This window comes from Vitis vinifera, chromosome 3 (genome assembly GCF_030704535.1).
Source record: "Vitis vinifera cultivar Pinot Noir 40024 chromosome 3, ASM3070453v1".
NCBI classification, from domain to species: Eukaryota; Viridiplantae; Streptophyta; class Magnoliopsida; order Vitales; family Vitaceae; genus Vitis; species Vitis vinifera.
Window position 1 is genome coordinate 12,240,725 of NC_081807.1, and position 72,089 is coordinate 12,312,813.

General features: G+C 34.1%; 3 protein-coding genes across 4 annotated transcripts in view; 2 read left to right on the plus strand and 1 right to left on the minus strand.

Annotated features, from left to right (window-relative positions):
- The window catches only part of LOC104878876 (selT-like protein), a 6,405-nt gene extending 2,557 nt beyond the window's left edge, over nt 1–3,848 (minus strand). The window contains exons 1-3 of one of the 2 annotated variants that reach the window (XR_009465421.1): nt 3,620–3,848; nt 3,457–3,530; nt 2,658–2,763 (exon numbers count right to left, since the gene is read on the minus strand). Coding sequence is in view for 1 of the 2 variants with exons in the window: in XM_010649775.3 (XP_010648077.1) it covers nt 2,712–2,763; nt 3,457–3,530; nt 3,620–3,796 (303 nt within the window). In the remaining variant the exon portion in view is untranslated. Of the gene's footprint in view, nt 1–2,657; nt 2,764–3,456; nt 3,531–3,619 lie in introns of those variants that run through there. The other variant, XM_010649775.3, reaches the window with a different exon arrangement.
- Nucleotides 3,849–17,164: 13,316 nt separating this feature from the next.
- LOC104878875 (protein FLOURY 1-like) lies at nt 17,165–18,506 on the plus strand. The gene has a single exon (XM_010649773.3). It carries the CDS (start codon nt 17,303–17,305, stop codon nt 18,260–18,262), a length of 960 nt encoding a protein of 319 aa, XP_010648075.1. The 5' UTR covers nt 17,165–17,302; the 3' UTR covers nt 18,263–18,506.
- A 10,956-nt stretch (nt 18,507–29,462) lies between these two features.
- On the plus strand, nt 29,463–46,125 carry LOC132253460 (secreted RxLR effector protein 161-like). Its single transcript, XM_059735554.1, has 2 exons — nt 29,463–29,895; nt 46,085–46,125. The coding sequence occupies exons 1-2, from the start codon at nt 29,463–29,465 to the stop codon at nt 46,123–46,125; spliced, it is 474 nt and encodes a 157-aa protein (XP_059591537.1).
- The last annotated feature ends 25,964 nt before the right edge of the window (nt 46,126–72,089 follow it).

Below are 72,089 nucleotides of genomic sequence, written 5' to 3' on the forward strand. Positions count from 1 at the left end.
GGACTCAAGAGAAGCACATAATGGCATGGTCTAAGGGTCACAAAGGAAGACCTGAGGCTTGGGAGAGGTTGAGTTCAAGTTTAGATAAGGTAGAACCTAGGGTCCCTTAAGGTAGTACCTCAAGGCCACTAAGGTAGTACCTCAAGGCCATTAAGATAGTACCTAAGGAACAGTAGCAAAAAACCATTGGTGGACCACATGAGGACTCAAGAGAAGCACATAATAGCATGGTCTAAGGGTCACAAAGGAAGACCCGAGGCTTGGGAGAGGTTGAGTTCAAGTTTAGCTAAGGTAGTACCTAGGGTCCCTTAAGGTAGTACGTCGGGTCCCTTAAGGTAGTACCTCAAGGCCATTAAGGTAGTACCTAAGCAACAGTAGCAAAAAACCATTGGTGGACCACATGAGGACTCAAGAGAAGCACATAATGGCATGGTCTAAGGGTTACAAAGGAAGACCCGAGACTTGGGAGAGGTTGAGTTCAAGTTTAGCTAAGGTAGTACCTAGGGTCCCTTAAGGTAGTACCTCAAGGCCACTAAGGTAGTACCTCAAGGCCATTAAGGTAGTACCTAAGCAACAGTAGCAAAAAACCATTGGTGGACCACATGAGGACTCAAGAGAAGCACATAATGGCATGGTCTAAGGGTCACAAAGGAAGACCCGAGGCTTGGGAGAGGTTGAGTTCAAGTTTAGCTAAGGTAGTACCTAGGGTCCCTTAAGGTAGTACCTCAAGGCCACTAAAGTAGTACCTTAAGGCCATTAAGGTAGTACCTAAGGAACAGTAGCAAAAAACCATTGGTGGACCACATGAGGACTCAAGAGAAGCACATAATGGCATGGTCTAAGGGTCACAAAGGAAGACCCGAGGCTTGGGAGAGGTTGAGTTCAAGTTTAGCTAAGGTAGTACCTAGGGTCCCTTAAGGTAGTACCTCAAGGCCACTAAGGTAGTACCTCAAGGCCATTAAGGTAGTACCTAAGCAACAGTAGCAAAAAACCATTGGTGGACCACTTGAGGACTCAAGATAAGCACATAATGGCATGGTCTAAGGGTCACAAAGGAAGACCCGAGGCTTGGGAGAGGTTGAGTTCAAGTTTAGCTAAGGTAGTACCTAGGGTCCCTTAAGGTAGTACCTCAAGGCCACTAAGGTAGTACCTCAAGGCCATTAAGGTAGTACCTAAGCAACAGTAGCAAAAAACCATTGGTGGAGCACATGAGGACTCAAGAGAAGCACATAATGGCATGGTCTAAGGGTCACAAAGGAAGACCCGAGGCTTGGGAGAGGTTGAGTTCAAGTTTAGCTAAGGTAGTACCTAGGGTCCCTTAAGGTAGTACCTCAAGGCCACTAAAGTAGTACCTCAAGGCCATTAAGGTAGTACCTAAGGAACAGTTGCAAAAAACCTTTGGTGGACCACTTGAGGACTCAAGAGAAGCACATAATGGCATGGTCTAAGGGTCACAAAGGAAGACCCGAGGCTCGGGAGAGGTTAGTTCAAGTTTAGCTAAGGTAGTACCTATGGTCTCTTATGGTAGTACCTCAAGGCCACTAAGGTAGTACCTCAAGGCCATTAAGGTAGTACCTCAAGGCCATTAAGGTAGTACCTCAAGGCCATTAAGGTAGAACCTACAGTATAGTCCCTAAGAAGGGATACTACTTTCCAAAATTAGCTTTTGAAATATTATTATTGTGCCAAAACTTGAGGTGGGTCATTGGATGAATGGTTCTATATTTGAGAAGTGCTCACCAAAATCATCAAATCAATTTCAGCCCCATATGTAAAAGTGAGGCTTTATTTATCTACTTTCCCAAAAATACACGGAAATGTTCATGTCGTGCTAAAACTTGGAAGTGGGCCTTTTGATGGATGGCCATGTATTAGAGAAATGGTCAACAAAATGATCTAATCTAAGACCTTTTTTCCAAAAAATACAGTTAGAAGTTTACATGGGTCATTTCATCAGTAGCCATATAGTTAAGAAATGCTCACCAAATCATTAATCAGATTCAAACCCATGTGTAAAAATGAGACATTCTCCCAAAAACACATTCTCAAATTTACTTGTTATGCCAAAACTTCACTTAGGTCATAGGAAGAATGGGCTAAAAATGCAGAAATGTTCATCAAAATCCTCAAACCCACACCCAAAAGATAGAATTTTCCCTCAAAATTTGAACTGGGATATTAGATGAATGGTGACCAAAATTATCAACCGAATTCGTACCCATGTGTAAAAATGAGATATTTTACCAAAACAGATCCGAAAATGTACTTGCAATGCCAACAAAAATCGAAAGTGGGTCATTTGGATATGAAAGGTCAGCAAAATGCTATAAAAATTTCACGTCTCAGTAAACTTCAGAAGGAGTTGAATTCTGAAATAGATCCCATAGCACAAAACCATATGGGACTGCAAGCCCTGGTTAATCTAATTCCACGTATTACTACTATGTCCTCTACCCTTATGAGCTATTTCTATTCATATTCAGAGTGAGTGTACAAGATGATCAGTGAGGAAGGAAAACTCAGTAATATGGGGTGAACAGGCGATGCTTTTCATACATGGTTAGGTCAGATCCAAATCCATATGTAAAAAGACAGCCCTTTGCCCAAAAATCAAACAAACACCTAAGGTAAAACCCATTGAATGGAGAACCACATACCTCATGCCATGTTTCCTCTGATCAGGTTCTTTTCGGTTCAGATTTGAGTGCTAATTACATGGCCAATTTTGGAGACCCGTGGCTGCTTACATGGAGACCGTGGTGGCTGTTGACAAGGAGAACAAAAGGGCAATTTTAGAATAACTTTTCCAAACAGTAATTAGTGCACAAAAAAAATAATATTTTGATCATTAATGGACAAAACCCGTATTCCAGGTTCTATGGGTTTCATTCCCGTATAACCTTCAAATGGGCCTCCTAAAACACAACTTCCCCCTTAATTTATCAATATATGACGAGAAAGGTCCAGTCCTACAAATTTTCTACCGTACACTGAAAATTCTTTCTCAATAGGCCCACAAATTTTCTGATTTCCCAGTAGAAATATAGAATATTTTTAAGCACCACAACCTTAGTGATAGCATTTAAGATCTACAATTTTTTTGGTACACTTAAAATGATTCTAACATCATTTCAAGTGTTGAAAGAAGCAACGAACTTATTCTATATTATAAATAATTGAATTTATTCCCAACATGTTTCTTCACAAATAAGTTCTTCCTTTTTACAATTCCAACACATAAATTTAACACAACCAAAACAGCATCCATTTCGACAAAACCCTTATTAGAATGAACCATCAAATCTTAATTTACAAACCCATCTCAACAATTAGATCCATCTAAGAAAACAGAGAAGTATAATTTTCACATAACATCCAAAGATGAAATAGATATCTACAATTGAATTTAATATGAGCAAACAAATAATAAAAAAATTAAAAGAAATAATACAAAACCTGTAGGAACAAGAGGAACATAAATTAATATTGACGGTGTTGTCGAAGCCAATACCTCCAATACCACTCTCTTTCTGCAATTCAAAAAAGCAATCGAAAATTAATCAAACACCCACTTACATAAATACGGAGAATAGAAAAACGGGTATCAAGGAGAACAGACCTGTGTGGGGAAATCTAGAGGAGCCGATTGGGGTTTGGGTTGGGGTTGCTGGTGGTGATGACGATGATGGTGATGATGCGGCGGTGGCTTTGGAGGCAATGGCGTGAAGAGATTTATGATGTCTGAGAAGAAGAGAAACAGAGGTAACCCTACCAGAAGAAACTGAGCTTGATCCATTGGAAAAGAAGACTGGGTGATCGAGCGAGTGAGATTGAATTTTTTTGGTTTTGTAGGCCTTCTGATGTGGACGTTGAAGTGGCTGAAGAGATAGGGCAATTTCGGAATGAAATAACACCTCACAACAGAGTGCATGAAATCCCTAATTTTTTTGTCATCAGTGTATGTATTTTTTTTTGTGCAAAGTTGGGTTTCGAAAATGTTATTATTTTGGGATGGGCAGCCCAAAGCATAACTTTCCCTAGATGCATCTTAGCAAGGTTTTGAAAAATGGCGGCACCGCTTTACCGACGGTCGGACCATCGAACCAAACAGACCGTCCGATTCCCGAGGAATCAGTTAACTATTGGTACCTAAATCACAATGGGCTTTACATCATATCCCACAAGCCCAATCTCCTTCCTTGCAAGCCCACGTCAGCCCACCTCATCATTTGTAGCCTATTCAAGGACACCTGTGTAAACTTTGCATTGGGGAGTTGAACCTGGGATTTGTGATTATTAAAATGTGCAAAGAACCATTTTGCTACTCATCCACTTTGATATAAAATAGGTAAAGATCTGAATTATATGCATGATTGTTTTAAATTTTTATCATATGACACATTTATTTTATAATAATCATTAATGATAAATATGATAATAATATAATAATTTTTAAAATAACAAAATATATAAATATGTAATTAAATTAAATATTATAATTTTCTTTTCACCTTTATATTTAAATGTTATACTTATTCCATTTAATAAATTTTAATATATTAATACATTTATATTTATCTTTATCATTTAAGTTGATATATCAAAAAACATAAATATTATTAAGAATTTTAATTATATATATATATATATATATTTCAATTTCTTATAATTATTTTTAATTTTAATAAAATATAAATGATATATTTATGACATCACTGGTTCGATCCCACCAATCCAACCATCGGTCCGATTAGTGAAATGTGAACTGATAATTTTTTCAGTTCAATGTCTGATCCGGTTCTAAAAACATTACACCTTAGTCAAAATCTTTGTTGCAACCTATAATAATCTAAGCTTTGAGTCAAGTCAATTGGCTTCCCCATCATAATTGTATGGCTATGATGCCGAAGATGTCATCAACAGGTTCATGTTCGAGATGAATAACCAATAGTAAGGAAGTCTCAAATGTCTCAAGCTTCTTAAGTTACGATTTGTTCACAAGCTCGAGTCTTGAATCCGAGAGATCAATATCAAGATTGAGAAGATTATGGCTAACAAATCAAGGTACGGTGTCAAAGCTTTACCAGCTGCAAGCTCTTCCAGCGAAGTTGTGCCACATAAAGAGAAGAGGGTTCCGATCGTTGACGAAGTCAACGTGGTGGGGATTCAAGACAGTGCAAAAAACGTGAAGCAAATGCTGCTTAATGGAGAGATGCGGAGAGCTGTGGTGTCCATCGTGGGCATGGGTGGCTTGGGAAAGAGAACCCTTGCTAAGAAAGTTTATAATGATAATGATATCCAGCAATACTTTGATTGTCATGCTTGGAGTTATGTCTCTCAAGAGTATGCAATCAAGGAGCTTTTGCTAGGCATTGCGGATTGTGTTATCATTCTATATAAAAAGCAAAGGAGTAAAATGCAAAAAAGTGTGAGTTAGGGAACATGCTGCGTGATTACCCGGCCACCAAGAAGTACTTGATGGTTAAGGATGATATATGGAGAAATGAAGCTTGGGATAGGTTGGGCTTGTATTTTCCTGACTCGTGAATGGCGGCAGAGTGTTGATCACTTCGCGCAATAAAGAAACTGGTTTTATGCTGATCCACAAAGCACTCCCCATGTACTCCCTTTTCTGATTGAAGAAGAGAATTGGGAGCTCCTTGTCAAGAAAATTTTTGGGAGTACAAATACTGTTTGCCCCCGAGAATTAGACGAGATGAGAGAAAATTGTAGCAAATTGTGGGGGTTTGCCCCTCGAATTGTCGTCTTAGGAGGCCTTCTATCAAGAAAAGAAAAGAAAAGACACCACTCTCGTGGCAAAAAATACTTGACAGTTTAACTTGGCACCTAAATCAAGGTCCAGACTCATGTTTAGGGGTTGTTGCTTTAAGCTATGATGGTATGCCTTATTACTTAAAGTCATCTTTTCTATATTGTGGTCTTTTCCTAGAAGAGTCAGAAATCAAGACAAATAAGTTGATCCGCTTGTGGGTTGTAGAAGGGTTTATACAAAGAAGAGGAGAAGAAATAGAGGAAGATGTAGAAGAAGACCACTTACAGGATCTGATACATAAAAACATGATCCAAGTGACTGACAAGAGCTTGGATGAAAGAGTGATGTCCAGCCACATGCATGATTTGCTTCAAGACCTTGCCATTTCTGAGGTCAAAGATACAAAAAATTTTGAGTGATATGAAAGCATTGACTCTACATCCACTGTAAGTGTTCATCGACTTACCATTCATCAAGGTAAGAAGACTATTTCTGAATGCTTGCATAGTTCACGTATCCAATCTCTCATTTGTTTTTCTCAATGCTTTGAAGAAAAGGTTTTAAGATCTTTACACAGGCATGTCAAATTGCTCACCGTATTAGACCTAGAGAGCATGGATTTCCATACCCTCCCTGACAGTATAGGAGAACTTATCCACTTTAAGTATTTGTGCTTAAGGGGAACCCGCGTAGGAAGGCTTCCATCATCCATAGGTAATCTTTTTAACATACAAGCCTAGACTTTTGAAGTGCTTTAATTGAAATAATTCCTTGTACAATTTGGAAATTGCTCCACTTGAGATATCTACACGGCCATGTCATGGTTTCAAGCCAGTCAATGGTCCTTTGGGTGTTGATCACTAACAAACCTCCAATCATTAGGTTTAAGAGCAGGTAGTCGGTGCAATGGTGAAGGCTTGGGAAAATTAATCAAACTTAGAGAACTGATAATAATTATAGTGTGTTTAGCAATGATTTTAGGAAACGCTTCTAACCTTTTTAACACTTGAATGATAAAAAATTTCAAGTATTAAAAAGGTTATAAATGTTTCCTAGAATCACTACCAAACAGGTTCTTAGTGTAATCCACACCTGGTTAATTTGTCATAAAAGAAAATAAAGAAAAATAATAATAATAAATAAATAAATAAACAGAGAAGGAAAGGAACAAAACCGAGTCTTTTGAAGTCACAATTTCTTTAAAACGAATTCGTCTTCTCTGTTGGTGCTTGGAGAATTGCAAGGCATCTGTCTCCCAAGATAAAATGGTTTTCAAGTGGCAGCAACAGCACCTTGCAGTCACTCCCAGCGAACTGAACTGTATCTGACTCTATCACCAAGGAAATGAGGGAAGAAAGGTTTTTCAAGAACTTTAATGTCAGAATTCAGGAACTTAACAACTCTAAAAGAGAGCCAAAATCTCTCTTTATATATAGACTTCAAAAGGGAGGGGTAAGAGACTGTTCACTTTCAAGAAGTCAAAAAGTTTCGGCTTCTAAAGGCTTTTAGATTTCTAGAAAGGGTTAAATTCATTCACCCTATTCAATGTATTTACTCATTTTTCCAACACTTCGATGGACCGAAATCCCACAAATAAAAAATGACAGATTTTCTGAATCAGTTAAAAAATTAACTGCTCTTCGATCCTTGTGTTTTGTATTCTACTTATAATGAGGAAACATTAACCCTGCCACAACTCATGTCTTTCTCAAACCACATGAACCTTTACCATCTAAGTTTAGAAGGAAGGCTAGAGAAATTCCCTGATGAAATTGAATTCTACCCTCCAAACCTCATCTACTTGGAATTGGAATGTTAGAATGTAAAGCAAGACCCAATGATTGAAGGGAATTTAAGTCGAATTCCCAACCTGTGAGAAACAAAAAAATAGAGAAAACACACGCCAAAGAAAAAAAAAATCACACGCACAAGACAGTATTTACGTGGTTCGGCAATTTGCCTATGTCCACGGAGTTGCAGGGATATCACTATTATCAGGGAAGAATATAGAATACAACTTGCGGCTACAATATTTTCTCTCTATATATATAACACAACAACCACACCACACTAAAAAACCCTAATTACAAAAGGCGGTTCCACAATGGGCTAAACGAGCCTATCGGCCCAAGCCTTCGCTCTATGGACTAAGCCTCAGTAAATCTCCCATTAAAAAACCACGCAATATTATTCGAGTTAGGTCGTCAAACCGGATCAAACAAAACTAGGTTCCACAAAGCCCAACAAATCTCCCACTTGGAGACTAGTTCAATCACCAACATCAAACCGCTATCCTCCAAGAAACAATCCCTCATCCCTGCAACTCATCCTCCTATCCTCAAGCTAGAAGACAAATTGAAGTTGCGCACAACTTCAACTTCTCAATAGTGACACCCTTAGTCAACATGTCTGCCGGGTTCTTAGATCCATAAATCTTCTCAACCAGTTTATCTTCAACAAGGTAACGGATAAAGTGGTATTTTGTTTGTATATGCTTCGACTTTGAATGAAAAGCCAAATTTTTGACAAGAAAAATTGCACTCTGACTGTCACTGTGTAGAATGCCCATCTCCTGTTTCTTACCCAATTCATCTAAGAAACCATGTAGCCAAATCATCTCCTTTCCAGTTTCAGTAGCTGCAACATACTCAGCTTCTGTAGTAGACAAAGTAACAATTTTCTGTAGATTTGAAGCCCATGATATAGTTATACCACCTAGAGTAAAAACAAACCCAGTAGTACTCTTTCTACTATCAATATCACCAGCAAAATCAACATCTACATAACCCTGCAGTTTCAAACTTGCACCTGTGAAGCAAAGACATGTATCTAATGAACCCTTCAAATATCTTAGAATCCACTTGACTGCCTCTCAATGCTTCTTTCCAAGCCTACTCATGAATCTGCTCACAACTCTCACTGCATGTGCAATGTCTGGCCTTGTACACACCATAGCATACATCAAGCTGCCAATAGTTGAGGCATAGGGCACCTTGCTCATATGGTCATTTTCTTCTTCTGTCTTCGGTGATTGTTCTTTGCTTAGTTTGAAATGACTACCCAAGGGTGTACTCACTGGTTTAGCTTCATTCATGTTGAACCTGTTGAGAACTTTTTTCACATACTCTGACTGTGAAAGCTTCAATGTACCATTAGCCTTGTCTCTAATGATTCTCATACCAAGGATTTGCTTTGCAGCTCCCAAATCCTTCATTGCAAACTGTTTGGATAATTGCTTCTTCAGATTATTAATCTTCTCAATGCCAGACCCTGCAATAAGCATATCATCCACATAGAACAGTAATATGATGTAAGAATCGTCAAAAGACTTAACATAGCAACAGTGATCAGCTTTACATCTCTTGAACCCAATTCTATGCATAAAACTGTCAAACTTCTTGTACCACTGTCTAGGAGCCTGTTTAAGGCCATACAAGCTCTTTTTCAGTTTGTAGACTAGATTCTCTTATCCTTGAACAATGAACCCTTCTGGTTGAATCATGTAAAGGTCTTCCTCCAAGTCACCATGAAAGAATGTTGTCTTCACATCTAACTGCTCAAGATGTAAGTTTTCTACAGCCACCATTCCCAGTACAAGTCTGATTGTTGACATCTTCACAACTAGAGAAAATATCTCTGTGTAGTCATTGCCCTCCTTCTGTTGGAACCCTTTAACAACTAATCTGGCCTTGTAACGTTTGCTACCATCATGCTCATTCTTTATTATGTATACCCACTTGTTGTGCAATGCCTTCTTTCCTACTGGCAATTCACTCAGTTCCCATGTCTGATTCTCCAACAAGGAATCCATCTCATCCTTCATGGCTAACTCCCACTTGCTTGAATTCTCATCTTGCAAGGCTTCATCATAACACTCTGGCTTACCACCATCAGTCAACAGGAGATAATTTAAAACAGGTGCATAATACTGTGGAGGTCTAATGTTCTTGGAAGATCTGCGAACTTCAGTTACAGGTGTGCTCAGATCTACTTGTGAATTTACATTCTCCTTATCTTCTTCACCCCCTTTTTGGACAGTACTTTCAGTCAATTCATCTAAGTTGACAAACTCAAATTTCTTTTCATCTATCTCTGTAACATTTGACACTACAGTTGACCTGTCCCTGTACATAACCTGTTCATTAAATATCACATTTCTACTTCTTATGATTTTCCTGTTTTATTCATCTCAAAACCTATAGCCAAATTTCTCATCGCCATAGCCAATGAAAAAACATATTTTAGACTTTGCATCAAGTTTACTACGAGCATCAAAATCAATATGCACATAAGAAACACAACCAAAAACTTTTAAATGTGAAAACTTTACCTCTTTACCGCTCCAAACCTCCTTAGGAAGTCTGAACTCCATGGGAACTGATGGTCCTCGGTTTTTCAGGTAAGTTGCAGTGCTAACAGCATCAGCCTAAAAAGTTTTTGGTAATCCAACATGCAACACGCTCATTGAGAGTTTTGTTCATGCGCTCAGCCACATCATTCTGTTGTAGTGTCCCAGGAATGGTCTTCTTCATCTAAATTCCCTGTGCAGCACAATACTCATTGAATCATCCATCTATGTACTCTCCTCCATTATCTAACCTCAAACATTTTACTTTCAAACATGTTTCTGTCTCAACCATGGCCTTCCACTTCTTAAAAGTTTCAAATACATCATATTTTTTTTAAGAAAATAAACCCATACCTTTCTGCTTGAGTCATCAATAAAAGTGATGTAGTACCTTGAACCTCCAAGGGATGCAACCGGAGAAGGCCCCCACAAATTAGTGTGTACTAGTTCCAATTTTTCAGCCTTTGGTGTCCTGCCAGTTTTCAAGAAGCTCACCTTTTTTTGCTTTCCTAAGATGCAACTTTCACACATGTCAAAATCAATGGACTTCAATTCTGGTAGTTTTCCTTTTGACAACAGCATCTTCATCCCTTTCTCACTCATGTGACCAAGTTTGCGGTGTCATAGGCTTGTATCAGTACTTGCATCAGTAACTGCAATTGTGTCTCTTGGACATGAGGTCATATACAGAATACCAGTCTTCTTTCCACGAGCCAATACCCTAGCTCCCTTTGTAACCTTCCATGTATCACCAACAAATAGTATTGCATGTCCTTCATCATCAAGTTGTCCAACAGAAATCAAATTACTCCTCGGGTCAAGAATATGTTGAACCTCCTCTAGTAACCAAACAGACTCATAGAAAACTTCTTTTTTTTAATGTCAATAAGTTGTCTTTTTCTTAATTTAATTGCAATCAATTTGCTTATATGCATTTAAAAATATATATTATCATATTTAACAATATTTTGATTGTTAGGCAAATTATCATTTTTGAGAGAACTTTTTGTAGCTCTCATAATTATAATTGTATTTTAATAACCATTTCCAACAAATAAAAGTTAGACAATTATCGAAATCTGATTTTTAGGATTTTTAAAAAATCTACAAGCCAAAACTATTTATAATTTTGATCATGTGAGAACACTTCTTTTTTAATACTGAGTTATTCTGTTTTTTTTTTTTTCCTTGGTATTTGAAAGTACAAAAGAATTTCTTTTATCATATTATATATGTGCATGGGTGTTCTCATGGTTGTTTATGTCATGTCTTATCAAAGAGTATAGTGAAATTTCCTTTGAGTGGAAGATTTTAGTCCACACTAGTGAGTGGACATGGTATGAATAGTTTGGGTGGGTTATATCTATGGTAAAAAATAATAAGACACACCTTTGGCAAGTCTCCAAGTTGGTTGAGACCTACAAACATGGCATCATGCTAACAAGTCTCCAAGTTTCCAACTTTTTTTCTTTTTAATTTTTAATATTAAGGTGTGGGGGCATGAACTCCTTTCTTTCCTTTTTAAATAACAAAAAGGAAGAGAATTTTATTGCAAGAAGGCTATTTCTATAAATTGTGTTCCCGTGGAGAATTTTATTATGTACGAAGGTCATATATATATTTGTCTAATTTAGGAGGGTAATTTGGGTTTGTCTAACCTGGCCCATTTAATCATACTATACAATCATTTTTATTAGTTGGATTATTCTTGTATTAAATTTCTTCAACCCAAATTTAATTAATTGATAGGATGAAAGAGAATGTGAGAAAGTAAGACTAGAAGTGGCCTTTGTTTGATTGATAATTAATAATTTTTATTTTATTTTACGTATATCTATCAACAAATAAGGAGCCATAAAGTCAATATCATAATGGAATTTCATAAAACCCATTATATAATTTCATGCTTGAAGGCATTACTTTTGAAAGTATTTATTATAATGAAAGCTAGTTTTTGTGAAAATTATTATTTTATGGTTGATAATTCATTAAGTGTCTTCTTATTGACATTTAATTTGTGTGCCTGCCTTTATATTGTAATTATATGAAAAAGTATGCCCAACAAGTTGACTTGTTGCCATGGAAAAGTATACCCAAAAGAAGGAACTTGTTGTAGTTAAAAAGTATACCCAAAAAATGACTTGTTGGAGTGCCCCCAATGTATATGTAAATATTGTGGGTGAAAATTTTAGAGGTAAATTATTGGTACTTGTATACATAGATAACTATGAAAGTATAATTTTTGTTATGTGAAATAAATTAATTTTAGTAGGATGATATTATGAGTTAATATCATAATATCAATAAGTATTTGAAAATGAAGAACTTATAGAGATGAAGAACTCATGGTAGCAAATTCACATGCAATTCTATATTCAAAAAGTAAAAGAAAATAGTATAGGGTTTAGGTTCAATTTCTTTTATTGATTTTTAAATAAAAAATCATGAGTGTGCCTTAGATGGCCTAAATAATGGCAATAAATTGTAGCGTTGGTCATAATACTAAACATTAATATGGGCATCAGGACTCTTGTCTTGGGTGGTAGCATATTCAAAATTGATAAGAATTATTCTATCATTCCCTATATACTAGCTTCTACCTAACGGTTTCTCTATTGACAATTTGTACAACCACATGGAAAAAACAAAATGATGAAAGGCTACTAAGGAAGTTCCCCGAGTTCCAATAACATATATCACATCTAAAAAGACAAGTCAACTAAATCTATTCTATAGTTCTCAAAAATTATTTTTAATTGTTTTTAAAAACAAAATTATGTTCAAGAATTCAAATATGAAATACGATTTGCTCAGCTTATTTTTCATAAAATTTCTACATACTCATATACAATACAAAAATTTATAAAATATTTTTAGAAAACTATATAATTGTAATACTCTTATTTAGATGCTGAGAAACTGTTGAGCTTACTATTATGTCTATTTTCTGGTCCTTTAACAAAAATGCAAACTCAGTGGAACAAATTAAATTAAATCAAATGTCTGGGGAAGAAGAACTAGTAATAAAATTATTTTTTATTTATTTAATTTAAATAAAAAAAATTAAATGTTTGAACAAAGGATAAAACTAGTAATAATCTTGTATAATTTTGGTGGTTGATACTTACAATTTCAAATTCTTTGTGATCAGAGGGTGGTATTACTACTAACACTTGATCCTACTTAACGTGATGTTTTTTTGGCAAGCAATCAAGTTCTAGAACTCTAACAAAAATATAACCTAGTGGAACAAATTAATTAAATTAAATTAAATGCTTGTGGAAGAAGGACTAGTAATAAAATTGCTTTTCATTTATTTAATTTAAATAAAAAAAATTAAATGTTTGATCCTGTGTACTATATTTAACCTTTTTGGGTTTACCAAATGATGTCCATTACTTGTGGGAATATGTTAGAAACTAGTGAAATCATTATTAACCATTTGTTTTATGGTCCTAATATATTATCTAAGATGGACATTTAAGTATCTATTTTATCCATTATTCGCATGAATAGAGGAGTTGTTTGGAAATATTTTTAATGATGTAAATTTCCTTTTATTGCCATTGTATCTTGCCACAATCTTCCAAAGTGAAAATGACAGAGAATGAATGAGTTTTGTGTTGTACTTCAAGCTATCTGAAAGTTTCTAAAAAAAACTTCCACTTCATTTCCAAGAAAATATCAAAGTAAGAAGGACTCATTTGTAGCTTTTTGCTTTTGATCTTTGTTGTGAGTTTGAAAAGCATAGTTTTTAATACAACAAAAATACTTAAATGAATAATTTGCCCATGTGGATGGTTCAGGAGAAACTGCTCTTTATTTCAAAAAGGCTTATAGGTCTATTTATTGGCCACAATGACCTTGTTTCTTTCTATCATAGAGGTTAATTGATGATGAAGTAGAGAGAGTAAGAGGTTTTGTTGTTGATATAATTGCACCATTTAGGGAAAGACTAAAGATATTGGGCCAACTAGTAAATATGGAGGATCTTCATTTGAGTGCAACTAAGAGGAAGCTAATGAATGCCTACAATTAAAAGCTTGTTCTATCGCGTCCTCAACATGAGTTTTACTTGGTAAATTTTAATCCAACTTTTCATACATCATTAATATAATTTGTACCATTTTCTAAAAAACAAATCATCGCATTTGAATTTCACATGGGATTAAACAACACTAGTGCATATATAAATATGCATATGTGCTTTACAAAATTTTTCTGGCAACTCTTATAGGGGGAAAATTATTTCGAGATTGATTTGGACATGCACAGATTCAATTACTTTTCTAGGAAAGGTTTTAGAGAAACCTAAGTGCCTTGTTTCGATTCAATGGAAGATCCCTCTATATTTCTAAAAACTGAGATTACAAGATGGGGAAGAAGATGTTAAAGAGCCAAAAACTTTACATAAAACAAGCCAAAAGGAAGATTGGGACTAACCTCAACCTTGATGTTTTGCAGCTCCAACAATGTGTCTCTCATAGTGGCTCATTGGTGGGGCTAGGGTTTGAAGAGAAAAGCTGGACAGAGTAATCACAAGATGGGAAGCAAATGGGAAAGTAAACAAAAATAACATAAAAAATAGTCTTTATGCTTATGTGGACAGATGAGGGCTAAGGTTTGAACAATTGTTTTGGATAAAGCCCAATTTTAATATTAAGTTTGGGGAGAAGCCCATTTTGGCCCAAAACTCAACAAACCTACTTCCTCTCCGTCTGCCTACAAAAGTCTCCTAAAAGGTGGTAAAAAGGTGGCCCCAAAATAGCCTAGTCCTCAAGACCCACAATGAGGGTCTACAATTGGTAATGGATTTTTCACAATTTTATAGTAAATTAAAGAAAAAAATTATGAAAAAATGATAGTTGATAAAATTATAGCATTGTGTGTTGCTTCACCAAAAGCACCATATCATGATTTATCTTAAATTCTTGTCTTAAAAACACAATTTCAATGCATTTATTATTGTGAAGTTGTGGTTTTCTATTTGAAGATACAATTTTAGTATGTTATCATGAAATTTTGGGTTCAAATCGTGAATTCAATTCATCCTTTTTTTTATCTATTTTTTTATTTTATTTTTATTATTATTATTTTTTATTATTATTATTATTATTGATGCACAAAATGTTGGATGAGAGAGGATTACGAGTATAATTCACTCTTTTTCTCTTTTATAGGTTGATATCTATAATTGCATACCCAATTATTTTGATTTACTGCTGCACACATGGAAGCATGTTCTTCGATTGTGCATTTCAATGACCCGTTCATTTTTATAAACGAACCACATTATCAAAATGGATTGAAGTATCTATACACACAATTGTTTTTTATATTTATTAAAGTTATATATTATTATTTTCAATTTAAATGTATTTTAATGAATATTTAATATTTTATATTGAAATTGTGTATCGAAAACATAATTCCATTAAAATACATTAAAATTATATATACAAGTTACAATTTTAGTAAAATATATTTAAAATCCAAAGTGTGATGGATTTGAAAATATTTTGAAAGTGCACTATTTTAAAAAAATTAAATTATTTTATTTTATTTTAAAAAAAAAAAAAAAAAAAAAGCCCACCAGGGTGGCTCGTATATTTTTTTTTAAAGCTGGTAATTAATACTTGATAATGATGTCCTTGTGGGATTTATACTTGATAATACTAAAAAAAAAATTAAACAAATTCCACCGTGTATCACGGCCAAGGCTGTAGCTGTGACCGTTTGTCATGACAGCCAACCATTACCTGCTGTCATCCGTGGACACGTATTCATCTACATATTCCCAATGGCCATCACAATCTACCCATATTATGTTTATCTCCGCCCATTTCCTCGTGGCGTTTTCCGATTCCCAATATCTTCACGCAGGCCGAGACGGATTGGCTGCCATGTCACCTAATTAAGAAGCAAAACCTAAAAAGCCTTTAACATTTGTTTAGCTATAAAACATAATTAAAAATCCTATTTATCCTCGAATTACCTATTTCTTACTGAATATATAATTAATTATTATAAATTTTTATCATATTAATAAATTAGGATATTTTAAGATATTTAGAATTGTGTTAAATTATTATTATTATAATTATTATTATTATTGTTATTGTTATTATTGTCTAATTATTAATTTTTTATTAATTAGATAATTAATTATTATAAAATTTGTATAAAAAATTATTTTATCTAGTATGAAAAAACACACGAGATAAAGTTATTTAAAATTGAGATTTTTAATTCAATTAATTCATAGAAATTGAAAAAAATATAAAAAGAACACCCGAGATAAAGGATTTTTACCTCCTCTAAATATGAAGAAAAGATATATTGTTACTCCAATGCAATTGCAACGTACCACCGTAGAAATCATATTTTACAAAATAATAACTTAGAAACTTAATAATTTTAAAAAGATTTACAAAGATTTTATATTTTAAATTTAAAAATATTTGAAAATATTTTCCTTTCAAAATTTAAATTCTTTTCCAAATTCCTTAAAAGATTTGGAAAGATTCTCTCTTTAAATTCTTAATTTAATTTTTTAAATTAAATTTATTATTTGGAAAGTTTTTTTTTTTAATTCTCAATTTTAACTTCTTTTCAAATTAATTTTGTTTTTATTTTTCATATTTATGTCATTATTCTCAAATAATTCAATTATCATGTTTAATTCGGACTTGATTTTACACCAACCTTGAATCTTTAAAGACGTGTAAATTAGTCTAATACACTAACATTTATGATATCAAAAAAAATAAAATAATTGATTTTATAGGGATTTTTAGTATTTAAAAAATAAATAGATTTAATACTTACCAAACAACTTAATACTTTTTAAACCCAAATAAAAACCAAATCATATAAATAATTAATGACATTTAGTTCAATTTAAATATAAATCAAATTAAGGTTTATTAATGGTCGACTAAAGAATCCGGCTGACGTGGCACGGTCGATGCAAAACAAAAAAATAAAAAATAAATAAATAAAATCTTATTTATTTATTATTTTGGAATAAAGGGTACCCCAACTCATCCACACCCTACGGTTATCCCAATTCCTCCCCGATGTGCATGCCCACTGGAGAGAAGTAGAACAGTGGCACATAGAGAAGCTTGAATGAAAACTTCTTCTATCTTCAGTGAAATTCAAAGATTTTAGATTATTTGATGTATGCTCCTTATACCCACATGCAGATTCTGTTTTACTTTTGTTTGTTACTGATATTTGGCTCTGTTCTTCATTTCTATAAGAGGTTTTTGCACATTTTTCTGGGGTTTCTGATGATCGATTGCGCTCCATTTTTGAAGTTCTTGTGTCAATACAGTGGGTTTGGATGTTGGTTTTTGGTATTTGGGCGTTTCCCACAGGTTTGTAATCATTTAGGACTGTTCTTGATGCTTGGCCTGGGGTTCAAGGTTTTGCCATGTGTGCATCGTTTCAAGGGTTTGATTCAAATTTTCCGTGAATTTGGAGCAAAGTCGAGTGTTCTGAAAAATGGGTTTTATTCAAGAAGTGGTATTGATGAAGTTTGTGGAACTAACGTTTTGTCCGGCAAGTGGGGTGCATTGAAACTCTTGATGAATTCAAACCCACCAAGAATTGACAATTTTGTGGAGAGCAAAGTTCTTGTAAAGGATATTTCAGAGGAAATTGATGATGATGGTGGTGGTGAAGAAAAAGAATGTTATGTTGAAGATGATGAAATCGATGTAATAGAATTGAGGATATTGATCAAACTTGAGCGGAACAGAGCAAATGCCGCAGTTTTGGAGCTTGAAAAGGAAAGGGTGGCAGCTGCATCTGCAGTAGAGGAGTTAATGGCAAAGATCTTATGCCTCAAAAATGAGAAGAACTCAATTGAAATTCAATCCAATCAAAACCGTAGATTGGCTGAACTGAAGCAGCAATATGATGATGAAGTAATTCGGTATTTGAAGTGGATTATAATGAACTTAGAAGATCAATTAGAGTTTTGTGGGGAAAAATTGGATTCACATGGGAAAGATAATGAGATGGATCAGTATGGAGGTGATGCAGATGCAAGTTATATCAGGTCAAGAGTCAAAGATGGTCGTGATGATGTACTAATTAGCTCACTTGAGAGGCATTCATCTGCACCACTGTAAGTTCTCAAGGTTTTATATATTAATACAGTGAGGAGCTTGTATTCCACTTTTACTTAGTTATAACCCAAGTGAACACAGCCATTTTGAATTAGAGATATATAGCTCAACGGTGTAGCTTGATTTGTATCCATGTAATTCCTGTAAATTCATATTGCCATGGAAGCATTTCATATGAAACAATTAATAGGAACTAACAAAGACAGGCTGTGTTATCTGAAATTGCAGTGTTCCTTTTGTCTGATCACTTTTTCTTGGTAGTACTGGATTGAAATTTTGCGGTATCTATCAGATGCTCCCAGCTAAACTAACTACTTGTGCTCTATGTGAACAGAGGTACTGGAATAGTTTATTCTTGTAGTTTCAATGCACCAATACCACTCCAAAGTTGCCCTAGTTTACTTTAATGAAAAATATAATCTTGAAAAATGGCAATCCTTATGCTGTTAGATGGAGCCTGTTTGGTTATGATATATTTTCCCTTTTGGGAAAATGGACTCCTTGGTGTTTGGGAAAAGAAAACCCGGGAAATTGTATCAGAAAACCCTAATTGCTATTTGGTTCTTGCATCTGCCACTGTAGATACTCTTTTTGATAACAGTTGTGCACTTCTTGGAAATGCTGGAATATTTCGTGATTGGTTTTTAGAATGCCATTTTCCAAGCAATGGGATGTAAACAAACAGCCTCACCCATTTGGTAATGTGCAATTTATTCATCAATATAGCTTTGGATATATGATCCCTACACTGTGCAGTCTCATCCATCAGTATGAATACATACGGTTTTCCCCAATTGTATTTTCTTCCATTATAGGTGGAGCCCAAGATGATGTTGCTTTCCTTAATATACAAACATCATAGTATGTTAATTTCATGATGTTAATCTTATTGTGCTGTAAACAGAATGATACAATGCGTCTGTCAGAATTGTCTCTGGGATTTGATTTTCTAAAATACCGAATGGATCTCTCTCTTTTTTATTTTGTTCACTGATGGGCAGAATTGGATAAGTGATATAGAGCTTGAGATAGTCCTCCTGAAATCATAGATTGATTTCAAGTGAGAGACCAATAGTATGTATAACATATTTTCACCATGGACATTTGCATGGCTCATGAAGTACCTAATGGCTGCCATTAGGTATGAAATGCTGGAAATAACATAGTTCCTGAGAATGCAAAATTCTACAAAATATACCTCTCTTTCAGCACATGAGGTTGGACCTATCTACCTTCTCTCAGACATCTTTTCCTTTTTCTTAGTATCAACTTCCATCTCTATACCCGAATAAATTACTCTTTTAAATCTTACTCACCAGCAATTGTAGCAATAAGGTATTGTATGTACATTGGATATTTTTCCCTTTTTGTTTTGTGGGGAACAGAAACAGCACTTGGTTAACTTACAAGAGCCATTCCAACTCTTAAGTTGTTTATGGATTCACATGTTCATGTGTTTTTCTGCATTTTATCTACAACCAAGTGGATGTCTGTTGTTAGCAATATCTTTGAACTCACTGTATTTGGCTTATGGAATATGTGTAGGCAACATTTCTTCTGTTCTTGCAGGGTTATGTTATCAAAATCATAAACTAATATACTTGAGTTTGGCTGCAGCTATACAACTGCAATGACTCTTTTCATTGGTGCTTTTCTATATTGGCTTTCTTAGGGTTTCCCCAAGTGGAATGTAGACTTCATTGTTGGAATTGGCTCTTCTGTGACTAGCATCTCTTCCATTGATGACCAAATCAGACAGCACCCAGCTTCTTAATTTCCATGTGCCAAATGGTCCCTTATTATTATCTAACCTGTTATTGTTATTTTTCTTCCTGATTATGATGCCCCCTTTTTACTCTTCCCCCATCCAAACACCCTACTTATCTTCACAATATTACTGGTCTCTCTTTCCCTTTCCTCTTTCCTCTGCCCAACACATTCTTGATGAAGATCTTCTTTATTCACAGCCCCACTCAGTCTTCAACAATGTTCAAGAATTTTGACTTTGTGTTACTAAATCAATAACTAATAACACTTACGTTTCTGGGTATGTAGAATTTTGAACATATGAAGAGAGACTGATTTTCAGTTTCAACTTTGGCTTTGAAAAAATCTGAGAAACCTACTTTTTTTAATTTGGACGTTAAGTGCTGTTTGGCTGTTGTGTGTAGAACTCTTCCACTCGTTTTTACCGGAATCAGTGAAATGGTTTCTTTTTAAGCTTATTAAAATTCACGCCCAATGGCTGGAATAAATAGGAAGAACTAAGAGAAAATTTTCCTTAGTTCATGTTTTTTTTTTAAACTTGTTTTAAAATTTATTTTGAACTGAAAGGACCAAAAAAGAAAAAATGTTTTTTTTTTGTTTTTAGAACCAGTTTTCAAACAACAAAACCCGGTTTGAATGAATACATTTTAGTTGCCTTTATAAATATTTTTATTTTATTTTATTAAAAATTAAATTTGGTTTTTATTAATATCTATTAAATTCAATTCCAAGTTTAAAATAAAAAAAATTCAATTATAAATAAATATTTTTTTTGGTAAAATGTGATATTTATATTATAACAAAATCATATATTATATTTGTTGCATAAAAAATTATATTATTTTTTTAATCGATGTTATAAAATATGGTTATTAATTAACACCTTAATGAAGGCATGATTGACTTTTTCAAATGAATAAATACAATTTTAAAAATAATAACAATTCACAATATTTTATTTTACAAGAGTTAAAAATAAGCAAAGTTTATTTTTTTAAAGTATATACATTACATGCATAAATTTAATATTCAATTTCTAACAGAGTAAAGTATACTAGTTTTGAATTTCTACTAGTAATTAAGTCAATTTTTATCTTGCAAATTATTTTTTAAAAATTAGTAAATTCATTAAATAATCTAAAACATTAAGTTCCAGTTGATTTGGTCTCACTTGATTTAGAATTTGATTACCTGGTCAAAAATTTTGAAAAAGTATAGTTATGTGCGAAGAAAAAATAGTAGTCATGAGTTAGTGTAAACTGGATTTATTTAAGACTTCTAAATTATTTTTAAAAATTGTGAATCTATTTAATAAATTTAATATGTTAAGTCTTGCTCGATTTAATGTTTATCTATTGAGTGAGAAAATTTATAAAATTATAATTATATATAAGGAAAAATAACAAAGTTATTCTAGAGTAGTTTTGGTCGGTACATTTTTTATATTAATTAGATTAGTTTTTAAGTTCCAAATTATTTTTTTAAGTTAATAACTCGCATGAGGCTTGAGTTTTGATGTAGCGAAGTGAAATTATACTAGAAAGGTATCGAAGTTTTGGAGCAAAATAGTCCTATTATGGAAAAAAAAAAATTAATGTTAGTCACTTTTCCAAACTTATATTTAAAATGACCATTTTATTGCCACAGAAGAGTCACATCGTTATTTATTTATTTTTTTTTTATAGTTAAAGTTGTAATTGACAAATGCAACTTCATTTTTATATTAACGCGTCAATTGTCAAATTTGGATTCAATTTTGAACTGAAGCCTCAATCACCAAATATGACTTTACTATTGAACTTTAAAATTAAATAATATATATGTTAAAAATTACTATTAAAATTTAAAATATATACTTTAATTAAAAAAATTATATATTTAAACTTAAGGATGTTTATCAATACATTAATAATCTTAAAACTGAAAAAAGGAGTTTATCGTCGCCTACCCCTACATATTCCACTTGAATGCTTTCCTAACTAAGGACTAAATAGGATAACCCAAATTACCTATTATATGCTTGTGGACCCCGCATTTTGGCTCATGCGTTTTCACTCGATGGCAAGCTCGATTTTTATTTTGAAAATGATTTTATTTATTAGAAAATGACTTGGAGTCGCCACTTATTTTTGTTTTATTTTTAAAAGGGTAAACAAAATAAGAAAAAAAACTCTAAGTGTGACTCCTTATTTCGGAAAATGTGGTCTATGAAAAACCAGATCGAGCTCGGGGGTTAGGTTACTTATCGGGAAGGTACGGTAAAGACCGTAGCACCCCTTTAAATCCCTAAAGTCAGGTCTCTACTAGTAAAAAGAAGCTAACATGACAATCAATAAGAAAATCAATGGATACTCAAATCGATCATGCACATATGAGAATCAAAACATACATAAAGAATGACCGGAATGGGAATGGATGTGTACCTGGGCCATGAACGAGCAATGCGCTATCATAAAAATGGGGTCAGTGTACAATAAAGAGCATAAAACATATCACATGCATCACCAAACAGAAATTAAAACTGTTGAAGGAAAATTGGATTTTTGAAATTTATTTGAAAAATTGGAGTCTTAGAAATTATTCGAAAATTCGGTTTTTAGAAATTAAATGTAAGAATGAGAATTTTAGAAATTAAATTTTAAAAGAAATTGGAATTTTGAAAATTATTTGAGAGTTTGGGATTTTAAAAAATTAAATTACGAAAGTTGGGACTTTGGAAATTAAATTTTGAAAGAAATCAAAATTGAAAATTATTTGAGATGTAGAAACTATGAAAATTGAATTATAAAAAAATTGGAAATCTTAGAAATCATTCGAAGGCAGAATTTTTAGAAATACATGAATAAAATAATAATAGTAATGATAATAATAAATAAGTAACAGAATAGATGCGAGAATTGGAATATTGAAATTAAAAATTAAGTTCGAAAATTGAAAAATTGGAATTTCAGATAACTAAATTTGGGAATCGGAATTTTGAAGAATTATTTAAATGAGGAATTTTAAATAAATGAATAAGTGAATAAATAAATAAATGGAATAATAAAAATAATAATGATTGGACAAATAATTACGAAGATGAGAATTTCGAAAATTGGAAATTGAATTTAGAGATTGAAAATTCGAAGGATTATTTAGAGATGGAATTTTAAAAATAAATAAATAAAATAATTATTATTATAATGAAAATAGCGACGATTAAATAAATAAATGTGGAAAATTAGGATTTTGGAAATTGAGAAATGGAATTTAGAGCTTAAAAAATTTTAAAGGTGAAAAAAAATTGTGACCTTGAATTATTTAGAAGCCGGGTTTTCAATAATCAATTTTTAAAGTTTGTGGGCTTTGAAGATGGGCCAAGGATGATGGCCATGCATAAGGGAGAGTTTAGAGAAAGAAATGGATATGAGGGATGGTTGTGTGTGAATATGTGCATGGGAATGAGAATGGGCTTGCATGGACGGGAATGGGTTTGCATGGATGAGAGTTTAGAGAGAGAAACGGGTATAAGAGATGGTTGGGTGTGAATATGTGCATGGGAATGAGAATGGGTTTGCATGGGAATGAGAATGGGAATGCATGGTGTGGTGTACAGAGAGAAGGGGGTTTAGTGGTGTGGTTGGATAGGTATATGCATGGATGGTGTGTACGGGTATGAAAATGGGTATGAAGGAGTGAGCAATGGGTATGAGTATTGAAAGGTGGAGAAGTGAATAAGGTGGGTTAGAGTCATGGGTGAAGGGCATGTGGGAGTATGACGTCGGGTTGGTATCCATGTGCATGAGATTACTGATATTAGGTGGTGTAGGTTGGTAAGAAAACGGTGTGCATGAAGAGTATGTGGTGTAGAAAGAGAAGTGGTGCTTGGGCATGGGAGGTTCGGTGGATGTGAGTGAAGGTGTCCATGGGGGTGGTCATGCATGCATGATTCCCATGCATGTAGGTAGGAAATGGGTAGTGGGAGAAAATGGGTATGAAGGATACAATAATGTGGGGGGATTATAGGTATGATAGTAGAAATGGAATGAGGTGGGGTGACTGTGATAGTGGGTAAGGGAGATATAAAGAGAAAGGAAGGTGGTGACATGGTTAGATGGGGGGTGGTGAGTAGTGAAACGTACATGGGTTTCATGCACACAGGAAATGAGAAATGGGTATAGAGGATGGTGGGTAGAACAGGTATGGGAAGAATGAAGGTTGGGTAGTGAGAGAAATGGCATGAAGAGTGTTGGTTCTCAAGGATGAAACGGGTGGTGTGAGAAGCAAGTCCACTAACGAGAGCATCTGTTTTCACTCCATCTATGGCGCAATGGGCATTGAGTCTATGGTATGCGTTCACACGAAATGATGTTCTGATGACATTGTCTTTCTCTAAAGCTTCCTTAACGGCCTCAGTAGACCAGTGTAGGGTAAAATAATTCCTCAGAGCATTACCCTCATCATTGACTGTTCATACTTTCAACCTCAATGTGGAGTGCTTGTTCATTCAAATGCATTGTTGGCCAAGAAATGAAAGCGACATCGGATGCCTTGTGCAAGCCATAGCTACATAAAGGATCGATCCCCAACACACACTGCTTTGATGAGGAATATCCCATTGATATAATATCATGATTTGATATACTCCCATTGGCTAAGCATTCCGATACTTCCCCAAGTATTTCATTTGCTGAACCACATGTTGCTGAAGCAGAGGAGTTCTGTTTGGAGTGTGGAGGTTGACAACATCTTCTTCTGTTTAATGAGCAAAATTTGATGGAAGGAGCCTCGTTCTTCAGAATTAAAACAACCTTTACCCAACCAAAAGAACTTCAATAACCTTCAACGCCCACGAACTGAGATTTTCTTGTATCAATACCCATAAACTGAGATTTGTTAGATTAATTTTTGTAATTAATCTATAATTTGGGCCACACATGTAAATAATTAAAATGTGTGTGCTATCATTTAATTAAGCCTAAATATAGTGATCTAATTAATAATTGATTAATTGGCTTAAGGGTATAATTGTCATGAGATTATTGTGTAGATACCATTAGACAATTATTCTTTCTATGAGGGGCAGAAATATAATTGTGATAAAATTAAAACTACCCTAGCGGTTTATAAATAGGGTTATGGTCCCCATTTTACGACTACGCATTCCAATTTCTGAAAATCCTCTCAGAGAGAAATTGACACAGAATCTAGTGGCTAGAATTGGAAGACCATCTCAAAGGGTTTTCTTCCTATAAGGTTTCTCCTTCAATGGATTCAGGTATGCTTCCGCTATTATTTTTCTACTCATTGTTTTTAATCAGGAGATTCCAGTATATATGAAGTTAGGGTATTCACCTTATTAAATATTCCAGTATATATAAATTAGGGTATTCACCTTGTTAAATATTCCAGTATATATAAATTAGGGTATTTATCTTGGTTGAGTTATAACAAGGATCTTGGTTGGATTCTAACAAGTGGTATCAGAGCCTACTCCTTGATTAATTCTTTGAGTTATTATTTTTAATATATGTCAATGGATTAAGATTTATGAAATATTGAGTTGATAATTTTTTTTTTTTATTACTATTATTATTATTATTATTATTTAATAGCATTTTATGATATTAATATTTAAGTTATTGATCTAGCATTTTAAATAGGCTAATTAAAGCGGAAAATCACCAAAGTGACATCTTCCGTGTAGATTAGTCTGTTCGGGGTGTTAGATATTTGTGTGTATGTGATTCATGCGGCTATTGACTGGCCCAAAGGAAAGTTAATATTTGGTCAAATTGCATACATACTTGTGGTGATAAATATGTGATGATTATAAAGGTAACTTAATGTGAATAATAAATCAATCCAAAGATAGATTTATTATTTGACATAACTTATCATCAATGTTTGATCACTACAACAAGAGTACCACTTACAGTTAATATTACTGTCCAAAGACTTGATATTAATGTTGTGCTAGGTATCTTGAAATGTCATAATTTGCTTTTAAATTTAAAGATTATGTGTTTAATTGCTTATTTTATGTGAGCATGATGGTTTATTTGATTCATTTTATTTTGTTCTCGATTCAGCTTTTATATCAACTACTTCTATATCTGCCAACATCAATAATGTCCCTATGTTAAATGGGACTAATTTTAAGGACTGGAAAGAGAATATGATGATTCTCTTAGGCTGCATGGATATAGACTTGGCCTTGAGAATGCCCAAACCTGATGAACTCAATGAGCAAAGTACTCAAGAGGATGAGGTTTATTGGGGTAAGTGGGAACGTTCAAATAGGCTAAGTCTTATGATCATGAAGCGCGGCATTCCAGAAGCTTTCAGGGGTGCGGTAACCGATGAGGTTACTAATGCCAGTGACTTCCTTGTGGAAATTCAGAAACGTTTTGCCAAAAACGATAAGGCTGAAACGAGCACGCTTTTAGCAAGCTTGATTTCAATGAAGTATAAAGGCAAGGGTAATGTTCGGGAGTACATCATGGAGATGTCTCATCTTGCTTCAAAACTTAAGGCTTTGAAACTCGAGTTATCTGATGATTTACTTGTGCATTTGGTTCTCATCTCTCTTCCTGCACAATTTAATCAATTCAAGGTCAGTTATAACTGTCAAAAGGATAAATGGACTCTTAATGAGCTCATTTCATTTTGTGTGCAAGAGGAAGAGAGATTGAAGCAAGACAAGATCGAAAGTGCTCATTTGGCTAGCACTTCTAAGGATAAGGGCAAACGAAAGAATAAGGATAATAAGGTTGCTGCTTCTAATGGTCCAGAACAAAAGAAACAGAAAGTTGAGGTAACATGTTTCTTCTGTAATAAGCCTGGACATACTAAGAAGGAATGTACCAAGTATGCTGCTTGGCGTGTTAAGAAAGGTATGTTTCTTACTTTGGTCTGTTCTGAAGTTAATTTAGCTTCAGTATCTAGAAACACATGGTGGTTAGATTCTGGTGCTACTACTCACATTTGTGTTTCTATGCAGGGTTGCCTGAGTTACCGAAAACCAAGTGATGCTGAAAGATGCATCTATGTCGGAGACGGTCAGTCGGTAGAAGTAGAGGCAATAGGGCACTTTAGATTATTATTGAAATCTGGTTATTTTTTGGATTTAATAGATACTTTTATTGTACCGTCTTTCAGACGGAATTTAATTTCAGTTTCTGTTTTGGACAAATCAGGTTATTGTTGTTCATTTGGAAACAATAAATTTACATTATCTATTAATTCAAATGCTGTAGGAACCGGTTTACTTAATGTTTATGATAATCTATATTTGTTTGAAACTGTTCCGTCCTATAATGAAACCTTGCATGTGGAATCAAGAGGTACAAAACGTAAATTGAATAAAGATAATTTGGCCTCATTGTGGCACAAACGCCTAGGTCATATCTCTAAATCTAGAGTTGAGCGACTTGTGTCCGATGGGATTTTGGATTCACTTGACTTTTCAGATTTTGATATTTGTGTTGAGTGTATTAAAGGAAAACAAACCAAAACAAAGAAATTAGGTGCCAATAGAGCTACAGACGTCTTAAAATTAATTCATACAGATATCTGTGGACCATACCCTACGGCATCTTGGAATGGTCAACAGTACTTTATAACATTCATAAACGACTACTCAAGATATGGCTACCTATTTCTTATACATGAGAAATCACAATCATTGGACGTGTTCAAAACATTTAAAGCAGAAGTTGAGTTACAACTCAACAAAAGAATAAAGAGCGTCAGATCTGACCGTGGTGGTGAATACTATGGTAGATATGACGGATCAGGTGAACAACATCCAGGACCATTTGCTAAATACCTAGAGGAATGTGGGATCGTCCCTCAATACACCATGCCAGGATCACCTAGCATGAATGGTGTAGCAGAAAGACGAAACCGAACCCTTAAGGACATGGTAAGGAGTATGATTAGTCATTCTACTTTACCCGAAAAACTCTGGGGTGAAGCACTCAAAACGGCAGCTTATATCCTCAATCGGGTGCCAACTAAAGCGGCTGCTAAAACGCCTTATGAGCTTTGGACGGGTCGAAAGCCCAGTTTAAAGCATTTTCATATTTGGGGATGTCCAGCTGAAGCGAGACCTTATAAGCCTCATGAAAAGAAATTGGACTCTAAAACAGTTAGCAGCTACTTTATTGGCTATGCAGAGCGATCAAGGGGTTTTAAATTTTATGATCCTGCTATTAGGTCAATTTTTGAGACGGGAACTGCAACATTTTTTGAGGATGTTGAGTTTGGGGGGAGAAATCAGGCTAGGAATATTGTCTTTGAGGAGGAAGAGGGATCTGCTATTGCTTTTGATAATGTACAGGTTTCACTACCTATCATTGATCAAGAAGTAGATTTGGATCCTCAACCAACAGACAATATTGTTCAACCCTTAATTGCAAATGAGGACATTGCTCCTGAAGAACAAACTCAACAACCTCAAGAAAATATGCCATTAAGGAGATCCACTAGAGAGAGGAGAAATGCAATTTCGGACGATTATATCGTATATCTCCAGGAACGTGAGGTAGAAAGTGGAATGATGGAAGATGATCCAATCAACTTCCAGCAAGCCATGAAAAGTTCCAACTCTCAGAAATGGATTGAAGCCATGAATGAAGAGTACAAATCTATGCAAGACAATAAAGTTTGGGAACTTGTCCCATTACCAGTTGGTACGAAACCCATTGGTTGTAAATGGATATTTAAAACCAAGCGGGATTCAAATGGTAATGTAGAAAGATATAAACCACGTCTTGTAGCTAAAGGCTTTACTCAAAAAGAAGGAATTGACTTCAAAGAGACCTTCTCTCCAGTTTCTACGAAGGACTCTTTCAGGATAATCATGGCACTAGTTGCACATTATGATCTTGAGTTACATCAAATGGATGTTAAAACAGCGTTTCTCAATGGTGACATTGATGAAACAATTTATATGGTACAACCAGAAAATTTTGTGTCCGAAGACTCAAAGAATATGGTTTGTAAATTGACTAAATCCATTTATGGGCTCAAGCAAGCTTCTCGTCAATGGTACTTCAAGTTTCATCAAATTATTGTCTCATATGGTTTTGAGGCAAATCTTATGGATGAATGTGTGTATCACAAATTCAGTGGGAGTAAGTATATTTTCCTGGTTTTATATGTCGATGACATATTGCTAGCCACAAATGATATTAGCATATTGCACGACACCAAGAGATTTTTATCAAAACATTTTGAGATGAAAGATCTTGGTGATGCCTCCTTTGTCTTAGGAATCCAGATACACCGAGATCGTTCTAGGGGTATTTTAGGATTGTCACAAAGGACCTATATTGATAAAGTCCTCCAAAGGTATGGCATGCAAAATAGCAAACCAGGTGATACCCCTGTCGCTAAAGGAGACAAATTCAGTCTTAATCAATGCCCTAAAAATAGTTTAGAAAGTCAAGAAATGCAGAAGATTCCTTACGCTTCGGCTGTGGGGAGTCTAATGTATGCTCAGGTATGTACACGTCCGGATATTGCGTACATTGTTGGCATGTTAGGCAGATATCTAAGTAACCCTGGAATGGATCATTGGAGAGCAGCCAAGAGGGTTATGAGATATTTACAGAGAACAAAAGAGTACATGCTTACATATAGGAGATTGGATCAGTTAGAGTTGATTGGGTATTCCGACTCCGACTTTGCTGGATGCCAAGACAGCAGAAGATCCACATCAGGCTATATTTATCTGTTGGCTGGTGGAGCAATTTCATGGAGGTCTGCCAAACAGACACTCGTAACTTCATCCACCATGGAAGCAGAGTTTGTAGCATGTTATGAGGCATCCAATCAAGGAATATGGCTACGAAATTTTGTCACTGGGCTGCGTGTTCTGGATGGTATTGAAAGACCACTGAAGATATTTTGTGACAATAAATCAGCAGTTTTATATTCCAATAACAACAGGAGTTCTACAAAATCAAAATACATTGATATCAAGTTCCTTGTTGTAAAAGAAAAAGTACAGAGTGGACAGATATCCATAGAGCATATTGGAACAAACTCCATGATAGCGGATCCGCTTACAAAGGGATTACCACCCAAGGTCTTTCATGAGCACACTGCTCATATGGGTGTTGTCTCATTTGAGGATATCCAAATTTAGTGGGAGTTTGTATTATTCATTGTATATTGCTCTATGTTATGTTTAGACTTTATCTATACATTTGGATTGTGTTCTGCAGAAATAAAGTATTCATTTTATTGCACTCTGTTAAATTATGCTAAAGATTTGATCTCAATAAAGTTAAGTTGGACCAGTTGGAAATAGGCATGAATAGATCACATTGCATGTAATTTCCATGCTATGCACTCATGATTGATCTATGTCATTTAGCTGTGCAGATATATGTGACCATTGATTGGTCTAGTAACGATTGATGTAACAAAGGCCACCTTGATCCTATGTCAGTATAGTTAATGGACGAGATTGTTCGGATATACCCTAAGGACATGATAGCAAATTTTGAGCTCATAAGGTTAAGCACATTTATTTGATTACATATGCATGTGGCCCAGTGGGAGATTGTTAGATTAATTTTTGTAATTAATCTATAATTTGGGCCACACATGTAAATAATTAAAATGTGTGTGCTATCATTTAATTAAGCCTAAATATAGTGATCTAATTAATAATTGATTAATTGGCTTAAGGGTATAATTGTCATGAGATTATTGTGTAGATACCATTAGACAATTATTATTTCTATGAGGGGCAGAAATATAATTGTGATAAAATTAAAACTGCCCTAGCGGTTTATAAATAGGGTTATGGTCCCCATTCTACGACTACGCATTCCAATTTCTGAAAATCCTCTCAGAGAGAAATTGACACAGAATCTAGTGGCTAGAATTGGAAGACCATCTCAAAGGGTTTTCTTCCTATAAGGTTTCTCCTTCAATGGATTCAGGTATGCTTCCGCTATTATTTTTCTACTCATTGTTTTTAATCAGGAGATTCCAGTATATATGAAGTTAGGGTATTCACCTTGTTAAATATTCCAGTATATATAAATTAGGGTATTTATCTTGATTGAGTTATAACAAGGATCTTGGTTGGATTCTAACAAGATTTTCTGGCAACAAAGCTCACAACCTGTTTTCAGCATTCTCACAATCTAAAGAGTCGCCTCAACCCTTTTTACCCTCAATTCAAATATTTTATGCCTACAGTGTCTGGCTTTCTCAGGTGGAGGGATGTAAATTGATGTGTGATAAGGTAAGACACTAAGAACAGAGGAATATCCAAACAAAAACATAGCATAAACTGACAAAGCAAAATAAAGCAACCCAAACCATGCTTCGTGTTTTGGTCAACAGATTTAGCTGTAGGTGGGTGAACCTGAGGGCGTCTCATAATCAATGAAAACAAAGCAAGACTCCTACATGATGTATGGTAAAGCTAAAACAGAGCGGCATTGCTCTCAAAACAACCCAGAGAAGTGAAGGAGATAGCAGTAATGAAACCATAACTCAAACATGAACCATGAAACTAAACATATAATCAGATAATCCACAAGAACCGCTAAGAGAAAAATAATGAGACTATATACCGATAAAGTAAGTCTCGGGATCCATGGTTGCCATACCTCTCCTTTCTCCTCTCCCGAGCTCTTTGCCCTCTCTGAATGTATTTCCTCCTAAAAAACCCTCTTTGCTCTGTTTGTAGCCGAATACCTTCCTCTCATACGCTCCTCCCCTACAAAAGGAACCCCTCGAAAAAAAATCTCTGAAGCTCCCAACCTCCCCGCCCGTAGCCCGGAAATCCTCTCCTCCTTCATATCTCTCCAAAAACCCTGTTTTTGTCTTCCCCTACAAGCCAATACCTGCTTTCCTGTGCAGCCCTCAGCAATCTCCATCTCCAACCACCATCATGGGCGAGCTGCTGGTGCTCACCACACATCCGCGCATGGAGCCTCACGAGAGGCATCCCCTATTTCCAATGAAAACGCTCTCCAACTCTTCCTGGGTGGTCATGAAGTGCCATTTGTTTTAAAAAAAAATGGTAATAATAAACCATAGCAACAAACCATTAACACTTGGCTTGAAAATAGGGGGTCTACAATGCTATTAATATATAGTATCCAGCTTCACCACTACTGCATGCTCTCTCCTTCTTCGACATTTCTCCGTCCAATAACAATGTTATATGACAAAGAAATAAGATAAAATTAGAAATAAAATGATAAAAAAATTTAAATATATGAAGTTAAAAGTGCAAATGTGGTTTCATTTTTTGAGTTATTTGCCCCATTGAATTTCACTCTTTTGCTAGTCTCTTTGTAAATTTTTATTTTAAATAGATTGTTCATATAATTTATTAATTTAAGATATTTAATTTCTTAATAAATTAAATTTTAATTATTTGTATTTTTACAAATTTATCTTTATTGAAAGTTTCCATGTACATTTTTTTTAAAACATATGTTTTTAACTTCACATAAAAAAAATGTCATTATTTGTACACACAAAACATATATGCCTTAAAGATACATTTCAAAATTAATTTGAAAAAGTCTACTACAAAATGTATTTTTTACCATCTTCATCAATCACAAAAAATATCCATTAAATATTTATAGAGTGGGGAAAAATGTCAATAATCTCATATGCCTCTATAAGGAGAGAACCTATGTATAACTAGTACTTTCTTCCTTTTTGGTTGCCCCTCTCTAACTGTAGCAAATACCAAATCTACATGTGAAATGTGATGAACATCTATCTGTGATGGAGCCAGTAATAGAGGTGGTGGAGGTAGTAATCTAGGTCAATGTGGCTACACCTACCTCTCAAAATGGATGGGGTAAATCTAGCTAAGTAAATGTGTTAGTTTGCATAGATATAAGGACAAATATAGATCGCTCTAGTGGCGGTAGAGTAGATGATGTAGATACTTATGTTAGAAGTATGACTAATGTCTTAAACTCAAGGTCTTAGTGGAGTGGCTAAGAAAGCATTAAGGTGCAACGAAAATGGGTCAACATATGGGATAGCGGGTACTGAAGGTGGGTCTAAAGAGATAGTAGGTACTAATAATGGGTCTAAAGAGGTAAGGGGTTGTATTGATGTTGGGTCTAAAGAAGTGGGTGATAGTATTGATCATGGGTATAAATAAGGATGAAAATATCGGTAATTACGGATATATAGGTACTTATATTTTACAGATATATTGGATATATCGAAGATATCTCGACAAATATTTTGACACAAAATATCGATGAACTTAAAATTAATAAGAACTTATAGCATATAAAAAAAAAAACTCTTAAAAATAAAATTAAAAGTATAATAGATATTTTTAAGTTGTTTTGTTCACGAAATTGACATATGTATGATATAATTTATCATATATCATAATAATATTGTATGTTACGATAAAAAATAGAAATTTCATAAATGTACATTTATTATTAAATTATATCAAATATTATTCGATAATAATATTGTGATATTTGATTATAATATGTCTAATTTAAAAATATATTTAATATTAAAATTATAATCAATTTAATTCAATTATATTAAATGATATAAAATAAATGATATATGTATAATTTTTAATATTTAATTAATATATTAATGATATTAAAAATACTATAAAGAAAATTATCATGATAGTTTTTATATTTTTGGTAATCAATTAAATGAATTTTTTTCATTTAATTATAAAATAATAATTATTAATTTGTTCATTAAATATTATTTTAATATTATGTTTATATTATGAATTTTAGACTATATATATTTGGTGCTCTATATATATAACAAGGGGCAAGTTTGCCATAATGGTTGGCCAACAACGTGTTGAATCTTTTGGCTAGGGTTCGAGTCCCCTCAACGACAAAAAAATCAACACATTTTAGAACTTTGACCGCCCGACCCATGTTGACCTCCCCATAATATCACCCACTCCACGTTGACCCGTGTTGATCAGCCCAAAATATTGCGAAATATAAACGATAAATAGATAAAATGTCAATAAATGCCGAAAAATCGGTGAAATTCCCCATAAATTGTTGAAATATCAGGATACTGATATTTCCATCCCATATATCTCGTGGTCTATCGAAACAAGATATTTTGGCGATATATCACCAAAATATCACAATAGTTTAATCCCTAGGTATGAAGAGGTAGGGGGTTATAATGATGTTGATACTAACGAGGAGATGGGCTAGTGACTAATATATCTATCTCCTCCTCGAGATGTCCATCAACCTCGAATATGTGGCAATCGAGCAATTGTTGACTATGTTGGTGGCCTACCTCCTCCATGTTGTACATATGGGAGATGATAATCCTCTCGAAGAATTCTTATAACACTAATACCCATACAAACAATATCAATAATACCAATGTGACAAACATCACTATCAGAGTCTTCTAATGCATAACCTCCTTGAGATATGATCAATGTTATGGTTTTAATTTGTAACATAAAATGATATGTAATTCTTTGTTGGAATAAATACTATATGCAATATGCAAATAATATTAAAGTGTTACAAACCATGAAGTGGGCAGATAAGGTAGTAGCTTGGTATCGCATAGATTCAACATCATCCATAGTTGTAATAAAACAACATGTAATACGATGGTACCATGTCATGCACGGAGCATGGTAATTTAAATGAGACACTATAGGCTTCATAGCGACAATGTGATTCCCCTTAGCATCTCATAATGCCATATACTCATGAAGCAACCTCCAATCATGTTGGGGTTAACTGTGTTGTTCTATAGAGTAAAGATCACTACCGATGAAGTATGTCAATGAAATATCCTACATGAGTCCAAATTGTCGTAACACACGCTAAAGACAATGCCACTCAACAATATAAAAAAATATAAGTGGTGATATCATCCACCAAATATCCTAATCAGCTAAACAAATGTTAGGAAGCAATACTAGTATATCATATGTGTAAGGATGTCATAATACCTGATACATTCAACTTAGTATAAGTATAATAAAGTTTACATTATAGTATTAACATTGTTTTCAGAACAAAATTACTATTTAGCTTAAACTTGATCAGATTGTTCTTTACCAAACTCACCATCTCCACATTTGACCAACACGTGGTGAGAAGTGTCTATGTGAGATAAGATAACCCAACACCTACTCCTTAGTGCATCTACTCATCAATAGGTACTAGTATATGCGGAAGCGATCTATTAGAATAATTCACATGTAATTGCTCCCATGACCGTAATTGAAAATTAAACAAAATTATATTGAAATGCACATAATTATGACAAAATTACATAATTAATAAGACTTGTAGTTATACTTGCAACAACTGTAATGGTCGTGTAATAGTTTTTGTACTATCTAAGCTAGCTCGACATAATTCTTTATAAAGATGTGCTAGTGTTGCACTCTCCTAGCTATACTATGCAATCTCAAAAAAATCTATTAACATGGGCAAAATTATTAATTGGAGGTAGGTTTCCTTCTTATCTGCAAATAATGAACCATCCACTAACAATAGAACGTATGCTCTAACATGACATTGTAATGTGACCTTATCTAAAACCTTTGGTGGTAAGTGGGAGAAATGAGTAGCAATAAAACAAACTCTAAGGAATAACCCAATAACTCATCCCAAAGTGCATATCGATTGATATCTATAATACCAATGATAGGAGGACCATGTACACATAATCCAAATAAGATGACCATGTCTTATAATGATGTCATCTCAACAACCGACATATGGAATGTATGTGTCTCTAAACTCCACCTTTCCACTAGTGTAGCAATCAAAGGCTAATCAAGTTGAATATAACTCACTCAATGCAAAGCATAAAATCTAGATTGTATAATGTACGACCAACACAATCATCCAAAACCCAATCTCGAGGGGACCTCTATCAACAAGTCAAAACATCATCCTTATCTGGATCAACGCAAATAGTGGAAACATCATCCATATCTGGATCAACACTAATAGTGGATGATCGATGCCGATGTTGAAGACTAAGCATGGTTGTATCCTCAAGGTCAAGACAGACAGGTAACGACCAAGTGTCCATTTCTACATGTGGAAAAGTATAAAAATTAAAATTGTCAACAACATTTCTCTTAAAAATCAAGGATTCCATTTTTTTTTCAAGTAACCTAATATAAGCATTTATAAATGGATTGACACAAATAATAATTTCTAACAAACATAGATATTATGGTTAAAAATTTTAAAAATTCAGCAGCATATCCCCTAAAAATCGAAGATTTCAATTTGTTTTCAAGTAACCTGATATATGCAAATGGATAGATTGACAACAAATAAAAATTTCTAACAAAAATGAATTTTATGGTTAGCAAATTAAAAAATTCAGCAGTTTCTCACCTAAAAATTGGAGATTCTAATTCTTTTCAAGTAAGCTGAGAAAATATGAATGGATTGACAACAAATACCAATACAATGTTCAATAAGAAGTAAACTACATAAAATTTAAAATAATTAAGGTCAATACTAGTAGACAAGAAAATGATAGTACGATAAGATGTTCATGAAGTACATCAACTCCTCATATCAGTTAATTCTCTATTAGGATAAGAACGTCGATTATGACCCAATTACTTGCAAAGTCCACATGTTTGTGGATTTTTAGCTTTCCTTACATCCATCTCATTATGCAAGCAACTTGATTTTAGTTGACTAGAAGTAACACATCTCATTAACTCAGAAGATATGATTATTGGTCCATTGTATTGAGGCCACTCCAACTCATCAAATATGAAATAAAATAAAGGAATCTATGTCGAAAGTAAGCTTGTGTGGTGTAATAATTTTGTATAAATTGTCGAAAATCAACTGATCGACTTTGATAAGCAGCAAGAATGTGTGAACATGGGAATCCAAACAAAAGTGTTTTGTTACATGTGCAAGGGCTTGTTTTGGAAGGTTAATATGATATGTGTAAGGTTTCCTACTATTGCTTCCAATAGAGTGTCTAGTTTTAACATGAAAACATCCTTCCTCATGATCATACAAAACAACCTTATGTGAACTCGCCTTAATAATTTTAGCCTTTATGTTAGTGTCAATATATGGAGTCCATTCTTCACCCAAAGTAAGTTGACTTGCACCATGCTCTCACTTGATCGTGAAGTAACTGTTAATCTAATAGAAAGTTAGTTGAACCAAAGCTGTTATTGGTAAGTTACAAGTAGAGATTAAAATATTACGATATTTCATCGAAATATCGTATATCGAGGGGTACCGATACGATAATACCCTTCAAAATATCGAAGGTCGATCTTTCCTCATATTTTTGTTTTTATCGTCGATATTTCAGCGACATCAAGATTTTGCCGATTTTAATGCCACGCCATCGATTTTTTGACTTTCAAAATTTTCCAAAATCCCGACTCATATTTCGGCTCCTTTGAATGGCAACCTAGTCCTGCAGCCCAACTTGCTTAACTCATTCCTTGTTGTAGTGGCATTTGCTTTAAATATTGGTTTTGAATTTTGTTCTTGATCGATGTGGGATTGCATTTCAAGAAGCAATGAAAAATAACTAGGCGGTGGTGCATGTAGGATTGAACCCATGATCTCAAGTTCAAAATAAGGCTACTATGCCACCAAACTAACATTACTATTTGTAAACTATTTGATTCGCATTATATATATTTTAATTATTATGTATTTTGTATAATAATTAGATATAAAATAAATAAAATTATAAACATTTTAAATTTAAAAATACTTATACATATATCAACATTTATTTTATATCATTTAATATAATTGAATTAAATGGATTATAATTTTAATATTAAATATATTTTAAAATTAAATATATTATTGTTGAATAATATTTAATAATAATGTATATTTTATAAAATTCATATTATCATCAAATATGATAAATTATATCATATAAATATTTTATTTTTTTTTATAAAACAACTTTAAAATGTCTATTATTGCTCATTATATCATTTTTAGAGTTTTCCCCAATATTTTCATGAGTTTTGATCAATTTTGAGCCTACCAATATTTTATGTCAAAATATACACCATATATATCTTCGATATATCCATAAAATCGAAGTACCGATATATCTGTGATTATCGATATTTTCATCCTTGGTTACGAGCACTCTTAAGGGTATGGTTAAAAACTTCAAACATGTTAATTGTCATAATCTCATATCTCCGTCCACTATCATGTGAGAATGCCCATTTTTCAAGAAGAATCTACTCTAGCCAATTTCTAGCCTCTACATTTATTTGCCCAATTGTGGTCATGTGAGTAATAATTTTTTTAACTATACTTTCTATTGAAACCTTACACATGAGATCCTTTAAAGTCTTATATTTAAATCTTGTGTTGAAGTTATTATCTAAATAACACATTCTGAATCTATGATAAGCATTTGACTCAGTCCATCTTGAATGAGTCTTATTTACAACTATAATGTCAGGATGACAATCAAAGATAAGACATAACCCTTTCCTTTATGTCACTATAACTCTAATATATTCCAAAAACCAACTCCAACTATCTATATCCTTTCATTTTGTAATGGCGAATGCAAGTGGAAACAATCGGTTGTTACTATCACATCCTATAGCAATGATCAAGGTCTCTTTATATTTTCTATACAAATGTGTCTCACCAATACTAAGAAATGGTTGGCAATGAGTAAACTCTTTAATAGATAAAGAGAACTCCCATAAAACATGCTAAAAAATTTCTTCATTTGGTTTGCTTCCAAGAACTATTTTTTAATACACAATACATCCAGGATTTGATTGTTCCAAAGTAAGGAAGAAGCGGGGTAACTCTGCATAAGACTTGTACCAATCACCAGGTAACCAAGCATTGCTTTCCTTTTTGCCTTTATTGCTTTTTGATAAGAAATTTGGTAACCAAATTGTTCCGCAACAACTTGAATTGCAGCAACTATAATTGTCATTTGTGTCTTCACCAATGTTTCAATATATTCAAATACAAAGCTAGAATCCAATCATGAATGTTCCTAGCTAATACATGGATTGACACATGTATGAGTATCTTTGTACTTTATGATTCTAAACATACTAGTAACTTTCCCCACCATTGCCCTTGGTCGTCATTGGTAATCTAGTGTTTTTTCACATTAGATAACTAACACGTTTGTATTTGATCTATAAACATTAAACTCTTGATGTGACTTTATGGGGTACATCTTCACAAAATGTTGGAAATAAACTTTTGATGGAAATATTTCACCAATTGATAACTCTCCATCAACATTTCCTGAAGTTGGATTTTTCCATGGAGTCCAATCACTTACAACATAATTAATCATCTCATTCATATTTAAAAAATCTGGTATAGGTGGCATATGGTATGAAATAGTTTCAAATGTTGCTCTTGGGTTGTCATTCGAGATGTTAACTTGAGTGTCATGTAGGGAGGCAAATAGTGATGTGTTTTCGACCTCAAACTCAAACTTAGGATCATTTGACCTATCACCAACTTCAAAGTTCACGTATCTTGTACTTTCACATTCCACATTTTATTGGACTATCACCAAATCAATAATATCTCTGTGACCACAATTTTCATCATCATCTAGTAAATGAATCTCATTTGTATTGATCACATCATCTCTATTGTTATACTTGTCATCTTTTTCATCTTCCTCATTTCTCTCATTTTTCTCATCAACATTTTCAATGTTATAACCAGTAGGAGCAGGAAAATTACTAGTGCTTGTGATATTTGTCATTCTTTGATCTACATCAATATCACTTGTTGACAATCATGTGCAATGACCTATTCCATTACGCAAATTAGAGTGATTAGGAGCATGCTCTATGAATAATTCAATTAAAGACATTTTATACTTTGATGGTGCTGCTAGCATATGTGCTATGATCCGAGCATTTTTTACTACTAATGATTGAAATTTGTTCATTCCAGTAGGGAGTTGACATTTTAAGACTAATTGATAGTGTCTATCAACACTAATGGTATCATATATCATGTTCAACAACTCCAAAAAGGTCGCATCAATGGGCAGATCTATAGGCTCAGTCTCTACATTATTTCCACTATATCTCAAATCTATTTATATCCTCAAAATTGTTCCATTCCAGTAACATAACACTTCCTCTATGGAATTAATCATAATTGTCTTCACATACACAATAACAACATATTATTAATAAATAAAAAGGAAATTAAGGGGAAAAAATGAATTATAGCAATAGTACTCTAACATGAAAAATCAATATCAACACAAGAATGACATAATTGATCATCAATTTGAAGTCATAAAATGAAATATTTTTTTCTTCAATTTCTTTCCTTTTCATCAAGAAGTTTGTTCTTAATACCATCATGTTGATTGATTTAGTAGCATCTATGAATTGCATTCAAGAAGGCTTAATACCAACAAAATTCTATGAAAAGACTAAGCAAGTCCTTTTTAGAGCTAGTGGTACATGAAGTCTTGGTTGCAGCAAGCATTGCTTGAAGTTGTTGCTTCTTAAGAAGAAAATAGGACATGTCACTAGACATTGAAGCTTGTGATGGATGCTTAAGAAAATACTATTGGACGGTTTGCATAGAAGCATCATTTTTTAAAGCGTCCCACCACTTAGTCTCAGGTTTTGAATATCATCTTTTTCAGAGTTTCTGATCCCATCTCCCAGAGCCTCTACTACCATTTTTTTTAGAGTTTTCCATTGCTATTGCCTATTACTGTTTTTGCCCTTTTTATATTTATTTTTTGGTTTAAATTGTTGCAATTTTTTATGCTTTACTATGACTATCATCACACCTAAGCACGATCACCTGCAGTTGTCTGCATCCTACTTTTGTTGCAACCATTCATCAGAGTTGTAGACCCCTCATTTTGCCCATGACAGATATAGGTTACTATCCAAGTAAATTATTGTAATTCATCGACTTGTAGTCTCCAATTCTTCCTCAGGAGCTTCTTGGAGAAGAAATTACGGAACTTTTATGTGATCATATAAACCTTTGAATTTGTAGTGTAAGGTTTCTTTTCTTTTTTTTTTATTGTTCGAACTTATCATTAACCATAAATTGATCGAAACAAAAATATTCAATCCTCGTTTTAAAATACAAAGTAAAATAAATTGTTTCTTTAAATAATAAACATGTCGACATATTTATTCATTTACTTATTCCTTTTTGTAATGATTCATGACCCACAATAATAATAATAATAATAAATAAATAAATAAATAAATAAAACATATAATAAATATAAAAAAAAGATTTAAAAAAAATCATTATTGTCATTAAATGCATATTTTGAAATATAAAATATTATAATTTATTTTTAATATTTCATGAAATATAAATTGATATAAAAATTTGAAAATACTAATATGATATTTAATATCTCATGAGGACTTAAATTCATTGTGTTTATTGAGCCCATGATTTAAAACATTTTAATCTTATACTTAATAACAAATATATTATACATACTTTCATTTCGCCCCGGCCCTTTCATATTCTTTCTTTATAATATCTATTTAACCTTCAGTATACCCCACACCCATCAATTTTAACTACAACAACCGTTCATCAAATTTTCTCATAGGCCATCAACCTAAGACCCATTCCATGCACTATTCCTTTGTGATACCAGCTCATACAAACCATACACCTAGTTGACCCTAGCTTTTTGTAGCCTACACTAGCCATCCATTCTCACTGTTACAGTTCAGTTATGGGCTGTTCAAAATCCAACTCCTTCACCCATCAATCCGTCCTATCTTCCATGTTGTAACCCATTCATCTGGTTGCCTAAGAGCACATCTTAACCCATGCATAAACCATCAACCAGTTGCAGCCTCACCAACCGTACACCTAGCCTTCTCAACCCATATACCTAGTTCTCTTAAGCTATATTAATCCATATTGTTCCTTTGCTACAACTTTTTTGTTGGTTGCCCAAGACACCTCAACTCAGCCTCATTAGTCATCCCATCCCTCTATAACAGCCCATTCTTTGGGCTACCTAAAACCCGACTCCATCATCTTCACCTACTGTCACTCCTTTTCAGAACAACCCATAAACTCTAACACCCCCGACTGCACTGCATAGAACCACCCACCAGTCGTCCTTCATTTTCATTTCCTTGCCAAAATTCCATCACAAAATCATCTTGCTTGCAAACGACCAAAGCACAACCATCCTTTCATTTTTTCTATCACCCATACTCATCTTTCCCTCTCCCAAAATCAAGCACCATGCAGCACCATATACCCCCAGAACAGCTTCATCTTCTTCCTACCTCCAAACCCCTGCACCACCTTAACATAGGCTCCATGACGGCTTCACCTTCTTTCTTCCTTCAAGCCGAACACCACACTGCACCACACAACCCCACTGCAACTTTGTATTCTTCTTTCCTTCAAGCGGAACACCACAACAATTTCAATGCATTGCAAGATGACCCGAAGGTGGCTGCCATGAAGAAAAATGTCGATTTTTTCTATGAAAAAGATGTTCAGATGACACCACCAGTGATTACTCCACATTCTTTGTCAAGCTTGAAGTCCAGATAACTTGTTGCTGTTGATATGTTTTCTTGTTGTGTTTGGACCCGGGAGATGTATTTTTTATGAAGGCCATGTATGGCCATGCTTGTTTTGTATTTATTTTGTTTATTTCATTTTTTGTTGTTTCAATTTCATCTTATTATATGTCTTTAAGTTATATGAATATCGGACATTATAAACTTGGTAGACATAAAAGGAGTGGGAAAATCAGTTTTCGACTAAGGCCTGTTTGGCCGAGAAAAGGAGGGACCGGTTTTGGAAGTTTAAGAAGTTCACATTTAGGTGAGAGAGAGTTAGATCACATGAAAGGAAGAGGTCTAGAGTCTTCGAAGAGAGGATATAAATCAAGGGCTCGTCTTCTGTTAGGGGGTTAGCATTTTTAAGGCCATTCGAGATCCCTGTGGAATTGAGAGAAAGTGAGAGAGAACAAAGAGAAAAGAGAAAGAGAGATGCAATTGGGCGGGCTAGGAGTTTTCTTTTTCTGTTCTCAGTTGAGAGAAAAGCTGGGGAAGAGAAGTGAAGATCAAGAGTTCCAGTGGAAGTGGTACTGCCATTGAGCTTCCGTTCATCCTATTTCACGAGTTGCAATTTTTTTTTTTTCTCTTAGGTTATAAGTTATAACTTCTGTAATTTTCCTAATGTTTTTATTTTTATTTTTTTTTACAGAAATCAAGATATGATCTTCTGTTTTTATTGTCTTCGTTTATTTTGATCGGATCACTTAAGAGCATATAATTATGTTTCGTTGGCCTGTTGCAGATTTGTATTGGTCTTGGTTGTGTTGAGAATTTTATAATGAATTTCTTATGATTTTTGTATTTTCTACCTCCCATAAGGGTCTCCAACGGGCCAGGCCGGGCCGCCCGGCCCGGAGAAGTAAGGCCCATGGCCCAGCCCGTGGCGGGCCACTGAGCCCGTTGACTGGTCAACGGGCTGGGCCCTTGGTATATCTAAGGCCCGTGGCCCGACGGGCCGGATGGGCCGGCTGCCCGACGGACCGGATGGGCGGGTTGCCCGGCAGGCCGGATGGGCGGGCTTGGGTAAAAATTAAAATAGTTTTCAATTTTGAAGGGAAGGGGATTCTAAGGGAGCTAGCCCTCTTTTGTGTAACTATTTTGCATTAGTTATATATATATTAGAAATGTTGAATGATTTTTGAAAAAAAAATAAAAGTGAGCTGGCTGTTCAACGGTCACATGACCGTTGAACATGCCTGCCACTCATAATTCAATATTATGACCGTTGAACGGTCTTGAAATTTATAAAAAAAAAAAATTAAAGCCTAATATTTAAATCCCTATAAATATTAAATACCCTCAATTTTTTTCTATTCTATCAACTCTTAAGCTCTCTCCTATTCCACAATATTTCCGATTATTGCATTTTGTCTCAAATTATTCAATATTATTGATGGTGAAAAACAAGCATTGGTGGTTCAAAGAGTTCAAATTTGAAGGAATTTCTACTTCGGTTCTCCAATTTAGTAACATACTTCACCTTTTCTTTTATTTATTTGTTACATTTTAATTTTACATTTATTATTTTTAGCATAATATTTTATCAATAATTATAATTATGGCAAGTGGTTCTTGTTCTTCATCTAATGCATGTGATAGCAAAAAATTTACTTCAAATATATGAAATTTTTTTGATATAATAGAAATAAATTTAGAAAATAATAAAAAAGAAATAAAAGCAAAATGTAAAATTTGTAGCAAACTTCTTAGTGGTGGCTCAAATGCGGGTACAAGTCATTTAAAAAGGCATCATGAAAATTGTAAAACTAAAAATAATGTAGATATTAGAAATTATATGCAATTAGGTAAAGATGAAAGTGAAAATTTAAAAACATTTTCTTATGATGAATCTTATTGTCGTGAAGAAATGATTGGTTATATAATAAGAGTAGAACAACCTTTCAATTTCACTAGTTCGTCATCACCGCCAAGAGATAATGATTAAAATATTTTACTAAATGTATTTCATATTTTTATTTTTATTTTTATGGTTGAAAAGTACAAATGATTGACAAATAAGTAGGTGTCAACCTAGTTGGGATGTATTTATTTTGTAGTAATGTAAACTTTTCCCACATTTTCAAATGTAATGTATACATTCAATGAATAAAATAGTTAACAATGAATATTTTTATTAATGTAACATTTTCTATTTCTTGAATATTTATATATATATATATTTTAAAGTGGCGGGCCCGCCGGGCCTAATTTGGGGCCCATGGCCCGGCCCATCCAGAAATGGGCTCAGGCCGGGCTCGGGCCTACCGAGCTTGGGCCGGGCAGGGCTTTAGCCCGCTAGGCCGCGGGCTTTTTGGAGACCCTTACATCATTTATGAGAAATCTTAAGTTATTATTTCTGGATATTTCTATATATATAGGTTTGGATGCGATTATTGGAGAAATTTTAATTATATCTTGTTTGTTTAATTCGTGATTTGTTATCTTAGAAATTTAGTATCATCCTCTATTTTTATTGTCCTCAAGCATATAATTGCATTTCGTTTATCCATTGCAGATTTGTATTGGTTTTGGTTGTGTTGAGAACTTTAGAATGAATTTTTTTTTATGATTTATATATTTTTCCATCTTTAATCATTATGAGAAATCTTAAGTTATTATTTCTAAAGATTTCTACATATATATATATATATATATATATATATAGGTTTGGATCAAGCACCCCTCTAAGTCCCTAAAGTCGGGTCTATACTAATAAAATGAAGCAATCATGGCAACCAATGAGAAAATCAATGAATACTCAAATCGATCACGCACGTATGAGAAACAAAACAAGCATAAAAAGTGACCATGATGCGAGAAAATACGAACCTGGGTGGCGAACCAATATGCGCTATCAAGAGGGGGGTTAGTGAACCAATATAGGATGAATATACGCGTATCACAAAGCAGAACAAATCAATCACGCATGACAATCGGATCAATCAATCAATCAATCAATCATAAATCACATCTATGGGGCCCCCACCAAAACCCATTTATTTTTGCATGAATTAATTCCATAAATTCCATCACTCGGAATTACAGAAATATAATTCTTGCTTATTTTTAAAACATTTTAAAAAGATCATGAAAGATTTGAAAATTGCTTACTGAATAAAAAGTGGAAGTAAAGCTTTATTAAAAATGTGATTTTTGAGACCTAAAGATTCTAAGAATGATGAAAAATGTGGAGTTGGGATTATTTAAAAGCTAAGATTTGAAAATTTATTGGAAGAAAAGAATTTGGAAAATTATCTTTAAAAATAAAATAAATAAATAACAAAAAAAAAAAAAGACTTGGGAAATGGTACATGGACAAAGGTGGCCATGCATAAGGTGCAGCATGCAAAGGGGAAATATGCAAGAGTGGGCCCAGTCGAGAGAACCCTGTCCCAGAAAGAGGAACAAAGAAGTGTTCGGAGCTATCATCAGAGTGACTATCTCGTGATGATTCCACATTGCAGGTTTGCATAGACAGAGCTGCTTCTCTGACAGATCTCTTTAGGTTCTGGACATAAGAAATGTCAGAGTCTTGTGGTGGATCATTCAAGTGATTGTTTGACAGAGGTTGATCCAGAGACTTCCTGTCAGACAAATTCTCTACTTGATTGGATTGAGGAGCCACAACTTGACATTTGTTCATACTTCCACTTTTTCCAGAATAATTTGGCGTCAAACTAAACAACTGTGGAAGTTTTAACGCAGGAGGACTAGCTGAAACCTTCTCAAGATGAATGGTAGACAATTTGAAGTCACATCGGCAACCTCATCAGTGCTACTCTCCACTGTCCTTCCACTGCTCTGAGCATGGATGGGTGATGTTGATCTACCATGATGTTTGGCCATTGGAGGAAGATTGGAGGAAATACCGTTCACTTTTTCTGAACATTCTGATATCGACTTTTGCATTGATGGAGCGACTTCCTTAAGTTGGTTTATTAGCACCTGAAAGCTAGCTAAGTGTTGCTGATGTTCAGAAAGAGTTGCCGCCAAAGACTCAGCATGATCACTTGTACCACCATCACGTGCGCCTCTTAGAAGCTCTGGACCCTCTCCATCATCAGACTTTGCCAGATGAAGTGACTGTTTATGAATATGTTGTAAAGCATGAGTCCAGCGCCTGATAATTTCAGCTATATCAACAGTTGGGTGGACTCTTCCACTTCTATCATCCACACGAAGTGTGTCATCATTTACTTGTGACTGAGATGAATCTAAACTGTTCTTCTGTTTGTCCCTAGTTACATTGACATAAGATCCATCAGTCTGTTCTCTGTCATCCAAATGACCTGAAGCTAGATCACCCGGTTGGACGGTTAATACATCTGTATAAGGAATCTGAGAACTTTGATCCATGTTAATGTTTGCATGGTTTGTTCCTTAAAAAACCATTTGAGACTTGGCACCTTGAACTCACTGAAAATTTCTGGAAATATCTACAGGTGTACCACGCAATGCTGCCCTGAAGGTTGGTGATAATCGCGGCATAATCGTGCTGCCATACCTTAGTACAAGAGCAGGTGGTTCCGAGATCAATTCTGATGGCTGGTCTTCACCATTCCCGGTCACTGTTTCTTCTCAGATTTTTGGATCAGTCTATCGGTCTATCCGCCACGTCAATAGCAACATGCATGGCTGCACTTTCCCTGAAGGACTATCTAGCATCCTCTTCCTTCGATGCTGATATACATCACCCTGTATTGCGTCCGAAGCAAGACTGTTTGTTAGCAAACTGAGGCTTCATGTACTCGAGGAAGGAAAGAAGTATACTAAAAGCGTGATAGAGGAGACGATGATGGTCAAAATATGGCTTAATGGATACAAGAAAAATAAACGATGGGTATAAGAGGATAAAAGATGGGTATGGTGATGAAAATAAGTGAAAGACACTGAATATGATGGGTGTACATGGATGAGGATGACCACATGCAGGGAAACAAAGGAAGAGGGATTCATGGGTGATGAATAGTGGTGAGAAAATTGGGCTTGAATAGTGAGTGGGATGGCTGAAAAATGATTTAGTAAATGAATGGGTATCGATTAGTGGGATGAGTGGCAGAATGTAGGGATATAACGGGTATGGCAATATGTATATGCAAGAATTGGTGATATGCATGGTATGGAATGGTAGTGGGCATGAGGAGAGAAGGCATGATGGATGAAAGACGAAATGGGTTAGTGGGTAGGTTTGATGGATAGTAAAGGTTGTCATGCACAGGGGATGAATGGGATAGGAGGTTATCCGAACTCTGTACAGATGGATTCCATGCATTTCATCTCCTCTCTTGTTGAAGTGCCCAAAACCTTGTTAATTTCAGCAAGCTAGTCGACTCTGTAATGACAGGGTATTTTATGACACGTTAGCATTTTTAGTTTGAAAAGTCTTATTTTGTGTGATGGTTGAAAAGTAAAAAAGAAAAGTGTTTGAAGAACACGTGTCAATTTCATATTGGTGAATTTCATTTTATTGTATCGGTCAATTAAACGAGTTGAAATTTTATGTCATATCAGCTTTAGGGTAGAAAATTTCTTAAGATTTTAGAAATTGAAAACTTCCGGAAACGAAAAACGAAAACGAAAAAAAAAAGAATTAATTAAAAATTAATTAGAATTAATTAAGAAAAAATTAAATTAAATTGATGAATAATAAAATTGAGAAAATTAGTTTTGGATTAGTGTTAATAAATAAATTTATGTGTTAAAAAAAATGAATTGGAAATCAAATAAAACAAATAGAATAAACAAAAGAAAAGTAAAATAAAAGAAAAGAAATGAAAATATTCAATGGGCTATTAAACTTGGGCCATGTAAAGGTAGTATGGATTGTTAAAATGAAATGAAATGGAATTGGGCCTTTGGTTTTGGGCTTAAGTGGCTGGTGAAATTTTAGTAAGAAAAAAAAAAAAAAAAAGGAAAAGGGGGAGAATTAGAAACTGGCAGCACGCGAGGAGAGAGAGAAAAGGGCACTGTGCAGAAATTTGGTCACTCGCCGGATCTTTGACTGGCCGTTTGGACGGCCAAACGACCTCCGCTTCAACCCAAATTCGGAGGAAGTGCTCTATTCGACTAGAGGAACAAGTCTACGATGGCTGAATTCATTTTTTAACGGTCAACTTCTCAGATTTGTGGTAGGGGAAAACTAATCCTAAAACTCAAATTTAATGTATTTTTCATTGGAAAAAAATTTATAAATATGATAATTATGAGTTAAGTAGATAATTTTGATGTTGTGTGAATTTTCTGGAATGATTTGGGATTTTTCTGGATTTTTTTGTAATTTCCGGAATTCTTTGTAATTGATAATTAATCGTTTTAGGTTGTTAAAAATTATTAGAAATATAGGAAAATTCCAGAATTAGGGCAAGAATTCAAATCTAGTGATTTATGAATTTTTGAAAATTGATTGGAATATTTGTGGTAATTTTATTGTGGAAAATTAGTTATTTTCAAATATTGGGAATTATTAAAATTATTGAAAAATTCCGAAATTGTGATATAAATTCAAGTATATTGATGTGCGAATTTCTGAAAATTTGTTGGTGTATTTTTGGGAATTTTAAGGTGAAAATTTTATTTTATTGGGTTATTGAGAATGTTGGAATTATTGGAATTGTAGAAATTATTGAGGAATTTTGGAGTTTGTGACATTCACTTGCATCATGGTTGTATGAAAAAAAAAATTTATAAATTGTATGAAATGAAAAAAATAAAATAGGGATGAAAAGTGAAAGCCCGTGTAAGGCGAATTAAGAAGGGAGAGAGATCCTTAGGGTGAGAATTTTAAGGTGAAAATTTTATTTTATTGGGTTATTGAGAATGTTGGAATTATTGGAATTGTAGAAATTATTGAGGAATTTTGGAGTTTGTGACATTCACTTGCATCATGGTTGTATGAAAAAAAAAATTTATAAATTGTATGAAATGAAAAAAATAAAATAGGGATGAAAAGTGAAAGCCCGTGTGAGGCGAATTAAGAAGGGAGAGAGATCCCTAGGGTGAAAGATCCAAAAGTTTACCTCGGGAAGACTCCGAATGGGGAGTATATTTGGGTGCGGACGCGTATCCTTCGGTGAAAGCCCGAGAACGATAATGCATTGTATGACTGTGTGTCACACATTCATATGCATTCATTTAATGATTGGATGTTGTGGGATTGAATATAATGTTATATGTTAAATTGTGTGACTTGATTGATATTGGTAAACTGTTGTGTTTGGGTTATTGAAATATAGTAATCCCCCATTAACCCTTTGGGTGTTAGGCACCCTACTGAGCAATGTGGAAATGCTCACCCCTTCCTTTTTATATCTTTTTAGATGCAGATATCACTCCTAAGGATCCACAAGTGGGACAGGGAGGACTTCAGGATGCCCCTGGAGCGGTTTAGTGGAATGTGTTTTATTTTTTTTATTGTGTTTGTGGTATTGAGACCTTGTAATAAGTGAATTATGGATAATGTAATAAGACCTTAATTTGATTAAGGGGATTTTTATGAAATTTTATTTTGGAATGCAATGATGTTTATTAAATGTTGATGTGTTTGAATAAGGTTTGAAATATTGTTAGTTGGTGAGAACCTAGTGGGACTTATATGTGAAAAAAAAATAAAAAATTCAGAGTGTTTTAGTTGACTGCCAACGTGGAATAAGAGAAACCCTTAGGGTCAAACCTTTGACCTGGGGTCACGGGCCAAATTTTGGTTCGCCCGGAATTTGGGTCGTGACAGCGTGGTATCAGAGCCAAGGTTGCAATAATACTTTAGGGTCAATGTTTGTGGGTGTTGTGTGTATTGTAATGTTATGTAATGTTATGATTTTCTGTATGTGTTAGTTAATGAGTTTATTATTAAATAAATTAGTTAATTGTTGATTCTTGATGTTTGAAAAGCCTTGTGATGGTTCTTGTAGATGATAATCAGAACATGATGATGTTAATTATGTTGAGTTATGTATTGTGATTGTAGGAAAGTGAAAGTTTTGATAGTTGTTGAGGTTGTTAAATGGGTACATGTGAATTTATTTTGCTCACCTTGGTAATGTGGTTGAATTAGGGATTGTTAAATTTGAAATGGCAGGAAGGACCAGAAGAGGAAGATCTGAGAGAAATGAGGAGTTGGAGTCGATAAGAGAAGAACTAAGAGAAAAACTACTCCGAGAAGTAAGAAGGGAGTTGAGAGAGACTGTTCAGTCGATGAGAGGTCAGGACTCTAGGAGATCAGGAGGTACCCAGAGCCATGAGGATTCAAGCCACTCACATAGGAGGAGCCGCACTGAAAGGCCAGCAATGAGCCAAATGGAAGCAATAAAGAGGTTCATGGTGATGCAGCCTCCATCTTTTAATGGAGAGCCCAGTGCTGAAGCAGCTAAGCATTGGTTAAGGAGGATGAGAAGAATTCTGGTGGGACTGGACATACCTGAGGAAAGAAGGGTAGGTCTGGCAGCATATATCCTTGTTGATAAAGCTGATTTCTGGTGGGAATCAATGAAAAGGGTGTATGACACTGAGGTTATGACCTAGGAGGAATTTGAGAGAATCTTCCTAGGCAAGTATTTTGGGGAGGTGGCTAAGCATGCCAAGAGGATGGAGTTTGAGCACCTCATCCAAGGAACCATGTCGTTGCTGGAGTATGAGTCACGTTTCTCAGAGTTGTCTTGTTTTGCTTTGGGGATGATCAGTGAGAAAGGAGAAAAGGCTAGGAGGTTCCAGCAGGGGTTGAGGCCTGCTATTAGGAACAAATTAGTCCCACTAGCAATAAGGGATTATTCTGACTTGGTTAAGAGGGCTTTGTTGGTGGAGTAGGATATTGAGGAGACCAACCAAATTCAGGAGCAAATGGGGGATAGAAAAGGGAAACAAAGAATGGGGGAAAGTTCCCAGGGGAGATCTCAAGGCCCGCAGCAGAGACAGAGGACTCAGCAGTCTGAAAGACATTCCTCATTCTATACAGGAGGTGAGTAGAGTGCTCAGAGGGTGGATGCTAATAGAGTATGTTATGGTTGTGGAGCGGGATACCACTTATGGAGGGCTTGCCCATTGCGGGGTGTACAGCAGGCTCGACCTCAGTCTCAGGGAAGTTCTCAGCAACAGCCAGTAGTGTCTTTCCAACCCCCTCAGTTTCAATTGTCTTACTACCAGATGCCACAATTACCCCCAGCAGCACAGGGAACTAGGACAGCTACTATGATTAGTCAAACCCGTTCTTCTCAAGGGTCGAATGCTAGAGGTAGGGGAAGGCAGGCAGTAGGAAGAGTTTTTGCCTTGACCCCAACAAAGCCAGAGGAGGACGCCCTTTTGGTGGAAAGTATGATTTTGGTATATAGTACTTGGGTGCGTGTTTTGTTTGATACTGGTGCAACCCATTCTTTCATTTCTGCATCTTGTGCTAATGCATTGGGGTTGAAAACAGAAAGGGTAGAAAATTTGTTACTTATTGAGTCCCCTATGGGTACGAATTCTAGAGTTGATAGAATATGCAAGGGGTGTGTTATTACCTTGGCAGATAGAGCACTAAATGTGGATTTGAGGATTTTGGATATGACTGGGTATAATGTTATCTTGGGAATGGATTGGTTGATAGTGTATAGAGCGATTATTGATTGTCATCGCCGTAGGATAATATTTTGTCTGCCAGAGGGATTTGAGGTTTGCTTTGTTGAAGAAAAGTGTGTTAGTTTGCCTTTTTCACAATCTAATTCGTGTTATCAATATGTGTTGGGGAAGGGATCAATAAATTTCTTAGCTTGTGATTCGTGCCCAATTGGTGTATCAGCTGATTCGTGTCCAACTGGTGCTCCTTGATTGAGGGAGTAATCAACAAAATTTATAACCTATTACACCATATACTAGGGTAGCAAAGACAAAGCTACTATAGCATAGTGGCTCTAGGATCGTTCACTGGGATGGGTTTTCACTTTGCAAATGATATTAATTCAAAGCTGAATTGGTGCCTTTTCATTTCAAGGTTAGCTTTAAAAGAAAACATAAAGATGTTTGAATGAAAAAGGTTTAGATTTAAACTAACCAAAAAATAGTAACTGATTTTACTTACAAAGAAAAGTGTTTCTTGAAGTTCAGATCACTAGGCTCAGGTTCCTCATACAAAAAGGAGAGTTCCGGTCACTTGTTTCTTTTCCTCGCATTAGAGAATTAACATATAGTTCCTTCTCCAACCGGTGTTGTACAGATGCTTCCCATTAATGGGTTCAAACACTAAATCCCTCTCACTGATGCATCTTGCAATGGCTCATACCTCTCACCTAGCACTTGCCATTCAAGGTGATCTTTAACCTTGGACTTCCCTTCTCAAGCTCGCAAGAGATAACTAATGGATGTCTCCTTGGAGTCCAAAAGCTTACCAAGTGTTGGCAATTCTAGAAAATCCTACCTTCAAGTCACCTCCCAAAAGCTCGCAAGAGATAAACTAGTGCATCTCCATGGACGGAGATCATTTGCCTTACCAAGTGTTGGCTCAAGTGAATTAAAGGCGTTTTAAGTTAACTAAAAAGATAAAAACCATTAACGGGTCACACTTTCTCTTCATTAAAAACTAAAACAACAAAACTTCCAAATTATGCATGTGGAAACTTACCCGGTTACCTTAGCTTCAAGAGACGAAGAGCCTAGCCTCTCATCCTCTGAGGAAAAATCCTCAGAGTTTGGTTGGCTAGAAATAAAAAGAACGAGAAAACAAATATATAGGAAAAACAGAGCAAGTGCTCTGTAAAATATATTCCTTCCAAAACTATACAAAGGATGCGTCTTCCTCCCGTCGGATTACATGATTATCTGAGAACAAGCTCCCTAGAGCTATATATAAAGAAAATTACAAAACAAAATATCTGAGGTTATTCACCCCTTTTCCAAACTTAATAACTAAGGAATCCTATAATTGGTGGGTTACAAGGAGAAAATGGGGATTTAGACATCAAAAATCTGAAGCAAAATATCCAAAAGTGTCGGTCGCAAATATCGGGAAACTTCAGGAGAAATTTCGTTGCACTGTGCAAAATGGCTGCGAAATCATTTCGCAGCAAAAGGGTGATTTCGCAGCCGTGCAAAATTCTTCCTTCAGCTTGGAGTGATCTGCTTCCAATGGTTGTAACTCCTTCATTTCAACTCCGAATTGTGCACCGTTTGAAGCATTGGATTGTTGACTTCCTGAGCTTTGAAACGACATATAGTATGCATAAATTGGACTCCAGGAAGTGCTCCAAAAGTGGCTAACATGACTGTCATCAAGAATGCTTCATGGCAGATTTCTCTTTGCTTCCCCTCCTTGCATTCCAGATTTGCTTATGGAAAAGGACTTCAAAGTTTTGGTTCTTCATGTTTCTGAGCTTTCCATTGCTTTTCCATGGATTCCAAAGAACTCTCCTCAATCTTGGATTGCTTTGGTGATCAAAAAGCTATCAAAACACCAAAACTTAACACAATTTGATTAGAATTGATTGCAAGGGTCCTTAACATGCCAATTGAGTTAAAAGGTAATAACTACTACTCAAAAGTGTTTAAAAGAGTTAATTACAAGTTATCAAATAGCACTTTTTGAGTAGTAATCAACTTGCCTTCGTGGTAAGGAGAAAGCCCAGAAGGACATTATAGAAATTCCAGTACTGAGGAAGTTTCAGGATGTATTCCCAAATGAGTTACCAAGTTTACCACCGCATAGAGAGTTTGATTTCTCTATTGAAGTATACCCAAGAATTGATCCTATTTCAGTATCCCCTTATAGGATGGCCCCTCTTGAGTTGAAGGAATTGAAAACTCAGTTAGATGAATTGTTGGGTAAGGGTTTTATTCGTCCAAGTACGTCGCCATGGGAAGCCCCAGTGTTGTTTGTGAAGAAAAGAGATGACACAGTAAGGTTATGTATTGACTATAGGAAGTTGAATAGAGTTACTGTGAAGAACAAGTATCCTCTTCCAAGGATAGATGACTTGTTTGATCAGTTGAAGGGTGCAAAGTATTTTAGTAAGATTGACTTGAGAACTGGGTATCATCAATTGAGGGTTAGGGAAGAAGATGTTCCTAAAACCGCTTTTAGAACGAGATATGGGCATTATGAGTTCTTAGTCATGCCTTTTGGGTTAACTAATGCCCCCGCTGCTTTCATGGATTTAATGAACAGAGTATTTCGTGCTTACTTCGATCAGTTTGTGATTGTGTTTGTGGATGACATCTTGATCTACTCCAGGAGTTTGGAGGAGCATAAGCAGCATTTGGTGACCACCCTTAAAACTTTGAGAAGACATCAGTTATATGGGAAATTGGACAAAAGTGAGTTTTGGCTTACTGAAGTGAATTTCTTAGGCTATGTGGTTTCTGGGGCAGGAATAGCAGTAGACCATTCCAAGGTGAAAGCTGTACAGGAGTGGCAAAGGCCTACTAATGTATTTGAGGTTAGAAGTTTCTTGGGGTTGGCTGGATATTATAGGAGGTTTGTAGAAGACTTCTTTAGAATTGCAGCACCAATGACTCGGTTGACTAGAAAAGGGGTGAATTTTGATTGGAATGAGGAGTGTGAGAATGCTTTCCAGGAGTTGAAGTGAAAATTGACCACTGCTCTAGTGTTAACTGCTCCTATTAGTGGAGAGTTGTTTACAATTTATTGTGATGCTTCCACAAGGGGGCTAGGGTGTGTGCTAATGCAGCAAGGCAAGGTGGTAGCTTATGCCTCAAGATAATTAAAGCAGCATGAGCGGAATTATCCAACACATGATTTGGAGCTTGCAGCAGTGGTGTTTGCCCTTAAAACTTGGAGACACTATTTGTATGGAGAGAAGTTTGAGGTGTACTCTGATCACAAGAGTTTGAAATACATTTTCACTCAAAAGGATCTGAACTCTAGGCAAAGGAAATGGATGGAGACATTGGAAGATTACGATTTTGCTCTTCATTATCATCCAGGAAAGGCGAATGTTGTAGCAGATGCCTTGAGTAGGAAGAGTTTTGGTCAATTGTCTAGCTTGGAGTTGAGAGAGTTTGAGATGCATGCAGTTATTGAGGATTTTGAATTATGTCTTGGTTTGGAAGGGCATGGTCCATGCTTGTACAATATATCAGCTAGACCAATGGTTATCCAGAGAATAGTGGAGGCCCAAGTTCATGATGAGTTTTTAGAAAAGGTTAAAGCCCAGTTGGTAGCAGGTGAAATAGATGAAAATTAGTCTATGTATGAAGATGGGAGTGTGAGGTTCAAAGGGAGATTGTGTGTGCCAAAAGATGTGAAGTTGAAAAATGAACTTCTAGCAGATGCTCATAGGGCGAAGTATACCATCCACCCTGGGAATACCAAGATGTATCAAGACTTAAAGAGAGTTTTGGTGGAGTGGGATGAAGAGAGATATTGCTCAGTTTGTAGCCAACTGTCAGATTTGTCAGCAAGTGAAGGCTGAACACCAGAGGTCTACAGGGTTGTTGCAACCTTTACCTATACCTGAGTGGAAGTGGGATAATATCACTATGGACTTTGTGATAGGGTTGCCAATAACTAGAAGCAAGAAAAATGGAGTTTGGGTGATTGTGGATCGTCTTACTAAGTCAGCTCATTTTCTAGCCATGAAAACTACTGATTCCATGAACTCTTTGGCTAAGTTGTATATACAGGAGATTGTGAGATTGCATGGGATACCTGTATCTATAGTGTCTGACAGGGACCCTAAGTTTACTTCTCAGTTTTGGCAGAGTTTACAAAGGGCTTTGGGCACCCAACTGAATTTTAGCACCGTTTTTCACCCTCAGACAGATAGTCAATCAGAGAGAGTGATCCAGATCTTAGAAGACATGTTAAGGTCTTGTGTTTTGGATTTTGGAGGAAATTGGGCAGATTACTTACCTTTGGCAGAGTTTGCTTATAACAACAATTACCAATCTAGCATTGGATGGCACCTTATGAAGCACTCTATGGGAGACCTTGTAGATCGCCCTTGTGTTGGATAAAGATGGGTGAGAGTCGTTTGTTGGGACCTGAGATTGTCCAAGAGACTAGAGAGAAGATACAACTCATCAAGGAAAAACTTAAGACTGCCCAAGATAGAAAGAAAAGTTATGCAGACAAAAGGAGAAGGCCCTTGGAGTTTGAGGAAGGGGATTGGGTGTTTGTAAAAGTGTCCCCTCGAAGAGGCATATTTCGATTTGGGAAAAATGGGAAGTTAGCCCCTAGGTTTGTGGGCCCATTTCAGATTGATAAGAGGGTTGGCCCAGTGGCATTCAAGTTACTTTTGCCTCAACAGTTGTCCCTTGTGCATGATGTTTTCCATGTGTCGATGCTAAGGAAGTGTTCTCCAGATCCAACTTAGGTAGTGGACTTGCAAGATGTTCAGATTAGTGAAGATACTTCTTATGTGGAGGAACCTTTACGAATTCTGGAAGTTGGAGAGCATAGGTTCAGGAACAAGGTGATTCCTGCAGTCAAAGTGTGGTGGCAACATCATGGGATAGAAGAAGCCACTTGGGAACCTGAGGAAAAAATGAGACGACACTATCCGCAACTCTTCTACAAATTTTAAGGTAAGCAAGTTTAAATTTCGGGACGAAATTTCTTTTAGGGGGGTAGGATGTAATGACCGGGTATTTTATGACACGTTTGCATTTTTAGTTTGAAAAGTCTTATTTTGTGTGATGGTTGAAAAGTCAAAAAGAAAAGTGTTTGGAGAACACATGTTAATTTCAGATTGGTGAATTTCATTTTATTGTGTCGGTCAATTAAACGAGTTGAAATTTTATGTCATGTCAGCCTTAGGGTAGAAAATTTCTTAAGATTTTAGAAATTGAAAACTTCCGGAAACGAAAAACGAAAAACGAAAACGAAAAAAAAAAAAGAATTAATTAAAAATTAATTAGAATTAATTAAGAAAAAATTAAATTAAATTGATGAATAATAAATTTGAGAAAATTAGTTTTGGATTGGTGTTAATAAATAAATTTGTGTGTTAAAAAAAATGAATTGGAAATCAAATAAAACAAAAGAAAAGTAAAATAAAAGAAATGAAATGAAAATATTCAATGGGCTATTAAACTTGGGTCATGTAAAGGTAGTATGGATTGTTAAAATGAAATGAAATGGAATTGGGCCTTTGGTTTTGGGCTTAAGTGGTTGGTGAAATTTTAGTAAAAAAAAAAAGGGAAAAGGGAGAGAATTAGAAACTGGCAGCACGCGGGGAGAGAGAGAGAAGGGCACTATGCAGAAATTTGGTCACTCGCCGGATCTTTGACTAGCCGTTTAGACGGCCAAACGACCTCCGCTTCAACACAAATTCGGAGGAAGTGCTCTATTCGACTAGAGGAACAAGTCTACGGTGGTTGATTTCATTTTTTAACGGTCAATTTCTCAAATTTGTGGTAGGGGAAAACTAACCCTAAAACTCAAATTTAATGTATTTTTCATTGGAAAAAAAGTTATAAATCTGATAATTATGAGTTAAGTAGATAATTTTGATGTTATGTGAATTTTCTGGAATGATTTGGGATTTTTCTGGATTTTTTTTGTAATTTCCGGAATTCTTTGTAATTGATAATTAATCGTTTTAGGTTGTTAAAAATTATTAGAAATATAGGAAAATTTCGGAATTAGGGCAAGAATTCAAATCTAGTGATTTATGAATTTTTGAAAATTGATTGGAATATTTGCGGTAATTTTATTGTGGAAAATTAGTTATTTTCAAATATTGGGAATTATTAAAATTATTGAAAAATTCTGAAATTGTGATATAAATTCAAGTATATTGATGTGTGAATTTCTGAAAATTTGTTGGTGTATTTTCGGGAATTTTAAGGTGAAAATTTTATTTTATTGGGTTATTGAGAATGTTGGAATTATTGGAATTATAGAAATTATTGAGGAATTTTGGAGTTTGTGGCATTTATTTGCATCATGGTTGTATGAAAAAAAAATTGTGAAAAGTGTATGAAATGGAAAAAAATAAAATAGGGATGAAAAGTGAAAGCCCGTGTGAGGCGAATTAAGAAGGGAGAGAGATCTCTAGGGTGAAAGACCTAAAAGTTTACTCGGGAAGACTCCAAATGGGGAGTATATTTGGGTGCAGACGCGTATCCTTCGGTGAAAGCCCGAGAACGATAATGCATTGTATGACTGTGTGTCACACATTCATATGCATTCATTTAATGATTGGATGTTGTGGGATTGAATATAATGTTATATGTTAAATTGTGTGACTTGATTTATATTGGTAAACTGTTGTGTTTGGGTTATTGAAATATAGTAATCCCCCATTAACCCTTTGGGTGTTAGGCACCCTACTGAGCAATGTGGAAATGTTCACCCCTTCCTTTTTATATCTTTTTAGATGCAGATATCACTCCTAAGGATCCACAAGTGGGACAGGGAGGACTTCAGGATGCCCCTAGAGCGGTTTAGTGGAATGTGTTTTATTTTTTTTTATTGTGTTTGTGGTATTGAGACCTTGTAATAAGTGAATTATGGATAATGTAATAAGACCTTAATTTGATTAAGGGGATTTTTATGAAATTTTATTTTGGAATGCAATAATGTTTATTAAATCTTGATGTGTTTGAATAAAGTTTGAAATATTGTTAGTTGGTGAAAACCTAGTGGGAGTTATATGTGAAAAAAAAAAAAAAATTCAGAGTGTTTTAGTTGACTGCCAACGTGGAATAAGAGAAACCCTTAGGGTCAAACCTTTGACCTGGGATCACGGGCCAAATTTTGGGTCACCTGGAATTTGGGTCGTGACAACCCCACTCTCTCCAAGAAACGAAGGTTGTCCTATCATTAGACCCCTGCAACCTGTAATAGCCATAGCAAGGTTATGAAGTCCAGGAACATCAACTTCCTGATATGCTTTGGTGCATTTCAAATCATTATTTGCAGGGGCATGAGTAGCCTGCTCACTGTCGATCGATTGAGTCTTAGGAGGGGCACTAGGAGCCAACATCCTATACACCTTTTAGTTACAGTTTTATTGAGCCATCGAAAATTTCCCCATGGAAGTTTCCCCAATTCCATGCGACAAATCAATGGAAGCCTTTTCAGATGAGTCGTGAGTCAAATTCCCACTCTCAATCTTTGAAATATGATTTAACGCACATTTCTTAGACAACTGGTCAAGGTACCCGCTGATGATTCCGATAGCACCACTTATTGCTACATCAGGAAAGTCAGAAGTTACTTTGTAGTGGACCCCATCCAGCATGATCCTTTCCTCCAGAGCTTGTCCCCAAATGGATCCTTCTATAAGCTTTTAATGACTCCAACAATAATAATGCATGGCATGTCATGAACACCAAAACGATCAAATAGGAGATATTCGGAGGAAATCTCCATCACTTTGGGTTTGGTGGGAATCATCTTGGTAAACCCTACATCATCATTCTTCAGGAACTTGGGCTCGTCTTCAAGCTCTTTGCCAGATCAACAAGAAAACAAAGCAAAGAAATGGCAACTCCATCTTCACTACAAAGGCGCATAGATTTAGCACACATGACAGCACAATTCAGGATGCTGGATACAGAGACGATGACCCACCACGATCAAAACTGCCTCATATTCTCTCAACCATTATAGTGGAGTTTATAGTTTTAGAGGTTCTAGTACTACCAAGAAGTATTTTTTGTCGCTATGCTGCTGTTGTGTTCTTACTCACTTTAGTATTATCAACCTGCTGAATTCATATGGCTCTCCTTACTGCCATATCGAAGTCGTAGTTTGTAACATCATCCAAGGGCATTTTCTCCAAATATGAGGTGTAGAACCATGTACCGACGGCTCAAGATATTCTTTAAAGACCTCTTGGGATGCAAGGATTCAGGGACCACAACTTTCATTCCCTGTGCTGGAACCCTCAAATGGCGATGCACAAACCAAAACATCCCACAACTAGATATCTAGGAACAGAGAAATATATAAAAAGGAATCGCTAAAACTCAGCAAGAATAAGAGACCTGAGGATTTATTAAGCAAAACCTCATTTCAAGAATGACAAACGGGGTGCAAATTGGTGGGATGAATTAGAAGTCCATGATATACTTACCAATCTTCCAACTCAAGCACAAAGAAGAATCTAGCTAATTACAGGGGAAAATCAAGAGTATGCGAAGGAGCAAAACAGGGCATTATATGCAAATAGACATGTTCAACCAAAACAACTCTGTGGCCCTTGATGTCCACAGCAAACAATAAACAGCACTCAAAGATCAACAAGGGGCGAAGCAAAACATTAAGAAACAAGAACATTCCAAGCTCAAGATGGCCTTACCTAGAAATCCACAGCACGACTTTCCTCTGTTTTTCTTTCTTCACCAGCAAGCTTCTCCTCCCAAGTTAGTTTCACTCTCTGATCTTCCTCAAACAGCCCTCAAGACCTCTCTCTACCTAGCTCTAAGTATCCCCCCTAATCCCCTGCCAAAAACACTCTGCTATCAACCCCAAAATATCTCTCAACCCCTACGTCCAAAAAGCACATGCACCTCTGCAGCTCACTAACGACCTCAATGCCAAACAAACGCTCCCCTGAATATTCTTCCAGGTGTCCAACTCTCATTCGTTCTTTAATTCCATTACTATGATTCTCTAGCAGCCATCCACGAGCCGACAAGTGGCCTCTCAAAGTTCCTCCACGTGGCAAGCTAGGCGGTAGGCAGCTGCAAGAATGACCCAAAATGGGGGTCTACAAATATATTGATTGAATTTATATATATATATTTGGAAATTCATGATGGAATGTGGTGCAAAATGAGATATCGTGAGTGATTTTTTTTTTATGTATAAATATTGGAATTTAATAGAAAATAAAAATAGAGAGATTGATTTCTTTCATGAAAATGCATGCTAAAAGTAATGAAGTGTGATATGATGAATGAAAAAAAAAAAAAACAGGGAACGAAATCTTAATGATATGCATATGTGTTAAATAAATAAAAGGAAAATGGAAAAATGAAAAATAGATATGAGGGTTGTACAAACCAGCCATGAAAATTTACCAATGAGGTTAGTGGATATACTTATATCAAATAGAAAATTCCAATGATCTTACTCTTAGTGCCCATATAGAATTTGAATTAATAATATGAAGATTATTGAGAGAATTAATGTTTTGTTCAGGTAATAGTGAAATGGATATTTTATGTTTGGTTTACACTTTAATTTGATGTAAGTAAAATATTTTTTTATCTTAACTCATACTTTATATTTTCTTCTTTATTTAGGTCCTTTCTCATTTTATAATTTTTTTGAATACATGTTAGTTTAGGTTGGGTGTGGACAAATTAGGCCACACATGAGTGTTGTTAGAATTTGATTTTTAGGAAATTAAGTGATTAAATGTGGATTACTTGATGAATCATGATTGAAATTGAGTTAATTTGTTTTTTTTATAAAAAAAAAAAAAAAATCTTCATCCAAGTAAACTATTGGATAATCATATGACAATTGGCTTTGAATAAACTCTCTTGACTTTGACTCATGAAAATTTGATTTATCTTTTTTTTTTTTTAAATAATTCACACATGTACACTTACAAATTTGTTGGTAATCAAATTTAAAAATATATATATGAATTGTTTTTCTTCTTTTTTTTAAAAAAAAATGTTTTTATACTCCATTCATAGCAAAATCAATCCTTGAAATTATATTTAAAATTCATCTTAGTCTTTTTTAAGTATAAAATTTCAATTTCTAAAAAAAATAATGCTACCCATTTTATTTGGTATGCAACTTTGAAAAGTTTTAAAAATGAATTTTGGTTTTAAATACACATGAATTAAAATTCATAGTTTCAACCAATGGATTATTTATGAATGAAAATTCATGTAAATTAAAATGGGATTGAATAAATCCCTGCATACAAAATTTTTCAAAAATAAGGTTTTCTATTGACACTATTGATAGCTCACTGCATATATGAAATTGTAAATTATAATTTGACCATTTAAAAACTCTTTAAAATTTTTCTAATTATTCCATGATATTCTAGACTCTTTGAACTTAATTTTAGGTCTTTATTTTACTCAAAAATAAGTTCCTAATTAGAAGATATAAATCAATCTTTCAGAAGATTCAACTTTCACTTTGTTTTTGACACTTAGTCTTATTTTGCAAAATTAAATTACTAAACAATTTCTTTAAATTCATTGAATATTTTTATATTAATCTAGACTTCCTAATTTGATTTTCGAAATATAAAATATTAATAAATAATTACTAAAAAGAAACATATAATTTTTTATTCTTGAACTTACTACACTAGTGCTCTCCCAGAGCTCAAAGATATTTACTTATTTTTAAATATGTTATGAATGTAATTCAAAATAAGTATTAAAGATATTTCCTTGTGATTATTTTTAATTCAAAATAGACATATTAGGATAGTTTCAGAAATTTGTATATAATTTTAGGACATCTTTAAGTTAACTAAAAAAATCAATTGCTAAATACTTTAAAAAGATGCCTTGTTTTGGACCTACTAATATCATTATGAAATTAGGTATTAAATGAGCGCTAGTTGATTGATTTGAGTACTTGGATGATAAACTAGACATGAAGGAGATACTCCCTGAAAATTTTCATGACAAAACTTAACTTCCAAATATTTGTTTTAGATTTATTTTGTAGAGTCCCTTGTTTTAACCATTTGCTATTTTTTCATTTTTTTCATTTTTTTTTTGCAAAGAAACCCTCTTGTGAATAAATTTGACATTGATTATATATAAGTTTAGTTTTTGATACCTTTTTGAATTCATTATTATTATTTATGAATTAATCTCATTTTTATGAAAACACTTTAAGACACTAAACCAGGGAAGCAAACCTTTTCTTCACCATTTATTTAAATTAAAGCTTGTGATTGAACATTGTATTTTAGTGTTTGCTTGTTGTGTTGAGATTGTATGACATTAAATTCAACTTATCATGAAATATTTGATTGTTTAAAATGCAATGTGATGTTATTGCTTGTTATTTAACTTTTATGTTTTTTTGGAAGCGCTTAGAATACAAATCAGGTATGCCTTTCTTTATTAAATTGATGAATTATGTTGATGTGTCTATTTCATTCATTATATCCATGAATTAATCAGTTAATCCTCATAATTATCTCAACTTATTTAGTAAAGACCAATTTTAGGACTTAAAGGGGTGCTACCATTATGGTACCTTCCCGATAAGTAATTTGACCCCCTGACTTAGACTCAGGTTTTCAAAGATAGACTTTTCTAAAAAAAAATGGAGTCATATTTCTAGGATTTTTTTTTAATTTTGTTTGCCCTTAAAAAAAATTAAACAAAAATAAGTAGCAACTCTATTATTAAAAAAAATTAATTTGTTTTTCATAAACAAAAAGTGAGTTTCGTCATCGAGTGAGAATGCATGTAATTGTTGCTTCTTAAGAAGAAACTAGGACATGTCATTAGACATTGAAGCTTGTGATGGATGCTTAAGAAAATACTATTGGACAGTTTTCATAGAAGCATCATTTTTTAAAGCTTGAATATCATCTTTTTTAGAGTTTTTGATCCCATCTTCTAGGACCTCTGCTACCAGGGGGGGAGGGTTTAAATTGCTACAATTTTTGGTGCTTTACTATGACTATCATCATAACCAAGCACGATCACCTGTAGTTGTTTGCATTTCATCATAGTGATCTTTGTTTGGCTAGTTTTTGCAACAATATTCATCTTTGCTGCTACATCCACTGCCCACTGCAACCATTACTCCAATGCAACAACCAAGCTATCTAACTCACTTGTTGCAGTGTCATTGATTCTATCATTTTATTGCAACATTGATTTTTCCTATATTCAATATTGAACTCTAGTACCTAGACGAGTACCTTATAAATTCAAGTTGTACAAATAGCTCATCAAAGTTGTGCACCTAAGGTGAGGTTACTATGTTGTTGAATCTTGGAGGTGTCGGTTCCCTACTACAACAAGGTTATAACTGTTGAGATATTAGGAATGCTTTCGTAATATCATTCTTTCCTTGTATCATTTAGTGTTGAGATATTAGGAATGTTTAGATATTAGGAAAGTTGAGATATTAGGAATATTGAGATATTAGGAAAGTTGAGATATTAGGATATTAGTTGTTATTTCCTTATATCATTCTTTCCTTATATCATTCTTTCCCATTCTTAGAATGGTGATTACCCTCTATATATACTCTATACATGAATGAATGAAAGAATGAATGAAAAAACTACCATTTATCAATTTAAAGATGGTATCAAAGCCATGGAATTGAAATAATCCTGGATATTTTGTCACTATGGTAGTCCGACAACGATCAACTATCCTAAGACAAGCCCTAATATTGATAAGTCAACCTTTAAATGCACTCACTGCAATAAGATTGATCCCACCAGTCTGGATATCCCACAATTTCAAAGCAACGACTCTTGGTATGACCAGGAAAACAATAAGGATCCGAGGATTTGAACCATAGACCTTTAGATCATGTTTAGGTTATCACCACTTTGTTATTAATGATAATAATCGTGATCAACGGAAGAAGGATTCCAAGAAAACCTCGACTGCAACTGTTGCCAAAATAAAAACAATGGCTAATGTTGCTGAGAAAGCCTCTGCATTGGTAGCCGCTACAAATCATGGTGGTAAGTTTTTAAATACTTTTAACCATGTTATTAATAGTGCATGGATATTTGATTCTAGTGCTACAGATCATATGACTTTTGATTCTAGATAGGTTTCACCCCTTAGACCTTCCTCACAAAAAATTGTTTCCACAGCCAATGGTAACACAACCCCAGTCATTGGGGAAGGATCCTTAACTCTTACTGATACTTTGAATTTGGATTCTGTTTTAGTTGTTCCATCTCTAGATTACAATCTTTTGTCAGTTTCTCAAATCACTGTAGCCTTATCTTATATTGTCATTTTTTTAGCCTGAATTTTGTGTGATTAAGGACATCCAAACAAGACAGACGATTGGTTGTGGTATTAAGCGGGGAAAACTCTATTACTTGGACTTGTAGTCAAAGGATTCAAATAAGTTGCAACAAGCCTTGAAGGCAGATGGATCTAAGGAGGAGAAGAAAAAGTCTGAAATTTGGTTGTGGCATCGACATCTGGGACATGCTTCCTTTGGTTATTTAAAAAAATTGTTTCCTAGTTTGTTTGCAAATAGTGATATTTTTTGTTTCCATTGTGATATTTGTGAATTGGCTAAAAGCCATCGTGCTTCGTTTCTGTTAATTTTGAATAAAATTCCGCTTCCTTTTATGGTTATACATTCTGATGTTTGGGGGCCATCCAAAGTCCCAACTTTGAGTGGCTCACATTGGTTTGTTGCTTTTATTGATGATTGTACCAGAATGACATGGTTATGCTTGATGAAGACCAAAGATGAAGTGAACTTGTTGTTTCAAAAATTTCTTAAAATGATTGAAACTCAGTACAATGCAAAGGTTCGGGTTTTGCGTAGTGATAATGGTGGAGAATATCAGAGTTATGATCTTCAAAAGTATTTGGAAGAACATGGCATCATTCATCAGACTACTTGTTCCAATACACCCCAGCAAAATGGAGTCGCTGAACGGAAAAATCGGCACTTGTTAGAGGTTGTTCGTGCTTCCTTGATAGCAGCAAAAATACTGATATCTTATTGGGGAGAAGCAATCACATCTGTCGTATACTTGATCAATCGGGTACCTTTTAGCTCAATTAACTTCCAAACACCTCTCCAAGTTCTTACTAATGTCGTAGTTGCCCCAACCGTCCCAAATCTACCTCCTCGTGTTTTTGGTTGCGTGGAATTTGTGCATCTACACAAACACCAACTCACCAAGTTAACTTCCCATGCATTACAATGTGTGTTTGTTGGATATGCATTGCACAAAAAAGGATATCGATGCTACCATCCTCCAACTCAACGAATGTTTATTACAATGAATGTGGTGTTTCATGAAGATTCGATGTATTTTTCATCTGAGTCTGAACTTCAGGGGGAGTACCATAAGGAAATTCAGACTCTCGATTATGATTATCATATCTCTGAGGATGATGAATCTGGACAATCTGAACTAGTGAACCAGGAAGTGGGTGAGTTGGATATGAGTGGTCAACAATTTGGGTCCGAAGATGTCTTCATTGAAATACCAAACCAATCGTCGTCTGCTGAGAGTGTTCTTAATTTGGAACCTGATCCATTCATGAAACGGTTACCACACTGTCATAATAGAGGTATTCCTAAACCCACATATGAACCTGAATTGTCTACCAAAGTCAAATATCCCATGAGCAACTATGTGTCTAACCATCGTTTGTCTGAATCAAATAAGTCATTTGTAAATCAATTATCTACTATAGTTATTCCTAACAATGTGCAGGAAGCCTTAGCTGATCCAAGGTGGAAAACAGCCATGAATGAAGAGATGAAATCATAGCAGAAGAATGAAACACGGGAACTCGTAGAATGTCCACCAGAAAAGAAGCCAGTTGGGTGTTGTTGGATCTATACTGTGAAGTACAAGGCAGATGGTAGTATTGAATGATTTAAAGCAAGACTGGTAGCAAAATGGTATACTCAAACTTATGGAATTGACTACACAGAGACATTTGCACCTGTAGCTAAGATCAACATAGTTCGAGTATTATTGTCTTTAGTTGCAAACCTAGATTAGCCATTACAACAGTTCGATGTGAAAATGTCTTTCCGCATGGCGAGTTATCTGAAGAAGTATATATAGATCTTCCACCAAGATGCATGGTGTTAGAAAAGCAATGTCAAAAGGTGTGCAAATTGAAGAAGTCATTGTATGGGTTGAAGCAATCCCCGAGAGCATGGTTTGGAAGGTTCACAAAATCAATGAGAGCTTTTGGCTATCGTCAAAGTAATTCAGATCACACTTTGTTCCTGAAAAAGCAACATGGTAAGATTACGACACTTATCGTATATGTGGATGACATGGTAGTTACAGGAAATGATCCTGAAGAAAGAAAAGCTTTGCAAAATTATCTATTTAGAGAATTCGAAATGAAAGATCTAGGTCCTCTGAAATACTTTCTCGGGATTGAAATTTCTCGATCAAGTGAAGGAATTTTTCTGTCTCAAAGAAAGTATGCCTTAGATCTTTTACAGGAGACTGGAATGTTGGGATGTCAACCTGTTAATACACCAATAGATGAAAGTCTGAAATTGTGTGTTGAGCCTAATCAAGTATCAACCGATAAGGGAAGAAACCAGAGACTTGTGGGGAGATTAATGTACTTAGCTCATACAAGACCAGATCTTGCTTATGCATTGAGTGTAGTGAGTCAATACATGCATAATCCTAGAGAGCAACATATGAATGCAGTCATACGTATTTTGAGGTATTTGAAGAATGCTCTTGGGAAGGGAATTTTGTTTGCTAAAAATGTTGATCATCATAGTATAGAAGTATATACTGATGCTGATTGGGCTGGTGCAGTGGATGATAGGCGATCTACATCTGGTTACTTTACCTTTGTAGGTGGTAATCTTGTGACATGGAAAAGTAAGAAGCAGAATGTCGTCGCTCGTTCAAGTGCAGAAGCGGAATTTAGAGGTATGGCTTTAGGACTTTGTGAGGCATTATGGCTAAGACTCCTCTTACAGGATTTAGGTTTCCTATATAGGCAACCAATCCGATTGTTTTGTGACAATAAAGCCGCATGTGACATTGCTCATAATCCAGTACAACATGATCATACAAAGCATGTCGAGGTGAATAGATTCTTCATTAAGGAAAAGTTGGATGATAAGATTGTGGAATTGCCTAAGATTCGATCAGAAGATCAATTGGCCGATATCCTCACCAAAGTTGTCTCAAGTCAAGTGTTCTAAAAAATTTTAGACAAGTTGGGCATGTGTGACATCTATGCACCAACTTGAGGGGGAGTGTTGAGATATTAGGAATGCTTTCCTTATATCATTCTTTCCTTGTATCATTTAGTGTTGAGATATTAGGAATGTTTAGATATTAGGAAAGTTGAGATATTAGGAATATTGAGATATTAGGAAAGTTGAGATATTAGGATATTAGTTGTTATTTCCTTATATCATTCTTTCCTTGTATCATTCTTTCTCATTCTTAGAATGATGATTACCCTCTATATATACTCTGTACATGAACGAATGAAAGAATGAATGAAAAAACTACCATTTATCAATTTGAAGAATAACCCGAGGAAGGTGAATCTACTTTAAGGACAATGCATTGTCAAGCCTTAACCATTTAGTTCAATAAGTACCCTATTCCATTTTTGATTTCTTGTTTGCTTGTTTTGGGCTAGATCAATTTTGTCTTTTAGATCCTTGAACCAACATAAAGAAACATCTATAACTCTCTGGTTCATAAAATCTCTATTATCCTACCACTAAAGTAGGGATTTTAAGTGATTTTTTTCTTCCTGAATCTCTGCCTTCCAAATAATGTGTTAAGTGTGTATTGCTAAAGGAATTGAAAGTGTTGACATGAGCAAGCTTTGAGCCATGCTACACTTATAAAATGGAAAAAAAAAAAAAAAAAACTTGTAAAAGACGTTATAGAACCTACCATAGGGAATATGATCAAAATCATGTATAATAATGTAAATAGAATGAGAATATTACAAATGTAAAAATAATTTGAATATTAGCAAAACAGTACATGATGATATCACATATTATTGAAATGATATGTTATCTTATAGTAGTTAATATATAAATATTTTATTTTATTTAATATACTATGAAATATTATAACTAAATATATTAATTGTAGGAGCATTTTATTACATCATTTAATATAAAAATTATAACAAAGAAAGTTAAAAATAATATGCAATGTATTGTATAAAATATGCAATATGTATTATATAACTTTTAATTATATTTCAAATTAATTGGTTAAAAGGGATGAAATAATTTTCATGTTTGTGATTTTAATCTCTTTCATTTTTTTCTTAAAGAGTAACCCATTTTTGACATAAATATTCTTGACTATTTCAAGTATTTATATGCACACGTTTTAAAACAAATAATTATTTTTACAAGAAAAGAACGATGACATTAAAGTCAAAATGTGGCAAAAAAATAATTGAGGGTTAGATTTCCAAAATCGGGTTTTCAATTGTCCTTTTAATCAAATAAACCTTATATTTAATTTTTAATGTTTTTCACATAAAATTCAAATTAGAGAATAATCGACCCATATGGGTTTTTAAAAATATTTTCCAGTTTTCTTAATTAAATCCATAATCAAGAAAAAGGAAAAATAAGGAATAAAATTGTTTTCATTTTTTTTATAAGGCGATTATAGTAATAAGGGAATTTGCTTATATTCCCAAAGCTAAAAAATACATACAAAAATTTATTATGAATAAGGATAATATGCTATTAAAATTGCCTGAATAATTTAGTACTTAAAAAGATATATTTTAAATTAAATATTAAAAATATTTTTAAATGACAATTAAATTGTACAAATAGTGTAGTTTTGGAAATAATTTTATCCTTTTACAAGTTTTTAAAAGAAAAATTACGTTTGTGGGATTGATTCTTTTGGAATTTACTAGTTATACACGTGCCAACGTGAGGGAATATGAAAAAAAATTAGTATGTGAATTTATTATTTCAAAACTCATATAGAGATCAAGTAGAAATTAAAAATCAAATAATTGAATTAAACATGAAATCAAATTTAAAAAATAAATGGAATTAGATATAAATAAGATCACATTTTTTGGCACCAAATTTTATGATAATAAAATTATTTTTTAATCAATTTTCTTATATTAAAAAAAAAATACCACCTTAGTCCTTGGCATAATATTTATCAACCTTAATTTAAACCCATCATTTATTTCTTTTACACTAAATTTGTAAATTTAATTAAGTTAATTATTTTATATATAATTCAAATACTTCTTTTATTTTATATGAGAGCTTTTTAATAAAAATCATAACAAAAATGACTTAATTTGAGCGAGAAATTTGTGGATTAAAAAAATGAAAAATGTTTAAAAATAGAAAAAGAAAAAATGAAAAAGAAGGAATAGCATACCCGAAAGAGTTGAAGAGAAATTTTTGAAAAGAATTCAGAATGACAAAAAAAGAGAAAAAATTTCAAACTTTAAAGATGAAAAAAGAAATGGTTATAAGAAATTTGAAAAGTTTTCAAACTTTTAATGATAAATTATTATAATATTGATTATATTAGTAGTGTGGTTTTAAGAGAATGAAATTTATAACTTTTAAGACATTTTTGGAATGAAAAAGTGAAAAATAAATAAATAAAATTAATGATTGGTTTATGAAACACTTTCTTTTAAAGAAAATAAAATAAAAATTTTATGTTAAATTTAAAAATTCTTATGAAAAAATCATTGACTTATATTATGTTGTTAAAAATTATATTTTTAATTCGTTTTTAAAAACCATTATATATTTTGTAAAACTTATTATTATTATTATTTTTTGTAAAGATAGAAAATGGAACCAGATTAAATTAAATAATTTCATATCAGAAAATAGAATCCAAATCAAATTAAATAATTTCATATCAAATAAAAATATATAATATATCAAATTATTCAATCAAACAAAAAATATATAAAAGTAAAATAAGTCTTGTTCTAAAAATATTTTTAAAAAAATCAAAAGAATTAAAATCTCAATAGAAAAATTTTCATCATTTGGTAAATTTTATATCAAAATCTTAATATTTTTAAAACAATGTAGTAATTTCCTTAATAAATTTAAATTTGCTTAAATAAATAATGTTAATGAGTGATGAAAATTTTTATTCAATAATTAATATAATAAGTGTTATTATTAATTCACTATTATTAATTAAATATAAAAATTTAAAAGAATTAAATATCTCAAAATGAATGGAAATCACTATTATGGTTATAAAAAGTTTCGTGTAATTTTTTTTCTTTAAAAATAATTTATTTCGTTGAAGAAATAAAAGATAGGTTAAGATAAGGAGAAAAAATTAATAATAAATATATTTTATTCATTTTCTCAAAACACACTCAAATATGATTTAAAATACTTCAAATTTGTTATTTAAAAAAAAATAACTTGATTTATGGGAGAGTTCCAAACAAACCTTAACTGTCTTTCATCTCAATTCTAAATCTAAAATCGAAAAATACTTTATGATGATCTCCTACTATAATCAGACTTTTCTACATACATACTATAAATAAACAAAAATCAATGATTGAGATTAATAAATATTATATTGGTAGATCATATTATCCTTTGTCAAATAGAGGATGAAGAATAGAGTAGCTATGTTGGAGGGGGTGCCGAAGATAAATGCCCAATTTGAGAGGTTTTCCACAAACATTAATCTTTTCTTTTATAGTTTCTTGAGAGCAGTTTTCAAGATTAAATTTGAATATAAAATTAAAATGATGTATTGAATTTGAATATAAAATCAAAATGAAGTTATGAAATACAAATTTCCTTTGTGTCAAGTAATTAAAAAATTAAATTAAAGCCCTATTGATGGAATAGAAATT

Excerpts from the sequence above, each read along its gene's own strand:
- LOC104878875 (XM_010649773.3), top strand. The coding sequence starts at position 17,303 with ATGTATGCTCCTTATACCCACATGCAGATTCTGTTTTACTTTTGTTTG.
- LOC132253460 (XM_059735554.1), top strand. The coding sequence starts at position 29,463 with ATGCAGAAGATTCCTTACGCTTCGGCTGTGGGGAGTCTAATGTATGCT. Across the intron at positions 29,896-46,084 it reads TGGGCTGCGTGTTCTGGATG|GTTTGCATAGACAGAGCTGC; the intron begins GTATTGAAAGAC and ends TCCACATTGCAG.